Genomic DNA, 72,089 nt, shown 5'->3' with positions numbered 1-72,089 from the left:
GGAACCTATCATATACAACCTACACTTCAGGTGTAGTGATTCAAGTACAATTGGCAAGATTTTATCTCAATGTATACAAATAATTAATATGACCAAAATGTATCTTCAACGCTATGCAACATGAGTCATAACTGAATACAAATCAAATCATAAATGCGCAACATATCTTGATAGCATATGGATGAAAGGTGGCTAGAAAACATTTCAAATTACCATTATTTATATGGGGATCATCAATTTTTTTTTTTTAATTTTTGCCAAATTACTCCAATTTTCCCCCTAAGTTGGTAAAATATCTCATATATAGGGGCATCACAATTTTTCACCAACTTAGTATACAAATTTCCAATAAAATTCATTACATAGGAGGATCATAATCAACAAAATTTATCTCTCAGAATAATTATATTAAAACAAGCTTTAATCTCTTCTAGAGAGCAATTTTAAATTATTTCTTCATAACACATATGAATTTATTATTAAATCTTTCACAATTTGTTCTCTTCAGGAGATCAATAATTCAACATCAATGGGGAGACATATATTGTGCAGTTGAATTTCCTTCTTTTCCCTTTTCTTATGTGATGACATATTATAGCCCCAATCAAAAGAATTGTTATACAAGCATAAATCCCTTGCTTGTAATTTTACTAGTTGGTGATCTTCTAAATCTTCAAAGACTTAAATAGTGTATTTGGTGAGCTTCTAGTCACTTGATAGTTGACAATAATATATAAGTTATTTTGGTGAACTTCTAGTCACCCATTACTCTTTTATATAAGAAATCAAAATTTATTAACCCTTGAAAATTTTCATATATACAAATTATTATGAATCACAATCCAAATATAGCTCAATCTCAATGTTATGTCATGCCATTCAATTCATTTCATATATTTAACATTAAGAGAGCGTCATCACATTATCAAATGAAACTTCAGGTTTCCATAACGGGTAATTATTAAACCCCGATGGCCTAATTTAATTATCACATCCAATCACTTCTCTAGATTTCAACTCTGGTCAGTTTTCCAATACTAGTGATCACTTTATTAAACTTACTTCATGCATGGCCATGAATGTGATGTGATATTAGAACACCAACATGTGTTTCTTTATACAATTGGCAAGACAATCAACTAGTATTGTATCCAATAATTACTTATATATACTCTGCTGGAGTTTTGACTATAATCTTGATACATGCTAATTAATCTTGTTGGATATTTCATACTCTTTTGGAGTCTTTTATATGATCATGAGACATATTGATTTTACTAAAAAATGATTTTATTCGAGAAACGTAATGAGATTTATCATTTCCTCAAATTTGTCATTGTCAATAGTTGCACCATTCCTTTTTCCGAAGGTTCTTCTTATTTATTTATTTATTTATTTTTAATCTATTGGACTACAACGCTTCAGCCGTGCTTTAGGTTTCATTAGTAACCAATGTTGTCCTTCTGGGACAATAAATTTAATTGGAGCATTTACAACTAGTAATGATCAATGACATTCATTTATTTACATCCATCTTCAGGATGATGTCATTTGTAAATATGTAATATTATGTGGTCGCTTTTATTAAATAAATTATTGACATTGACATTAATGCTAATGTATGCACTACTGACCATCAATGTATCATACAATTCATGTGCAAGGATTACATATAATAACGAAATGAATAATATCTCTCCCTAATCCTTGCATGTGGGGATATGAAATAAAATAAGTTATCCAACAACCTTGAAATCCCCTGCACTTTAACCATAAATTCTTTTGGTAATGTCATGTATCAAGAAAAGAAAAATATTTTTGTAAAAGTCTTGTTCCTCTTGCCCAATTAAATTAATCTTTATGTTGAAAATTCTCTAAACTATGGGCATAATACATTCTTCAAGTAATTTGCTCAAAATAGCATGTTTAATTAATTTCTTGAACTCATAACACTATTCTTTGCACAAATACTTATGATTTTTTTTTTCATAAGTTATATATGATCCAGAAAACAACATACAAATATACTTGTTAATTATTTAATAATCATGAGATTTCTCATTCATTTCCAAAAATAAGGTAATAAGTCTCAAATGACATATATTAGAACACATTAGTTTTGTGAATGGAGAATAATCCAGTCAACATACTTTCAAAAACTATTAGACATTTCTAAATTATTCTAGAAGGACCCATATAAATTTAAGGAACTCCAGGTTCATGTGTCTGAGAATTCTATGTTCAATTTACACATCATTCCCATAATCCAACTTCATGTATTATCGTGTCTACTAAACAATTATCCCTTACTAAACAAATATTTACAAATATGAAATCTTCAGTTTAAAAAAAATTTAATAACTTAATTCAAATAATTTAATTAGACAATCTACACATTTTAGAACGAGAAGTAATCACAAAATGGGACTTAATTAGTTCAAGCTGTAATCAAAACATACCTTATATTAGTTGATATACTCAACTATACAAGCCAAAATAAAGCTTAGGAAACAAGAGCAACCACATGATGAACACACAAGATTAGTGTATCATATGTTAGGGGAAAAACCATACTTGAGATATAAGGTCATTCATAAAATTTTGTAGCACATAATCCAACATGCCTTATGTGAAACACTTAAGAAATTAAATATTCATATTTGAATACTCCACATTAGAGACATGTATGTGTCACTTGGAAATAAACATGATTCAGCTCCATTATAAATTTATGGAATGACAACTAGTTTCGTGAGAAAAAAATACTACTATTATATGTATAAACCACTGAAATATACTTGCTATTTTGACATAAGAAAAGGTTCATGTACAGACAATTGTAAACATTCAAGAAGTATGATTTCTATTTTCTGATTCTTATCCTATGTGGAGTACATACTAATTGAACTTTGTCCAACCTTACTTGTTGGTCTTTTGCCAATCTAAATCATTCACTTTTTCTATCAAGCATAGAGAACAGTGGGTCTCATATAAACCTTCAACAAGAAAAACAAAAGCTACAACTCTAGCAATTAAACATATTTCATGTTCACAAGAATAACTCCTAATTAAAATTTCCTTTTAAGTCAAGCCAATAGGGATACCCGTGAAGTGAATGGTGATGGTGATGGTGGCCAGGTAAGTGAAGTGAATGGTGATGGTGGTCAGGTAAGTAAAGGTTAATAGCGACAAACATCCATACGCAACTGCTCAAACTATATAGGGATACTCACATAAAAGAAATTAGCATGTACGTACTCAATGCTCAAGAATGTGGATCATTTGTTAGGACTAGATCAAAGAAGAAAGTTTAACCAGGTGAATTATTCAAAAGTAGAACAAATAATCATCAATTGTTAGAGCCCATAAACAATCAAGATTTTAACAATTTACACAACTATTAGAATGAGTAAATTACCTGTATCTTAACAAGTCATTAGCACATTAGCCATTAGCCAAACTCCTATAAAAGCCTTCTTCAATACGCTCACCAAGATGGGTCAAACCAATTTACTACTTGTCTCAAATCTTCAATACACTCATTACCCACATAACAAAACAATCAATAATAATAAAATTATGCATAATTAAAGCATGTTATGTAAAATAGTATAAGAATAGACTTATATAACGATAATAAAATGAGAAAATAATTTCCTGATGGGTAGTCTGCTCAACTCCAAGAATTAATTTAGGATTATCATCTCCTAAACGCTTGATATAATTAAATTTTCCAGTTGTCGCAATCTAACCAAATTACTAATGATTCCCATCATAATCCATTGTTGAGAATTGAAACCTGAGGTGCCACTGCCCAGTAGTATCCAATTAAATATATGATCCCCAAATTCGAATAATAAGGTCCTAGAATTTTGACGGTTCCGTCAGTTCGACAACTTCGACCGGCTTCAATTCGACAACTCGAATGAATTTCAGCATAAATTTCTTATCACCTAAAAGGCTAGAATTAATATATAATTATAATTTGATCTTATTTGATTAAGAGCTTTGGTGCTGATAACGTGTTGTGAAATAAGGGGAAAGATCAGATTGAAAGAGAATAAATCTGTGTATATTATTCCATATGATAAGGTGTATATATACATACAATATATTAGGGTTTGATTGGATAAAAATATAAACCCTAGATCTAGATTGTTCCGGAATGATACAAAGAAGGATAATGGATATCCACAAATATTTCATAACAAATTCTAGTATGTTATTATGCAATAATAATTGACTTTCAAAAATAATTGTATAACTTGATTTGGAGTTTAAGTTTTAACTAGTATGTGGCTCGGGCAATGTACCGGGTTTTGTTTCGAATATTAATAAATATTATTTTAGCCATACAATATAAACTATATAATTAAAAAGAAGTGAACAATAATAACTTGTGAAACTAAATAAGCAATCTCAACTGAGATTGAGGGATAGCTCAAGTAGTTAGAGCTTCCCTCCCGATTCTAAGAGACTATGGGATCGATTCTCACCCCTGCCCTTGTGGATTACAAAAAAAAAAATTCTCAACTTGAGAAAACTAGGGGTGAGCATGGGACGGGTACCCGTACTGTTAGTACTAACGGTTCGGGTACCCGATAACCAATATCACTAAAAGTGATATCCATAACCCGAACCGATAAGTTCGGGTACCCGGACTTCGGGTACCCGAATTTTCGGAACGGTTATCGGGTACCCTATAAAGTATCCAATAGTGATAATTAAACTTAAAAAATTAGTTATTATGATATTTTTTAACACTAATTAAACAACAATACCACATGATCTTGACCAAATTATTAATAACATTACTAATTATTGATATTATAGTGATTATGAAGTAATGTAAGAGTTTAAATATTGAAAAGATAGATTTAAGTAGGAAAAAAAAACAAAATAATTGCTTATCGGAACGGAACGGGTACCCGTTAATTTTAAAATGATACCCAAAAACCATACCCGATAACAAATTATCGGAACAGGTACCCGAACCGTTATGGTTACCGGATCGGGTACCCTAATTTTCGGAACGGTAACAGAACGGATTTTTGGGTTTTCAGTTTTTCGGGTAGTTTTGCTCAACCCTAGAGAAAACTGTGTACCAAAATTATGATAAGTCCAAATTCTTCTTTAAGCTAAGAAAATTTTGTCTAAAACCACCCACTAAAAACACTTCTTTGTCAAAAACCACCCACTTAAAAATATGTTGCCCTGGACCACTCAATTTTTAAAATTTGTTGTCAAACGCCACCTGACTCCATATTCTGACGTTGACCCAAAACTTCGGCATTGATCTACCACACGTGACTTGCATGTGATTTTAAATGAACCCCCCTTCCCTTTTTTTTCCTTCGAAAATTTTGGTGCCCTCCATTATTCTCTCTTTAGCTTCAATCTCTTCTCTCTCACCTCTCTATTAACTCTCTCTCAACTCTCTCTCCTTTGCTATCTGCAAGCTTCAAAAAAAAATTATGGCCACACCTTTATCGCAATTTCCCATCACCACTAAAAACTTTCCACCTACTTAAGTACAAGGTTGTGGGGTTGGTTTCGGAAAATTAGCGTGAGGATAGGGTAGTAGTGGGTCTGGGCCGGGTGTTCAAGGCAGGGCGAGGAATTTGTGGTGGTGGGTCTAGGGTTACGAGCGGTAGGGGTAGATTTTCAAAGTAGTGTGGTCGTGTGGGTAAATTTGGGGAAAAGGAGAAGAGCGGTTGTGGTGGGTTTTTGGTTGGTGGGCTTGGATCTGAAGAAAGGCTAGATTTAGGCGGTGGAGGTGGTTGTGTTTTCAACTTTTCGTGATTGGTGGAGGTGGCTGCATTTCGTGGCTGGGAAGGTGGGTTTTTCTTGGCAATGTAGTTGGTTTCGAGTGAAGGGGTGGATTCAGGCGGTGGATTTTGCTGGGTTTTTGGGGTGGTTGTGGCGGTTATGCGTACTGTGGGGTTAACGACAATGGCTATGATTGTGGTTCTGTGGTTTTGGGGGTCATTAAAATTCATGTGCGAGCCATGTGCCCCGGTCAATGTCGGAATTTATGGTCAATGCTAGAATGTTTAGTCAGGTGGTCATTGACAACAAAAATTTTAATTTGGGTGGTGTTGGGCAACATACATTTAAGTTGGTGGTTTTTGACAAAAATGTGTCTTTAGCTGGTGGTTTTAGACAAAATTTCCTTTAATCTAATGTTTTCAGCCACTAAAAATCACCAACAATATGATGATTATAGTCAGTCCATCCATGTAGGATTTAGTCAATCCTTCCATGAAGGGTTTAGTATAGTTTATTTGTTTGTTTTTAGTGTGTGCATGGATACAAATGTGGAAGATTCGTGTTGCAAATTTGTGGAATTGCAAGTCTATTGGTATAGGGGTGCAGATTTAGAAGATTCGTCTAACAAATTTGCAAATCTTGATGACAAATCAAGTTTTATCACTTTTGCGACTATACAACAATGAAGCTCCGTCAAGAACGATACAAAGCTAGACATCTAAATCATCCAAGAGCAGTTAAGAAGCGATGCCATTAGCTTAAGGGTGTTTAATTCTTGTATTGACAATTTAGATCTCTAAAGGAATAATTGTAAGTGTCGAATGACTATTATTATTTGATGAAATCACCCCTCCTATTCCATTAAACAAAAATATGGTATGAGAAAGGTGTTGCAGTGATATGACATATTTCTAATACTAGTGTTTTTTTTGGAGACAATTTCTAATACAAGTTTCGGCCCCGTGTAACGCACAGATTTATAAAATATGATATAATAATAGTCAATTGAATTGAAATAGATTTTATTAAAATTAAATGTATGTAACATTTTTAAAAAAAATTTGAATTTATTAATGTCTATCCTTTAATTTTTTTTAACAGAATAAAAAAAAGAAGTAAATAAGCACTTTGGAGGGAAAATTTTTCACAAAATCACGTCAAGTGTCCCATCTGGTGATAACTTTAGTACTTCCTCCGTTTCTATTTAGTTGACGCGTTTTATTTAGGCACATATATTAAGGACAGGAGAGAGAGTGAGAGAGAATGAAAAAGCAAGTTGGGTAGTTTGTAAATGCAAGGTAAAAAATTTACCCCAAAAGGAAACGTGTCAACTAATAAAAAAATTCCTAAAAAGGAATACGTGTCAACTAAAAAGAAACGGAGATAATATATATTAAGTATATAGAATAGATACATGAAAAAGGGTGTCACAAAACACATATTCTGTATTAGGAATGCTTTTACACGAACACAAAGTACTGGACATCCAACTCCATTGGTGAGACGGTCCTCACAAAACACTTAAATTTATCATATTCACTCTCTTTTCTTCATCAGTCACTCCCCCACTTTCCTTTCTTCCTTATTGATCGAACCTCACCCCATACGTTCTCTCCCTTCAACAATGTCCGACGGAGCATTACAAACTCTTGACTGCACTCACCTCCTCTCCACTGACACTCTACTGGAAGAACTTTTCGACAACATCACCACCAATCGTGTTCTTCAAATAAATGAGTTTGTCCCCACCTGTAATACCCCATTTTTTATACGTATTTTATTTAACTAAGTATTTTGTAAGGTATTCAAATAATTTGAAATGAATTAGTTATGATATTTTAATTATTTATATTAAATAAGTTTGGAAATATTTTATAAAAGGAAAGTTTTATTTAATTAATGATTTTATTAAGTTGTGATTTAGTTTAGGAAAGTTTTATTTTAGTTAAGTTTTATTAGGAAAGGGATTAGGAAAGGAAATTTTAGGTAAAAGGGTTTCTAAAGAAAAGGGTATAATTCTAAAGAAAGGGGTATAAATATTCAACACTTGGGAAAATTAAACTTTGCCTAGAGTGGAGAATACCCAAAGGTAAACTTTCTCTCCCTTCTACTTTATTTCTTTTTCTTTTTCTTTCTTTTCCCCTTCCCCTTTTCGGAACTTACCACCGCCGGCCACCACCACCGGCAGCCGACAACAGTGGTGGTGCCACCAACAACACGGCAGTAGGCCAACAACCAGCTGTGGTGCCGTGGCTACTGTCCGACCACCCCCTTCGAAAAAAAATTATTCTTTTTTATTTTTCTTTTGTTTAATCCTAGATCTAATTATAAATTATGAGTTTTGTGATGGTTTTATGATGATTGATTATAAGTATGATGTAAATTTATTTTCAGATTTTAAATTTAATTAAAAAGCCTCAATTTTGAAACCCTAGATTTATAAATAATTGATTATTGAAGGAATATGATTTAGAGTGATTTAAACCTTTATTTTGAGGGTTTTAAAGCATAATTACAGAAAGTTTTCATGAATTAATATTGCTGGAACTTTGTTAATAAGTTAAAAATTAAGTTTCTTGAAGGAATTTTGATTACCCATTAATTGGGATTAAAGTAAGAGCTTTTAAATGAATTTTCAGCTTGTTTTAATTAAATTGTGAGTGGTTAAATAAGAGTATATATTGGTTGAAATTTGTGTGGAGTAGTTTTTAATGTCATATTATGATTTTAGATTGTAGGAGATTTTGAAGTGAGTGATTGCTATTAGTCGTGGCGATTTTAAGATCGTATTCAAGGTACGTTCGTGTACTTGGTATTTATTTGGTGATATAGGAACATGCTAAACTTTGAATAATTGATTCCAAATAGTGTTGTGATAGTTTTGGTTGGAATTTATTATTTGGTTGATGTTGGTGATTGAATTTTGGAGCATGGATTATTTATGATGGATTATTGAATGGAAATAATTATTTTGGCATAATATATATGAACCACACTTTTATTATTGGCATTTAATTAAACTAAATGTTTAATTTGGTTTGGAATATTTAAAAGGAATTTTATTATAGTTCATATAATTTTTATCGATGCTATAAGCATGAAAAAAGAGCTATGTAAATGTCTATGTACATGAGGAATAAATTATATGTTGGTGTCTTAGTGCACTTAAGGCGTTTCTAACACCGAGGGATAGGACTTGTGGCGCATTACACGTTTAAGGTGTCTTTGACACCGAGGTAGATTTACAAAGGGTTCAACATTAAATTTTATGTGGTTACTAATTATTCGAGAATTAAATTGGAATGTTTAATTGTTTGGATAATTATAATGCTTGATTGTGTAATGGTTTGAAAGTCATCACCAAGTTTAATAATATGTAAATAACGTAAAGTGAAAGAGATTACGCACCAAACCTAGCTCTTGGAACGTTTATAACTTGAGTATGAACATATGGGGGGAGTTATGGGGTTTTATATTTAACCATAACTTCTAATGGGAGTTCAGGACACTGTATTTTCCTTTTATTATTATACGCAGGAATTTTGCCCACTTACGAGTGGTTATTTTATAATGGCACAGTTAGCTCCCGTGTTAGTACCCCTTTATTGGGATAGGTTAGGGGGGAAACCCGTTCGATACATAATCAATGCTAAATGAATCATTTAGTTACTTAGTTGAGAAGTCTTGTTGTATGTTGTGTGCTTGTAAACAGGTGCAACGAGGTAAGTTGTGTGTTGATAAGTGAAAGCATGTTAGTGTGTTTAATTAGGATTATGTACACAGCTTTGCTGTTTGTGTGTTTGTTGGCCTTGTCTTTACCTTGGCCCTATGATGACCCATTTTTAATGGAGAGTAGTGGAAACAAGGCCCTATGATCATGCTAGTTTCCATAAGTTTATGATATGCTTATTGTTTTAATTATTGTATTATATTATGTTTATGAGACTAACGCAAAGATTTTTAAAGTTGGTTCGGTTTTGGTTAAGGGCCTACAATGGTTCCAAGTTGTAGGTTGACTTTGTTTTACTTGGGTTTGACTTTACTTTCGTTGATTGAACCTTTAAGTTGAGTCGTTTTGAGTGTTTTTAAAGATAGTCTTCCGCTGTGTGTCTTTGATAGTTGCCTTAGCCGTTTTCACGGTGACAGAAACGTCTTAGATTTTCCTATTTTAAGTTTTAAACAGAGCAAAACAAGTATTTTAAAAGAAAGGAATTTCTAGGGTGTTACACCACCGCACATGCTCCGCATAAAAAATCATGTGGTGAGATGAAACGGTGTGTGAATAGTAAGTGTAAACATTATTCATGAGTAAATAGAGGACATATAACATCACCCAATGATGGGTAATGGGTTAAACGAAAGGCAAAGTCAGCCTTTTTATTTCTCCACTGGTTTTCCATGTTATTAGTCCTATTTTCGTAATTCTCTTAGTTAATTTATTTTAGGGAATTTTGACTTTTACCACCTTCAAATAACCACTTAATTGAATTTACCACCTCAAAAAAAAAAGATTTACTTTACCACCACCAAAATTTCCGAAAATTCGATTTTACCACCAACTAACGGATTCCGTCCATGAATCCGTTAGTAGAGCCCACCTTTTTGACGTTTCTTCTTCATCTTCCCCGATTTCCATATCAACCCAGCCGACAACGAAATTAACACACCGTGGTTGGTCGGAATTTCGTGTGGGGGCAAGGGAGGGGTCAGAATTTGGTGTAACCTAGGGACGTGGTCGGAATTAGGTGGTGGTTAGGGTTTTAGGAGTGCGGAATTTGGTGGTGGCTAGGGTTTTAAGAGTTGTCGGAATTAGGGGGGGCTATATGGGTGGTCGGAATTTGGTGGCTAGGGTTTTGAGGTCGGAAATTGGTGAAAAGGGGGTCGAAATCCGGTGTGGGGGCTGTGGCTGTGCGGTGCGATGCGCTGTTAGCGGTTAGGTGGTGGGGTTGGTCGTAGTGATTAGGTGGTGGCTAGGGTTTTGAGGTCGGAAATTGGTGGAAAGGGGCTCGAAATCGGTGCGGTGGTTGTGCGGTGCGGTAGTTGTGGCTGTGCGGTGCGGTGGTAGTCATTAGGTGGTGGGGGTTGGTAGCGGTTAGGTGGTGGGGGCTGGTCGTAGCGGTCAGGTGGTGGGGCTGGTCGTAGTTGGTCCGGTGGTGGGGTCTCGACGGTGGCAGAAACCACCGGTTGATGGATGGGGATTTTTAAAAAAAAATTTGTTTTTTTTTATTTTTTCTAAAGCTTACCCAATAATATGGCGACATGTGTGCAAGGTAGGCCCCACTAACGGATTTATGGACGGAATCCGTTAGTTTAAGGTGATTGGTGGTAAAACTGATGTTTTATTTTTTATGAGGTGGTAAAGTAAATCTTTGTTTTTTTGGAGGTGGTAAATTCAATAAACTCGTTATTTGAAGGTGGTAAAAGTCAAAATTCCCTTTATTTTATTGTATTTCTGATGTAATGGGTAGATGAGAAAAGTTTTTAAAAAGGTCATGTGTTATCTTTCATGGTAAAGTATTTTCTCAATTTAATGGCTTGCTTTTGTTGTCATTTCTTTGAAATATGAAAAATTAAATTAATTACTCCCTTTGTCCCAGTTCACTTGCAACATTTTGACTAGACATTGATATGTCCATTTTATATAGTATTTTACCCCCGTCCCTTGGTTATAATTAGTAGTGTTTTTAGCTCTTTAGAGCCACTTTTATTACTAATTGGTATTTTCTAGTATTTTCGTAGATTTGGTTGACTTTTGTAGGGCTTTGCACTTTTGGAGCACTTTTCCGAGATATTATGGAGTGACTACTGCATTGGAGGAGCACGAAAAATTTTCATAGCCCAGGGCCGATTAGAATCGTCGAACCGATGATTAAGGGCTTATCATTTGAGATTCCGAGGCATTTGGACCTAGTATTCAAGACCCGAAGAGGAAATCCGGATTGGGCCAAAGAATCGGAGCCCAATCGAAGTCCGTAGCTTGCCCAAGTGTCCGGGCCCAGCCAAGAGAGCTCCCGCCAAAAGGCGCGCCCGGCCAGGCGGGGAAGAGTAGTTCGCGCCCATCCAGGCGCTAGAGAAGCTCATAATGAAGAAAAGGCGGGCCCGATCAGGCGGCCCTTTGCCCAATCGGGGGGCCCTGCGCCTGATCGGGCGCGAGGTTTTTAGTAGCTAATTCCGGCGATTTATCTTAGTTTTAATTAGGAGTAATTATTTTTGGTATAAATACGATTTTAATGTCTTTGTTTAGTATCTCTCTTCTCTTATACTTTCTCTCTCTACTTAGTTTTAGATTAGTTTCTCTCTCTACAACTTTGTTCTTAATTCAACTCCTTAATTCTGATTACTTTGGTAACGATTTCTTCTACTTTAATCTCAGTTATTTACTTTATTTCTTTCATCATGTCTCCTTTAATTGCTTTGATTAGTTTAGATTTAATTATGTGTGAGTAGTTTTCTTTCTAGGGTTTATGGGGATCCATAAATAATATGAAGGAATAATTTATTGTTGTTGATTGTCAATGCTAGATTAATTTCCTATTGATTGATTTAATGCTCTGTGACTAGATTTGCACAGATCTTTTATGCATGAGTTTGGCAATATTAATTCAAGATTCAAGAGATGAGAATTGATGTTTAGGTCAAGTTTCAATAGGCAGGTTAATTTATAAATGGTTAAGTCGAGATTCGAGAGATGAGATTTAATACCGGCAGATTCATTCTGTGATTGTAATACGTAGCGAAAGCCCTTTATGATCTGATTAATTGATGCATTGATAATTGATTGTTATGTTTTACCCTGGAATATTGTTTATTGATGAACCTATGCTCTAGGTCTTTTATCCCTTGATTTTTTTCCTACTTTTATTCCTTCCCACTTTTACTCCTAGTAGTTTAGTTCCACTTTTTAATAACAAATTGGTTACTTAATAATTTAGATTGCTTTAATTAATTAGGAATAGAAAGACCAGTTTCCCTGTGGATTCGACCCTACTTCCCTATCTACATTAGTTAGAGGATTTAGGAATTACTTTTGATTAGGTGATACGACTTTAGCCTGTCAGACATGCTAGCCGATGCACATATTTGACCGTTGATATCTTATATTATATATTTAAATAAGTTATAAAAAGTTTATATTAAGAAACTATATATTAAAATAGACCCAACAATATCTTAAATGATTACATTAACTTTCATATAATAGCTAAAAAAGATGGTCAAAGTGAGATGTGTGAATAGTACAAAAAGTTAAACCACTGCGAGTAATTTGGGACGGAGGGAGAATATAATATGGTCATACTTGTTGTAATTGTTATTATACTTTATCCATGCGGATATGAAGAAAATGGAATTTTTTTTATTATTGTAACTCATTATGTGCGAGTCTCAGGGTAGCTGTCATTTTTTTTTTCGTTGTTTGGTATATTTTTTTTTTTTTTTTTTGCTAATGTGAACGATACGATGGGAATACTAAAAAAAAATGTAGTGCAATGACAAAATTTGTACTTTTCAAGTATATAAAATGGAAATATCAAAAGTTTTTTTTTTTTTTTTAAAATTTTTTTTGTTATGAAGTTTAGACGAGTTGCAATTTCGTAACAACTACTCGTTAATAAATTCTCAATTTATTGTCCACGTCACCGATTCAAGGAGAATTTTTCTAATGGTTTTCAAGTAAGTCACTACCTAATATTTTAAAATTAGTGATTTTCATTTGGTTTGTTTTGATTTATAATTTCAAACTTTTACAATTTTTAATATTGGTAATTTAAGATATTAGGATAGAAATAATTATTGGCAAATAATTTCAAACTTTCCTAGTTATATTGATTCTCTAGTCTAGTAGGAACTTTCTATGAATAAAAGTTAATGCGTTTGAGGCTTTGTTTCAAAAAAAAAAAAAAAAAAAAAAAATTGGAGGTATAGAATACTCTTCCGTTTTGCACCCTATATAATTTTCCTAAAATTAAATGCTAGTATTATGATTATTCTGAAAAAGAAGGAGTATTTGCACTTTATTGATAATTTTACTTTATTTAATTAATGAGTATAAATTCTTTTAGAAAAATTAAGGATTTTTTAGAAAATAACACCACAAAATAACCAAAAATTTGATTATAACACCATTAAATTTCAAATGTTTATTATAACAGTACAAAAAACCAAAAAAATTGATTTCACCACCACTTTCTAACGCCATCCCAAAAACCGTTAGTGGGCACCACACTTTACACATGTTAGTTAACTATTTGATTAAAACAAAGGAAAAAAAAACCATAACTCCTAACCCAGCCACCATCAGCGCGGGTTCTCCCAGCCTCCCCGGCCGTCAGTCAATTTTCGGTTGTCGGCTCCCTCAGAGGACCACCCTGGACTGACGAAACCACCCTTACTCCTCTGCCACAAGCCTAACCAAGCCTCTCCCGCCATCATCGATGACCGATGAAACATCCTCACCCAGCCACCAAGCCCAACCGGCGTAGTGCTTATAACATCCCAGCTAGCGATGAACGAATACCTTGAAACACCCCAGACTTGAAAGTTGAAACTCGCCATCCCGAACGGCTGAAAGCCCGAAAACCACCTTTTTTTTACCGTTTCAAGGGTAGGGAAAGGGCATGGTTTTACGTAGTGGTAGCCGAGGTAGGTAGGAAAAGGAGCGTTGGCGGTTGGACTAGGATTGTTTTTAGGCGCATCTAGGCTAGGGTGGAGCGCCGGCGGCTAGGGTTGGAGAGGAAAGGAGTGCAGGTGATTGGGGTTGGGATGCCAGCAGCGGGCAGTGGTGGTGGTGGGACTGGGTATAATTTTTTTTTAACCAATAATATGGTGACATATGGAAATGTGGACCCCACTTAATGAATTTCCGTTAAGTGGTGTTGAAATCAATGTTTTTGGTTTTTTTGTGGTGTTATAATAAAAGTTTCAAAATTTGCGGTGTTATAATCAAAATTTTGGCTATTTTGTGGTGTTATTTTCGAAAACATCAAAAAATTAATGAGTATAAATAAAAGTTAGTGTGTAAAAGTTATAGAAGGTACATTGGTGCACATTGGTGCACGTGCATTAGGAGCCCAATTCAAAAAAAAAAAAAACTATCAAAGTAGAGACTGGTTATTATAACAACTAATATTTCTTTTTTAATTAAAAGAGACTAGTTATTTAAACAACTGATCTCTAAGGTCATTTTTTTGCTATTGTTAAGAGTAATGGGTCAAGAAGATCGGTTATATTAAACAACCAATCTCCAAGGTCATTTTACATTTTTTTTTTGCTACTATTAAAAGTAATGGATGGGTACTATATGATAGTTTAATGTTAATTGTAGTTTTTTGGCTTGTAAGATGGATTCTTTAAGTTCTATTTGGTTGTAGTATGGATTATTGTGTCTTATTTTTGGATGAAAATCAATGTTGTTGTAATATAATTTTCTTAATATAATTTTTGGATTGAAAACAATTATGAACTAGAATTGATTATTTTTTTTGTACTTTCGAAAGTGATAAATAATTGATGGTGACCTACCATATTGGAAATCCTAGATCCGCCACTAGTAAAAGTTATTATAATATCTTTATAAATACTTAGTATTTCATTGCTTATATATTCCACCCGTTCCAAAATTAAGTGCTTGATTTTCTAATTGGATGTCCCAAAATTAAGAGCCTATTTTCTAAAATTATTTTTTTTGGGACCATCCTTTTTTCAAGTTTCCCACCAACTAATCTTATGGTGTTTTATTTGCACGTTCTCATGAAAGAATGGAGTTGTACAAAAAATAACGAATGTCTTTTAAGAATTCCACCAATTAATCTTTGAAAGTACCTATTTGTACTTTATTATGGATATATTTTCGGACTAGCGAATTTATCTCCATTAGTTTTTTGATTATGAGCAAAACAGAAACACCCAAAATTCCTAATGACATCTAATAAAGGAGGTTTATTAAAAAGAACCTTGAATGGAGTTTTATTTTAAAGTAAAGGAGTAGGAGTTCTATTAATCAAGTGAGCTGCAGCAAGGACACACTCACCCCCAAAAATAGATAGGCAGTTGGCTTGAAATCTCAACACTCTCCCAACATTCAAAATGTGTTTATGTTTCCTCTCAACCCTCCCGTTTTGTTCTAGTGTACCCAATGATATTAAAATCGCGATTCGGATCGTACGATTCTACGATCTTAAACCACCTAAACAATGTAAATCGCTAGTGGAATCATTATGCCATAGAATCGCTCATAGAATTGGTAGAATCGGTGGAATCGGTACCGATTCTACGATTCTATACCAATTCTACTCCTGCAAAAAACCTGATTTTTCGAAAGCCATAACTTTTGATTCCAAAGTCGAAATTAGGCTTATAATATGTCATTGGAAAGATCTTGAAGTCTACTTTCTAATAGAATTAGTTTCGTACCTATATCATCTATATGATTTTTGTTATAGACTAAAGAGTGTAAGGGTGTCATAGTTGAACCTAACTTTAGTCTATGACTTACATATTATTCAATTTAAATCATAATAAAGCTTATGAAACATCAATTTAAATAACTTTTAAGATTCTATCCAACCATTTAAATTTTTTGGGCATAAGAATGTATTCATGAGTCTCATGCACTCAACTTTGGGCATATAAAAAACACTTTTATAACATGAGTTTGTTGTAGTTGTCATTCTTTAGCTATCTTGTTAAATGAACTAACTTGACACTTAATTTTCTATCATTATTGGATTTTTTTTATTATGCATGGGTCTAGGGGAAACACCTTTACTAGTCAACAACATTATTTTTTTTCATAATTTAATAACAACTGTTGTGTACTCTCATGGTTAAGAATGTGTACTCTCATGGTTAAGAATGTGTACCAATAATTCGACTTTATAGTTTATAGTGTATTGATTGAGTTATGCGCGTGCGAAATTGCTTGAAAACCTATTTTATGTTTGTATGTTAAAATTATTTTATTAATAATATATATTATTATCATTTTCATTGATATAAATTTTTGTATGTAGCCATTTGTTACATTTTGAAGCCCAATTTTACATTTTGGTAGAATCGTACGATTCTGTGATTTGATTTTACCAAATCGATTCTACCTTACTCACCGATTCAAAGTAGAATCCCGATTCTGACAACTTTGAATGTACCCACACAAGAGATTTGAAAACCAATACTAGTTGTGTTAATAAAACAATTGAAATCAGTGCCATTATCACTTTGCACAACTTTAATCATTGGGGAAAATTGTCTTTCTACCATAGCAACAAACGACAGAAACATACGAAACACCTTAGTTTTATCAACTAAAAAATAGATCCAAACTGCTCTTGAATAATCATTAACAATAGTAAAAAAATACCGAGCCCCGCAAGACAATACATGTCTATATACGGACCCCCACAAATCACAATGTACTTTCTCAAAAATTCTAGAAGCTTTATTATCACTCAAAGGAAAACTATCTCTAGGATGTTTAGCATGCATACATACTTCACACCCTTTATCTAGCCTCTCTTTATTACTGACAGTAGGAAGTAACTTAATCACTTTCTCGGAAGGATGACCCATGCGACGATGCCACAACTCCAAATTAAGACGTGCTTCAATAGCGCCCACATGATGCACCAGATCCAATTTGCTAAAATAGTGCAATCCGTCCCTCCTAGCTCCTGTTCCAATTAGCTCCTTCGTTTTGTCCTGTATAGCACACGTATAAGAGTTAAATTGGATAATACAATTAAGTTCATCAGTAAGCTGTGAAACGGAAAGTAAGTTGCAATTCAAATTTGCAACATAAAGAACTCCAGTGAAAGTAATCATGTCAGATTACAAACAAAACTAACAAGAGAGATTAGAATCGTTTCACCATTACGTAATCCAACGGGACATTTAAAATTCTGTGTAAAAAATCCAAGAAATTGTAACATGATGAGTAGCTCCGGTGTTAATAATCCAAGAGGTATCATCAAACTTACTCCCTCCGTCCTTTTATTATATGCATATTTCCTATTTGCACATGAATTAAGAAAGTTAAAGGTTTCTTAAAATTAATAATTGAGAGTTCAAATATGCATGTGGGGTTAGATAGAGATAGAGAGAAAGAAAAAAATGGTTGAGAATTAAGAGAGAGAAAGTATTGGGAATTGATGTCAAAGTACAAAAAAAAGAAAAAGGATGACAAATCATCAAAAAGAGAATAAAGTACAGTCTATAAAAGAAATAGGCACTTAATTGTGATGATCCAATAAAGGAATACAGGCACAGAATAAAAGGACGAAGGGAGTACCATTCAAGCGATTTTCAAAAATTAAGGAATTACCCATCAAACCCGTAATATAGCCTTCCATTGTTCACTTGTAAACAATTGACCCGAAGAAGAATTGGATGTACTTGAAGAACTGGGACCCAAACCAAGAACACCTGTCAAAGCAGCATTAGCCCGCACCTGACCTTTGCCACGGCCTATACTCTTCGGCCAGCCATAAAGATCGTAACACTTACTCTCCTCGTGGCCCCTCTTTTTACAATAATTGCCTATTTTGTTGGCCCAACACTTGCTTGTCTCATGGCCTTTTTTCTTGCATTTTTCACAAACAACTGGTTTGTTAGACCCACAACGGCCTCGTCCAGCAGCAGCCTAAAGCGCAAAACCAAGCGCTGAAGACAATGATGTCTCACCTTTGGAGCGAGAAATATTACGAACTATTTTATTTATAGTATTTTTTGGGTACATTAGTTTCCCATAGTTCAACAGACCTATTTTTGTGTCAAAGAAAGTATACTTTGGATATTATTTCCAAGTTTGGTTTGTTAGGGGCGAAGCCAAGTGACTTCCCTATTGAGAAAAATCATAAATTGGGTCTCGCCACTATTGAATTACCTGTAGATCTTGAGGCTTATCGGAGGTTCATGGGACGGTTGGTTTATCTTGGGGTTACTCGACCCAACATGGTGTATCCTGTTCTCATTCTTTCACAGTTTATGCAGGTGTCACGCATTGAACATTGGGAGGCTGCACTACGAGTGGTTCAGTATTTGAAAGGTACCCCGGGTTAAGGAATTTTTTTACGTCGTGCAGATATAGAGTTCACTCTGCAAGGTTGGCGTGACTCTGATTGGAGGTCTTGTCCCTTAACTCAACATTCAATAACAGTTTGGTTTGTGTTTCTTGGTCATTCTTCTATCGCTTGAAAGACAAAGGACCAACACACTGTATCGAAGTCTTCTGTAGAAGCCGAATATAGGTCTATGGCTAGACTTACTTATGAGTTAAAATGGCTCAAAGCTTTGTTATAAAGCTTGGTAATTAATCATCCCAAGGCGATTAAGTTGTATTGTGATAGTCTGTCTGCTTTGCATATTGTAAAAAATCTCGTTTTCATGAACGAACAAAGCACATTGAGGTTGATTATCATTTTGTTCGAGATGAAATTACTGAAGGCTTAATTTCCATTGTATGTTTCTACTTCTTCTAAAATAACTGGTATTTTTAGGAAGGCTCTTGGGAAGTCGCAATTTGATTACTTTTGTTCAAGTTGGGCATCTTTGACTCTCGTGCTCCAATTTGAGGGGGGGGGGTATTACGGATATATTTTCCGAGATATTTGAGTACATTTGATAGAGTTTGTTTATGTAAATATGTTATCTTTATGATTGTTTCCTAATTCTAGGTTACTAAAGATAAGGTAACTCTATGAATATCTTGTACGGTATATATTGGTTTTCCTTGATCAATGAGAATTAAGCCGAGTATTCACAAAGTTTAGCATACTTGCACACATGAAAAAAAGTACAACAATAACGAAAATATTTTGAATATGAAATTTTATCCATTTAGCCTTAATTTTGGGACACATTCCTTCGACCGTGGTAGAAAGGTAAAGATATATGAGAGTGAGGCTAGATTTTTGCATCCCCTAAGCCCTAAGAGAATGGATGTCCTTAGATGACTCTTGGAACTCGTCTTTACGCCCTTCGTACAAAATTTCGGTTAAAAAAAAGACTTAAGATATTCATATAGTCACCTTATCTTGTGTAGACCTATAGGGAATATTTCAAGCGACCCACAAGCTTAAAAATGGACATTTAATTTTGAGATTGAGTGACGAAGGGAACATATTAAAATGAAAAAAAAGCTTGTGTAGACATGTAGGGAATATTTCAAGCATCCCACACTTGAGCCCCATTGTGATCATACACTTAAGTATGGTGGCATCCAAAAGGAAGGAAGCTAGAGCAAAAGAGTCGCCAACAAGTTTTAGGAACTTGTAAACTGTCCACATGGTGAAGGTTACACCCCTTCACGATCCATGAGATCTCTAACTCCATAGTGGTCTGGAACCATGACTGGATATTCGGGAATGAAGTTACAAATCCAACCTAAAAGAGATTGAACCTGCCCTAAAAAGGCCTCTACTTTATTCTTCTCATATTCATGTGCGCTTTCTGACTAACATACAATCAATATATTAACCCTAAGCATATTTAATCTATGTTGGTTGAATATTAATGCACAAACAAATCTATTATTGACGATCACTTGAATTAAAATCACATTAGCCTAAATAAAATTATTAATTATCTTATTAAGCGTGATTTCAAGTACAAATTCCTCTTAAACCTGCAAAAGTGGGCGTGATCAAGCAATAACAATAAATACATCAAGCAACAAAATTATAATTATAGACACAACAAATCATCATAATAATCTCAATAAAGCATAAAAGTATTAGCAAGATCCTAGGCATGATAATAACATGATTAATAACAAATCCTAGCATGTCACTAAACATTAAAGACCAAAGCTTTAGCCCTAACATGATAGAAGAAAATAGAAAGCAACCTAAGCATGATAATCAATTAAACACATCCTAACACGATACTAGGAATTAAAATAATATAAGCATGCTTTATAAAAATATATAGCAATAAAAACAACTTACTTTGTTGCCTCGTATATCTTTTTATCAAAACAATACGCACCTTAGTAAATTCAATAAAATATTAAATCAAACAATTAATTTAAATAATTGAAATAGGGATATAGGTCCAAATCCTCAGAAATTATCAACCTTTCACATCTAAGGCGAAGGCAACTTCAAGCTTTGTTAGGTGCGTCTAAGACTCGTGAATGCGGTATTGTATTTTGATAAGGCTAGGCTTAGAAAATCAAGAGAGAGAAAGAAAGAATAAGCTTCTAGCTTTGAGAGAGAAGAGAATAGAATTAGACGAGTGTTGATGATTCAAAACGGGGAAATAACACCCCTATTTATAGAGAAAACATCTGGAACATTTAGAAAAAAGTCATAATTTGACTCAAAGTAAAACAGCCATTATCGCGATGCGATAAAGTTATCGCGATGCCATAGGCAATCGCGATGCGATATGCTCTTTGCAGCGCGATGGCCCGATCAGGATAAATACCTGAACGGAGTCCATTTCCCAATATAATTTGGTAATTAGACTTCGTAATTATCTTAATTAAAATTAGCTTTATCTTTTAAAACACTTGTTTTATTTCAAATTAAATTATTTTTCTTTTCTAAATAATATAAAAGTATAATTATTAATCCTAACTCCATTAAAATTTAAAATTACATTCTAGACTATTCTAGAAAATTAAAGTCGATCCTAATAACTTTAGGAATAATAATTCACTAAGTCTATTGTGCACCCTGGTCCATCTAGAATAGCTGGACCACAGCGATTGTTCAGATTTTATTACCAAATTTTTAAAAGTATGGACGTGGTACAGTGTTCAGATTTTTTTACAAAATGTTTAAAATTTGCAATTGTTCAGATTTTTTTACGAAATGTTTAAAAGTATAGGCATACATTGAGATTGTTCAGAAATTTTTACTAAATGTTCAAAATTTGCGAGATTCAGATTTTTTTACTTAATGTGCAAATTTTGCAATTGTCAAGATTTTTTTTACTAAATGTTCAAAAGTGTAGGTGTGGTCATTGCGATTATTCAGACATTTTTACTAAATGTTCAAAATTTGCGATGTTCAGATTTTTTTTACTAAATGTTCGAAATTTGCAATTGTTCTGATCTTTTTACTGAATGTTAAAAGTATAGGCGTGGTACATTGCGATTGTTCAGATATTTCACTAAATGTTCAAAAATTTGATGTTCAATTTTTTTTTAAATGTTCAAAATTTGCAATTGTTCAGATTTTGTAAACTAAATGTTCAAAAGTATCAGGTAATCGATCATAATAAATACGAATTGATCGATCGAATTAACTTCAACAAATTCAGTTGATATTAGAACAATGATTTCATCTACAAATTAATCTCAAAATAAAAAAAATACATACAAATTAATGAGAACAGTAAAAACAATCAGGTAATCGATTACGAATTGAAATCAATCTAAATAGCTTTCACAAATTCAATTGATATTAAAACAATTATTTCATCCACAAATTTATCTCAAAATAAAAAATTAAATTAATATTGATCACAATGAGTTCATAATAACAAACCTGGATTGATATCTTTGGGAATTTTAAATTGTTCCATCACATTAAATGCAGAAATTTAATGGGGAAAAAAAAACAAAAACAGAGGAAAGAGAAAATAAGAATTTGAAAAAAAAGAATGAAGTAAATTCAATAAAGAAATAAAAAGAGATTAGATTAGAGAGAGAGAGAGAGAGAGAGAGAGAGAGTGAGTGAGAGAGAGAGAGTGAGAGAGAGTGATCTGTAAAAAGAAGAAAACAAAATTTTGTAAAGATGGTGGGAAGAAGAAGAAGAGAATGAAGTTGTGTTTCATTTATATAAGGTTGTGTTTTAATAGGGGTCTAGCTATTTTAAATGGACTAGGGTCAATAGAAGAATTTATAATAATAATCAATGGTCCATCCATTTGATCATTGGGCCATATAAAATCATTTTAGGCCCAATCTAGTTTTTTGCCCATAACTTCCTCATTATTCATCAGAATTAAGCTTATAATATATCGTTGGAAAGCTCTTTTCAATCCCCATTCAACTACACAATTATTGAACCCATATCATGGACCAAAATATATTGGACTGGACATTTTTCATAAACAAGGTACGAAAAGAAACATTTTTGAAAATAGAAAGAAGTACTTTTATTAAAAGAAGATGCATCACGAGACTCTTTCACATTTTACCTCGTTCGATAAACAATGACGTGAAATATATTTATCACTGGGTTTGGTTTTAGGGAGACACAATTTGGTGTCTATAGAAGCCCCCACTTTGACCGAGTTTGGAGAAACATAGGTTTCGAAAACAAAAGTTAAAGTAGCGATAAGGACGGAGAATGATTCAAAATATTCTGTGATCCTAAATCATTTATGCAAAGCCTATACATGCAAATTAGTGTTAGTTAAACAGATAAAAGAGTTAGAAATGCGTATCTTGCACCGTCGAGTACACGTCTTTGGTGTAACCATTTTTGCTGTATTTGTGACGATCTCCACAAGCTAGGGAAATATCGCCAAAGACCGCTCCACTTGTAGCTGCCTTCAATTTTTTTCCACGACAGTCCTCTAGAAGCTAGGGAACACCATCGAAGATTGCTCCGCTTGTAGCAATCTTTTTCTATTTTGTGACCATCTTCTACAAGCTGGGGAACATAGTCGAAGATAACTCTACTTATAGCCATCTCCCGTTTTTGTGACAATTGTCCATAATCTAGGGAACATGGTCAAAGGTGACTCTGATTGTAGTCATCTTCAGTTGTTTGTGACAACCCTCCACATCTTAGGGAACGTTGTGGAAGATCATTCTGCTTGTAACAATCCTCAGTTTGCTAATGCTGTTCTTGAATATCTTGTTGTGATGTTGCTTTGGTGTATTTTGTTATGAACTAGTATCTTGGTGCTTGCGATGAGCCAATGTTAGGCGCTTGAGCTAAGTGAGACGATCATCATCAGGTTGATCACATACTGCGATTGTAATTGAGCCTACTAATCATGTCAACTTGCTTATAGGGGCTAACTAGCGTACCAAGGAACCCAATTTGCTGAATAAGGTCCACATGGGGCCTAGGGAAGTGCATTGTCGAGGAAAGGAGGCTATCGCCTACTGCCATGTGCCATCGTGACGCGCTAGGCTTATCGCGGCGCGGTAACTTTATAGTGTCGCGATAGAGTTGAATTTTCCGAATTTGAACCCCTTCTTCCTTATTTCGCCGCAGCTACTTCATTTTTTCGTTTCCGCTCAAAAAAATTTCATTTCACTCGTTCTCCTTCGTTTCTCAACAAAATTCGCTCAAGTTTTTTTCTAATTGAAGATTTGATCTCTAGTTTGCCGATATATGTAAGTTTTCCCCAAACTCACTCTATTTTTGGCAAATTTGGTGCGTTTTTGCTCGCGGATGTTCAAAAATTTCGAAATCAATTTTGCTTGTCTTTCTTTGTTCGTTGAATTTCTTGCCATGAAACCACTTGTTTATGTTTGTATATTTCCTTGGGAGTATTTTGAAACTTGTTTGGCTCAATTTGCTGAAGAAACGAACAAATTTCCATTGTTGAACACCTTGAGTTTGTGAACATAATGCGGCTTGTTCTTCATGTTTTTGCTTACTTTTCATGCTTAATTTGTCACAATATTTTCCATAATATTGCAAGAAATTGTTTGATTTCTAAAAAATGCTTGTTAACGTTGAATCAAAAACATGCTCTGTTTTATTAGTACGTACTCTATTTTTAACTAACATAGTATCATGCGACTAGGCGAACTTTAGACACTATATATAGAACCATCAATTTAGTGGTTTTTTATATTCTTGAATATGATAAGCATGACTTGTCGTTGAGGTTCTGGCTCTCGTTATCGCGGGGCTCACCAGGAAGACGAGCCCATCGACGCAGGCGAGGGTACTTCTACTAGCCTTGGGCAGTTCCTAGAGTGGGATGGCAGACTTTGTACTTTGTGCCCAAATTCCACATTCCGGAGCGCATTTGGCACGGTATGACCGAGGAGCGAGTTTGTTGCCAAGATTTGGGCAACGATACCATCGGTCATTTGTACGATACCTATTTAGTCAACGACAAGAAGCTACGCGCGTTGTGGGTGTCATGTAGTTTGACTCCTTTGTTGCAGGCCACTCGAGATCTCTATTCTTTGCGATCGAGTCGTTTCATCATACGCATTTCTTTCTTAATTAAAATAATCTCTTTGTTTGATGTTTTGATACGAGGTTTGGTGGAGTTCTTTTGCGATACCACCAACACGTTCCATTTTCCATGGGGTGAAATGACCGTCACACCCCTCAACTTCTTTGTGATCACTTGACTAGAGTTCCAATCGACCGTGGTTCCTTTAGGTAGGGATATTACCCTTTTATCACCAGAGGTGGACGAATTTTTGGGTTCTATTGTTGTTCGAGCCCGTGTTGAGTTAAGATCAGTACAGATGAGCGGCCGATCCATTCGCTGGCCGATCTATTCCAGAGGTAGGACTTTTGAGATGATGTGACCACCCGTGAGCAGCGGGTGCGCATCTTTGTTTTGATTCCATTGTCAGGGTCCTTTTCTCTTAACAAGGGTAGTTGAGCGCTACTCTACTATCTACTTGCTCTTCGCGACCTACGAGCAGTGGGACTTTTGACCGCGCCAGCTTGTCCTATGCTGACTTCCTACTTGGATTGCGACTCGCCTGCCGCCATCGCAACTATAAGGAGGAGGTCACAGTTTCTAGCTTCTAGAGGATCATAGAGGTATATTCTACTTACACAATTTTACTTTTGATGCTCGTTAGCTTTTGCTAACCCTTCTCCGTTGTTACAGGTGCGGTTCTACGAGTATCTTTCGTCTTTGGCGCCAGCAAGGCCTTCACCGCGAGGGCTCCCCATTGCTTCTAGTTAGGGAGGCTGCTATCCTGGCCTGACTAATGCTAGACTCGTTTGAGAGGCACTTCTCTCGATATACATTGCTATTGTCATTTCAATTTTGTCTTGTTCAATAGGATTCTAACTCATGGCTATTTCTTCTACAGGGGCCTAAGCCTCTTTTTCGTCCATGGTTGAGTTGGACGTTCCTACATGAGCTGCCACGTATGCATCTCAGCGTCGTTATTTCCAGGGGACGTACGAAGACGTGGTGTACTTGGGTGAGAGAGTCGCGAATCAGCACTCTACGAAGTTTTTTGTAGTTCCGCGACATCTTCCACCACATAGGATGGATCAGGAGGCTCTTCCGACTCATATGGAGAGATCTGCGGCTTGTGATGGTTGGAAAAGACATAGCCATCCGTCCCAGTACTATGCTAGGAAACTTTTGTCGTGATTTGCTGCACTGCCTTTTATATTGGAGGAGGAGGAGGTATGATTTATTTCTTTGGTTTGTCCATCTTTTGGTAGCCGTTGGAGACCTTAACTATTAGATTTTATTTTTGAAGGAGGCGGCTGCTGCGGAGTTTGTACCTCCGCCTATGTCAATCACTTATCAGGGGTCTTTTGAGCCCATATAGGAGATGATACCTACAGCCTCCGAGGAGTGGCGTCTGGTGGAGAGATCAATTCTCCGCCGCCAGACTTCGGTAAGCTATCTATGATACTTTTCCATATGCATTTTTGACTACTTTTAACCTCTTTTACTTTTGCAGCTTTCTCGTGAGGTGATGACGAGGATGGAGTGAGCTAAGGACACCTTCCGTTACTAGGTCGTGAGGCTGAGCCGCTAGGTGTCGTGTCATCGTGACGGCGATGTCGCAGAGGTATGTCTCTTTGCTTGCATTTGATTACCTTGGACTTTTTCTCTGTATTAACATGGCTTACTTTTCTTTTCAGCTTGTCCCTCCGAAACGTACTCGCACGAGACTTGTGAGTAGGAGAAAGAGGTCGGATCGGAAGAGAGGGGTCGGACGAGAGTGGTCGGGCCGTACTGTTATAATAGAAGGTTCTGGTTCCTCTATTGAGGAGGAGGTGAGGTAGCCCCCTTGTCAGGATTCTTCGGTGTCGATTCCTTTAGCGGCTAGTGGGACGTACGAGGTTGGCTCGTCGTCGCAGCAACCACCTCGTCAGGAGCTTCAGCAGAGTAAGCTAGGATGAACTGGCCTTACTCTTTCTTTTCAACTAGAGAGACTGATGTTGGCAGGATGTGACTCCGCCGACCTTTCAATTTTATAATCCCTTCGGCATTCGTCTTCCGGGATCTTAGATGTACCTGTGTTTTTAGTCATTTTCACTATATACGACTTTGCTTTTTCGCGTTGTATTATTGACGCTTATGTTTAGACATATTGTAGATACATACTTTTATTATGTCAATTCAATTTTTTGCATTTTATTTTTTATTTTATGTGCATGTGAGTGTCTGAAAAAATGGTGACAAATTTTTGTGCAAAAAAAAATTCTAATTTCCGTCATTTTTATTACTAATGGAGGGTATCCGACTTTCTCCCCCAAAAGAAAAAAATGAAAAATAAAATGAAGTTTGATTAATCAATAAGCTTAATTAATTAAACTTAAAAATAATCAATATGGGATATGTATTTGAAGGAAAGTTGCCAAAAATAGGTTTTGATAAGGCTTTGAAAGGATAAAAAACCGTAAAGTCAAAGTACAAATCCAGTCAAAGTTGAAAAAAAAAGTGTGGTCAGCATAATGTGCAACGTTGTCGCAGGCAAGAGCAGGCTATCGCGGCGCGATAATTTTATTTTCCCGAATCCGTTCAGGATTTGGTTTTCGTCAATCCCTTTTTATAAATAGCTCCTAAATCTGTCGATTCAGCATAATTCGAGTAGATTAAAAATACTTAGCTTATTAATTTTCAATCAAGTAGTCATGGCTTAGATTTTTAGTGATTTACTCATGAGTGTTGCTGGTCTTTGACCGCTAAGGAGAGAGAAGAGCTTGACTTTTTTCACTTGGGGGGTTTATATGGTATTAAGGGGGTAGATCTTGATATAAATTTTATTCATACCGCCTTAGAATATTAGGATTCAAATACCCATTGCTTTAGACTAGGTTATAATGAAATTTTCCCTTTACCGGAAGAATTTGGTGCCATTCTTGGCTTTCCTTCTTTAGATCTTGCGGTAATTCCTACGGTGAGTGAGTATTATTATAAACACTTTGAGCGTTTCCTCAACCTTAGGGATAAGGATTTGAAGGATATAGTGCATGGGAATGTGATCAATTTGAAGAATTTGCATATTTTTTATTTTGATAGACCACGATCTGAGTCTTTTCATGTTTATAATAGGAGGGCTTTACTCTTTTGCATCTTTAGCCAATATCTCCTCACTAGCTAGTGGAAAAATTAATGAGGGTCAATGTAAGGAGGGTAATCCAATCGTAGGGGGTTCTTCCTTAGATGTCCATGGCCATTTAAAAGCCTAGGAATTTACACTTGTTAGGGTGTATTAGGATTTGAATTCCTGACTGTTTGGGGGACCTTAAACTAGAATTGATTCTATCATCATGCTTTTTTGTAAGAAACAAGTAGGAGTCTCCAATGAGTTTTGGAAAAACCCATAAACCTCGTTCATGCCTTTCTCCCATGTAGAGTTCATGGGATATTTAGCACAAATCATAAGTTTACCCATACCCAAATTGGTCTACATAAACCAGAAATAAGTTCAGGAGCGAGGGTACTAAAGGGTACTAAAATAACGTTCCCTTTAAAGGAGAATAACTATTCTAGCTCTAGTGCGACCTCTACTAGCTCTTCCTTTTGTACAATTTAATCAGCAAACAATATACGCAACGTGATACCTAAAACTAAGTTAGTTGATTTTATTTACAAGCATAAATCACGTAGGAATTACATTGCAAAGTCGTTATTCTTTATTTAATTCAAATTCGTGAAAGGAGAAAAAAAAACAAGATTCCCCTTAGCTTAGGTGATCAATCAATCAATTAATTATTTAATTCAAATCTTATTTAACACAAGATACTACGTGGAATCGATTAATTAAATGTCCTTTTAAAGTGGTTAAACAACACTATTTTATTGATTAAAGTTCTTTTAAACAAGAAACGTTATTGTGATTTATCTAAGTGCTCAGGAATTTACTACTTCTCTTTGCTAGATCTCCGTTTAGAACACTTATGGACTCCTTCTTTTTTGGGAACCTCCATCATAGTAACAAAGATTAAGAGGGGTGAGTGTTTAGGACAAGAGGGTTTGGAAGCACAAGTTCACAAGAGTCTCTGCCAGGATTTTAGGTTAATTTCTGTGCATTTAAGCCTCGTATTAAGCCCCTATTTATAAGGAATGGGTGCAATTAAGGTTTTAAGCATTCTGCCGCAGCAGGTTTTGCGCGCATCTGGATGAGTTGCGCGTGACATCCCAGTGTAAGTAATTTAGTTGCGCTGTTTTGGGCAGCGCAACTGAATGTCTAGCATGCGGTTTTATGGTAAGATTCGATTCTATATTTTATAAAATTCTGAATCTTCCGCGAACGCATCTCTAGAAGTTGCGCTGGTTGTTGCGCGCAACTGAATTAGTTGCGCGCGCCATACCAGCGCGACTCATTGAGATGCGCGGATTTTCCTACGGCATCTTTAATTTTAACCTAGGCGCCTCTAAATCCGCCATTGTTGGGTCTTAAGCACGGGCTTAAGCATAATTATGATCGGGTTTAGTTAATTGGACCTTGTTTTGTATTTGTTTTGGGTTAGGCTAGTCTTTTTGTGTCTTTGTGGTTTAGCCAGTAATCCATACGCATTCTTTACTTCGATCCAACACAAAAATGGTTTTATTTATTGTCATTACACTTCCTGTCGGGACATGAGGCCAAAAGTAGATGTCTACAGCTTGCCCCCACTTTGATCGAGTCTAGGATAGACGAGGATCAAAGTAGTCAAGGAAATAAATCCGAGACTTCTTCTACGAAGTTTTCAAAGAATAAAGAATCGTTCAAAAATGTTAAGGATGTCGAACCGATCCTTGATTCGCTAAGTGTTTGAAACAAGTAGCTATTAAGGCTAGAAAAAGTATTTTCTATGTCTTAACGCGCTAAAGAATCTAGATTAATCCTTTGCAATTGTAGAACGCTTTTACAAGTAAAGGCGTTCTGGGTGATGTCATGTCATGAGAAGAGATCAGTTTAAAAAGGATTTAAAAAGGGGATGATGTCCTCCTAATCATGTCATCGTTGGTCTAAAGTCCCTCGATATGTCATTGAAACTTTAGCCTGATTTTAACAATTTTAAAAAGATGATAAAAAGAATGTTTCGGCTTTTGCAACCTTTAGGCTTTTGCAGCCTAAACAATTCGGCTTTCGCATCCAGAATAGAGTTCTTGACAATTCGCTCGTCAAAACGCAATACTCGATGTCCACAAGATAGATATACATGTCTCAGGACTGGAGGCATATATCCAAATCCAGTGAGAGAGAAGAAAATCGGCAACTCTCTCAACAGTTTTGTACACAAGATGAGTACACGTGTCTCGACTGGAGGTACATGACTACATAGGTGCGACATCGTCTCGTCGCTCTTTATACAGGGGGTGGATGACACCCTAACTGTCTGGTAAGCTAGTAAGCGCACTAACTACCGTATTTGCTTCCAATCAAGAAGTGTCTGTCCCGAATGGTTCGGCGTGCCTGTCGACTCGTGAGCTAACTCCTAAAGAAAAGTAATTCTCTACCTTTTAATTCCGAGAGGTAGATCTCGCAAAGCTTGGGGAAGAAGTGAAATTTTACGCAACACCTACGCCATACAATTTTACGCTGTACGATACGCCTTGCATTTTTACGCTACATGATGACGCCTTCCTTTTTGCTGTGGATGTGAAAAAAGAAGAAAAGAAGGACATTTATAATGTTAGTACAGTAAAATGACAAACCTATGTATGGGAGCTTTTACGTAAAGCACCACCACGGAACGTCCTAAGACACTTTTACGAAAAACGTTCAAAACGTATGCTTGGGGAAGGCACAAAGCACGGTGTGCATGAAAAATGATGCAAAAAACTATCAAAGAAGAAAACAAACTACAAAATGCAAAGCAATTTTAAAAAATATTTTGATAATTTGTGCGCCATTACATCTAATAACGAGCAAAAAACGGTTTGAAAATAAGCAAACGGATCAAAATCTAGATACCTGTCATTTTAGTGATCAGTATCCGTGCGCAACTCAGTGGGTTGCGCTGGCCAAGCGCGTGCATCATTCTGAGTTGCGCTGGTCTGTCACGCGCAACTGTTTAAGTTGCGTGCGACATTTAAGTCAGCAAAAAGAAATCGCTGAGCGCGATTTTCATTTTAATCTCTTCTTCTTCTTCCTTCGCCATTTTCGTCCCTTTCTCTCTCTAAAAAGCTCGGTCTTTTTGCAATTTTTGAAGCCAAAGTAAGCAGATCTCACCCTTTATCCACATTTGCATAATCCAATGTAAGTTTTTTGTTTAAATTTGTTCATTTTGGCGGAATTTAGGCGTTTTTCGAATCATTAAACCCCAATTTTTGAATTTGGGGGTTTTTTATTCGGACCATTATTCTTGAAATTGTTTGTTCCATGTTATTATGCTATGTTTAAGGAGTGTTTTGCAACAAATTTCATGAAAAATGGCTAAGTATTGAACCTTGTATGAGCATTTTTTCATTTGAGTATTTTTTTGCACTTTCCTTCGAATTTGGTTTGTTTCTTGTTATTTTGCTTGCTCATTTTGGATATAATTGTTGATTATGAAGTAATTATAGTATTAGAACTAGTTATATCTTCATATTTAATGTTTTTGAAAATTTTGAATTCGAAAATTGGCGCGAAGTGTATACTTAGCTTATTTTTGCCATGTTCGAACTTCAAGATTGTTTAGTAGACGATAATTGCATCATTGTTACTATTATTTGCCTAGGCATAGTTGATTCTTTGAGATTTTGAAATATGATCCCTTGAATGCTTAGTTGAAACTAGTATAGGATGAATTTTATGGGTGTTAGAAGCCCCCATTTACTGAGTTTAATTGCAGGTATCGTAGCCCCCTAGCATGGGTGGCATTTGATTTTTGTGTTTTGCCCTTTCGGTAGGCGTTATGCTGCCAAAATAGGTCCAAAACATGTATATTAGTCTAGTTTAGTTTTAAATAAACTAATGAAGAAACTTTGTCCCTTTACAAATGGACTCGCCTCCATTTGTTGATGCTGAGGAGGTTATAGGAGATCCCGTGCCTGACGAGGCGGTTCTCCCTCGAAAGAGGGTGACCCGTCCTCGAGAAGATGTTCGGGAGCGACGCGTCAAATCTGATCGTCGTCGCCAGGAGGTTGTGGTTTGGGAGGCTCCTCCCAACTGGGACCCTAGGGTCCGCAAGTGGGACCTAGACCATCACGTCTAGATCAGGGGTTAGCGCGGCATCGTGAGTCTTTTGCGCCTCCTTTTTTTCCTTTCTTTTTTCTTTAAAACAAGTTTTTTACTCTCTTTTGTTCCTTTCCTTTTTTAGAGTGAGCCTAGCATGCGCCTATACGTCTCTGGTGATCTACGAGGTCGTTTTAAGAGTTTGCCCGAGGTGGCAAAGGAGGTTGTGGGGCTTTCGGTGATCAGCTCCCAGCTGGCGGCTCTTTGGGATTTATCGAGTCAGCCTGCATTATCGGATTTCCTTCATGGATTGTTGGAGTTTTGGTGAGATGACGATTACCCCTTACGATTTCTCTTGATTACGGATTTCCCTTTCGGAGGTGAGCCCATGGTTATGGAGGTTGTTAAAGGGTTAGACGAGAGACTGCGTGACCTCGTGGGGGATCGTCTTGCAGCGAGCCTTCACATGTATGCGCAGTCTTGTTTGTACTCGGTTCTAGCCGATAAGTTATCGGCTGATGAGGTTGATTGGCAGTGTACACATTGTACATCTGAGCAGCTGGAACGGATATACATTGCTCACGTTCTTTTTGTCACTATCTTGAGTGATCGGGGTGAGTGTTTCGCCATTGGGTTACTTATATGCCTCAGTGATTTGGGGCAGGTAGGCAACTTGAGTTAGGTGAAGGTGGCGTATGCCCGTATGCATACAACTATGGGCAAGGCGACCAGGGGGATGGATTCCGCGGCAGCTACAGAGGTGCTTCGGATCTCCTTTTCATGGCATGGTCGTATCCTTGAGGTGTGTACTTATCCTTTTGTCTTTTCTTTTGATCGCCATTTTGTTTTCTTTTTCTTATTATTTTTTGCTTCTGATAGGATTGGGGATATTCGTACCTACCTTTCTTAGCCCCCAGGATGCTCGGGGCTGCTCGTTTTCCTATTGGCCATCGACCGATCACGATTAAGAACAGACAAGCCACTTCAGCCGGCGACTTTTTCCAGAGGATCCTTTCGGTGACTCGTACGTCGGTGAGTATTTCAACACATGTGCATCTTTTGATTTTTTTTATTTTTGTTTATTTTCTGATGATTTTTCATGTGGCTGTGTTTATAAATCGATCTACGTCCTTGGAGTTTGATCGTCGGATTCCCTGAGGCTGTCCGGTCTGGCATGATTTGTTGTCGTTTTCGGGCCCTTTATCAGGGACTTCCAGTCCTCTAGAGGACACACGCTAGGTGTGAGGAATAAATTTCAAGCGTTAATCCCCTTTGCTTGAACCCCACTGTGATCATACACTTAAGTACGGTGGCGTCCAAAAGGGAAGAAGATAGAGCAAAAGAGTCGCCAACAAGTTTTAGGAACTTGTAAACCGTTCACAGGGTGAAGGTTACACCCCTTAACGATCCAAGAGATCGTCAACTACATAAGGTCTTGAGCCAAATAAGGTTTCGGGGATGAAGGTACAAATCCAACCTAGAAGAGATTGAACCTGCCCTAATAATAGGCCTCTACTTTATTCTGATCGTATTCATGTGCACTTTCTGATTAACATGAAATCAATAAGATTAACCCCTAAACCTGTAATGCACAAATAAATCTATTATTGGCGATCACTTGAATTTTAATCACATTAACCCTAAACAAGATTATTAATTATCTTATTGTAGACACCCATTTGTGTCTCCCAAAACCAAACCCGGTGATGAGTACCTTTCACGCCGAATCATAATCGAATGAAACGAAAGTGTGGAAAGTCTAGTGTTGCGGAAAGTTTTAATTCTTTTCTCTTCTCCCTGATTTTGAAAACTTTATTTTAAAGAAAACAGCCAATCCAGTTTGGTTGGTCCATGATATGGGTCCAATAGTGGTGTAGTTGTATGGGGCTTGCAAAGACCTTTCCAACGATATATTATAAGCCCAATTCCAATGAATATTGAGGAAATTATGGCCAATTTCCTAAACTGGGTCCGGTTCGAGCTTTATGTGCGGCCCAATGATCTAAGGGAGGGCCTAATATGATTTATCATTCCTAATGCAATTAAGAATGGTTTTAGTCTTCTAGAATATTCTAGAAGGTTCTCATAATTTCTTATTCAATTAGGACTCTTCAGAGTTTTAATTAGATCAAATAGCATTTTCGATTGAAATTATATTATTTTATCTTCCAGTACAGAAATTTATCAGATTTTCGAAAACGCGTTAAAAGTCGGTTTGGCGTCCAACCCCAGGCCTTGGCGCCTGAAATCAAGATTGGCGCCAGACGCCAGCCATTGGCGCCTGGCGCTAGCCACTGGTGCCTGGCGCCAATGAGCCAAGGCTGGCGCCAAGGTGGTTTTGTGGTCTTCAGACTCTGTTTTGTTAAATTATCTTTTTTGGATGATTTTCTCTATAAATATCGTATTAAAAATTCCGTTTTGATTCACGAAGAATCATCAATTCTCTTCTTCATTCAATTCTCCTCATTCACCAAGAATCATCTCTTTTCATCAACTTTCATTCATCTCTTTCATTCTTTCTTTTCTAAACTTTGCTTTTTTAATACAAAATTCCGCATTCGCAAGATCTAGAAACACCTACCCATATTCGAAGTTGCCTTCGCCCTAGACGTGAAAGGTTTTAATTTCTGAGGGTTTGGTCCCAAATCACTCTTTCAATTATTTAATTTAATTGTTTTGATTATTATTTTCCTTGAAGTTACTAACGTGTGTATTTTGTTATTAGAAAGAGGTACGAGGCATCCAAGTAAGTACTTTATTGTTTAATTGATATTATTATGTAGATATCATGTTTATATTGTTATTATGATATTCCTAGTATCATGTCTAGGGTATTTTTAATATCAAATATGATTGTTATGATGCCTTTTATTTTCTTCCTAATATTTATTCATGTTAGTATCATGTTAGGGCTAAAGCTTTGATTTTTATTGCTTAGTGACATGCTAGGGTTTGTTATCAATCTTGTTAGTATCATCCCTAGGATCTTGCTATACTTTAACATGATTATGATTATTATTGATTATGTTGCTTGATACATATTATATTTATTCTTTATTGCTTGATCACCTTTATCGCATGTTAAAGGGAATTGGTACTTGCAATTACGCTTAATAAGATAATTAATAATCTTGTTAGGTTAATTGTGATTATAATTCAAGTGACCGCCAATAATAGTTTATTTGTGCATTAAATTCAACCAACATAGATTAAACAGGTTTAGGGTTAATCCTATTGATTGTATGTTAGTCAGAAAGCGCACATGAATACGAGCAGAATAAAGTAGAGGCCTATTATTAGGGCAGGTTCAATCTCTTTTAGGTTGGATTTGTACCATCATCCCCGACCCTTATTTGGTTCATGACCTTATGGAGTTGACGATCTCTTGGATCGTTAAGGGGTGTAACCTTCACCTCGTGAACGGTTTACAAGTTCCTTAAAAACTTGTTGGCGACTCTTTTGCTCTATCTTCTTCCCTTTTGGACGCCACCGTACTTTAGTGTATGATCACAGTGGGGTTCAAGCTAGTGGGATTTTTAAAGGCTTGAAACTATTCCCCACAGTTTTTGGCGACTCCACTGGAGAGGATTTCTATTTTAATTCCTGAATTTGTTTCGGCAATGATTTAGAATGAGTGGATGAGACTCGAAAAGTTATAAGTATTTCATGTGCGTAATTTTGATTAACATTATTGTCATATGCATAAAAAGGTTCTCATTGGAAAGACCATCCGTAATGAGTCAAAAACATAGGATTTTACACGTAGGACTTTTGAGAAATGTCTTTCACAACTAGGACTGAAATAACACCGCGCGAAACTGGATGATTTTATTGAGCACAGAAAGCTGCTGAGGCATGTGGGAAGTAGCGTCAGGGGCCAGAGCTTGGCGCCAAACTTTTAGCCGTAGCGCCAAATGCCAGTATTGGCGCCAGGCGCTACAGTTAAAAGTTGGCGCCAGTCTCTGTTTGCTGGCGCCAATTTCCCCCAATACCGAGCCAGAAATATGCGTTCTAATTTCGACCGGTTTTTCGTATTGTTTGCTCGATCCTACTTCCTGATTGAATATTTTCTCACTTTTCTGTAACCCATATGTGTTCTACATATGGACATAACCCTCTGGGAATTCATGCTCTATCTACCCAATTGAACGCTCCTGGCAATAAAGGGTACATCTGAGAGGTTGAATTCACCAAACCATGGAAGTGAGTTTTTTTCTAAAAACTCGCGGTGTCCTATCCACACGCGTTAACCCTTCACGGTTAGGCTTCTACGCGGTGCATATGGACAATTAACCATGGACCCTATTGACTACCATATCCCGAACTTTAGAGAACTAGAGCCGTGGTTAGGTTGCGAACTCATTGCATCATATTATGCCTACTTCACTAATTGTGCATTATTTGTCGTGCATATATATTCTATGCTCCTCTTAACCGTTGTTGATTTGTGTTGAGATTAAAATTAATGACTTAAATAACTTTGCCTAATTAATTAATTAATTAATTTGAGTCAATAAAGTCTTTTTTTTAATCGGAATTGACCTAGTACGACTTTAGGCATACCCCAGTTGACTAATAATACCGAAAACAGTCCTAGACCAAAGCTCCATTGTTGGTGCCAAAGTCTGAGCTGTAGCGCCACTGTATGGTGTGTAGCGCCAGACATTTACTAAAAAGGATGGCGCCAATCACCACATTGTGACGCCATTCCTGTCGCTTGGCCGACAGTTCAGATTATTTGTTGAGTCATCACCTAAGGTTTAATTAACTATTTTACTAATTAACTCGGTTAATTTTCTCTGTCAATAACACCTTATCAAGTCATTAATCGAGTCTTGGTCACATAGTTTAGCCACATGGTCATGACACGAGTCTTAACATGTCACCTACACTCACTAGTCTTGGCACACACTTTGAGTATACATCACCATGACCATGTCTTAGGTTCATGCATGAGTTGGTCTTTTCCGTCATTTGAGTTGGGGGGTACATTCTATCCCTAATTCTTCATATCCCTCCATCTAAATCTTTCTTCACATTCTTCCATCTTTCTTCACCTCCTCCATCCATTGCATGTTGAATAAAGTTTGAGTCAAATAATTACAATAAGTATCCCCAAATTCCTTTTCCACAGTACTTGGTCGAGGAGGGAAGGGCGATTAATCAAGGACAACCGCTTTATTCAAGTCTCGCTTTTTGATAAACCGATTCGTCAAAAGAGGAAGGCTAAAAAGATAATGGCAACTCAAGAAGAAGTCAATGAGCTTAGGAACCAATTGGTTACCATGACTGAAACACTGAAGCTCCTCACACTTAAGGTTGATGATCCCGTGAAGCAACAACAGATGGACCTCATGGAAGAGAGTCTGAGCAAGTTATCTAGTGACTATAAATTTCAAGGCATGAGCTCGCAAGGGGTCTCGCTGGATAAAGAACTTCTTCCGCATAAGTTCAACGCCACTGACATCCCTAAATTCAAGGCAACAGATAACCCTTACTTCCATCTAAGAGCTTTTGAAACAATAATGAACATTAAGGGTATCGATAAGAAGGTTTTTCCCTCTCTGTTCCCACTATCTCTTAAAATCGTTTGCCAACAATGGTTTTTTCTCCCTTGACAAAGAAAAAATCTCTTCTTGGGAGTCGATAACAAACGCTTTCATAGATAGATATAAGTGCAACATCCAAGACGAGACAGACCACAAACAACTTGAGATGTTAAAACAAAAGGAAAACGAAGGGTTCACTTCCTTCTTCAATAAATGGAGGGAAACTTCTGCTAATATGGTCAAGGCTCCCATTGAAAAAGAATCTGTGAGGATGTTTATCAAGAATCTCCAAGGGAAGTATTCAAAGCACTTAAAGTACCAACACAACTTGAATACTTTCAAAGCTGTCTATAATATAGGCATTGACATTGAAGATGACCTTCTGAAAGATAATAGTGCGAGAGGAAAGAAGAGCGACCATCCTTCTTCTTCCTCTCCCATTAATGAAGTACATGCTACAAACACCTCTAAACCCCGAATCCAAAGATCAAAAAGGGTGTTCACTCCACTTGGTATAAGTTATGAAACGACTTTCGAGAAGCTACATCACAAAGGACTAGTCATGCCCAGAGGGCCCATCAAAGATCCGGTTCCAGAAACTAGGCCACCTAAGTGGGATCCTAATAAGCACTGCAAATATCATCAAGGAAAGGGTCACGACACTGAAGAGTGTTGGAAACTCAAAGAAGCTATTCAAGATCTGATCGATAACAATGAAACTTCCGAGATTCTAGCCATCGAAGATGACCAAGCATCCTTTGATCCATCACTTCTTATCACACCTGTAGGAGAGCCTATGATCGAGACAGCTTATATGACCTCTCTCGATGAAGTGGCCATAATTGAGGAGGATGAAAGTCTTTTCTTAGATAATACCAAGGAAGACTCGTCAAGTCTAAAAGAGGAAATTCAAAGACTGCAAGATGTCATTGCCGTGGTCTTGAATGTGGTTGAAGGATTAGAAAATCGGGTGATGGCCATCGAACAAAATTCTCGCCAAGAGTTTAATGAAGAACTCAATGCTCCTAAACGGACCGTTGAAGAATACACACAAATAAGAATGACTTACAATGAAGCTTTCGACTGTCTTCACAATCAAGGATCTAAAAGGAAACCCAGGCGAGAGTTCACACTCGTTGGAATGACCTACGATGCTGCTTATGATCGAGGATTAATCAAACCTATTGGCCCTACTGAGGATTTAACACCAAAAAATCGATCTTCGAGATGGAATCCAAATTCCTCTTGCAAGTACCATCGAGGAAACGATCATACCACTGATGAATGCTACAGGTTTCAAAATCTCATTCAAGACCTCATAGAAGCAAACAAGGTCCCATTTCCTCTAGCTAGCGAGAAGACTGGGTGATGATGAAGCGAATGACACAAGACAAGAGGCGAGCTGCAACGACAAGATTTCATGGCCTCTTTTTCATCTTTTCTTTCCCCAATAAGTCTAGCATAGGCACCTTTTTCCTTTCCTTAGATTAACATTGTAGATCCTTTATTTTCTTCTAATAAAATGAGCATCTATTTCCTTGCATATGATCATTTCATTGCATTGCATTTAAAAAAAAAAAAAAAAAAAAAACCATGTCGAATTAAGCACAAGGTATACCAATAATTTGAGGCACCCCTTGTAGCCACATCATATCTCTTTTCGCCCTTCAAATATACAATCCTTTCTTCATAAACCACTTTGAGCCTCGTCCAACGATAGACCTTTCTTTTTTCAACCTACATCTACCTAACCCTGGGATGGGATGGTGTGCAACTTATGCAATTCTAAAAAGAGCTTGAGTGATTCAAAAAAAAAATTTATTAAACTAACAAGCAATAGGAAAATGAAAAAAAAGTGTACAAAAGGGTAAGTGTTCCAATGTCTTTGATATGAAAGTATCTTTGATATGAACACGTCTCAGATTGCGTCTCTTATCGAGTTCTCGGTACCGTGCCTGAGAAACATAAATGTCAAGTGAGTGATAGATCGCATGATCGGGATTACTTACACTTATAAAAATAAAATGAATGTTAAAGCAAAAAGAGCTAAAAAAGAGTAGAAACTCAAGCATAAAATTATAAAGATTCAAAAGCGAAGTTGCACACCCTGGGGGGTTATCTAGGGTCTTGAGCCTTTATCCCCTTCTTCTTCTATAACCTTTAGCCTAACCACGTTACAACCCTTAAAAAGACCTTTTTGAGGTATACACACTTGTGCGAGGTTCGGCTAGAGCTACGTTCGGCCTGATTCCTAACGGATACGTAGGCAACCTCACATCGAGGTGCGGCCATAATAAACATGCATTCATATTCACATTCACACACTTACACCATGATCATATCAAGGAATCTCCAATGCTCATCCCTATTCACTTAGAGCTAGACTTGGGGGCTTGATCCCTACATTATTAGCTTACCTAGCCTAAGAGTCACCACCATTTGACTCTTTTCAATAATATATTTTTTCACACACTTAGCTCTTTTGGCCTAGCTTTAGTGTCACTATCACACAATGCACACATACATGACCAAATATACTTCCCTTAGGAACCCTTTGTCTTGAAATCTTAACATAACGCTGAAGCATGACTTGTCACATCACTCATCATTGCATCACGAAGTACCAAGTGCTTAGCCTCCGTGCCTAAGTAACCTAAATACTTTCATCATTGAGTCAACCATTGAGATAGCCTAGGATGGATTAATCCTTGAACCTTGAGAGATAGTATGAAACAACATTTGACTAAGCTCATTTAACATGCATCTTCAAACCTTTGATTTTCTTTTTCTTTTTTGGGAGAAAGTCGGTACCCTCCACAAAAATGATGGAAAATATTTGCTTTTTTGCACTTTCAAGTCGCATAATCAACACTATGCACACACGGGTCATGAATCTAACACATGTGTTATTTCACTTCGAGTCGAGTCAACCTCGAGTCATTCAATCATATCGAGTCAAGTTTATACTTTGAGTCATGTCAAGTCAATGAGCCAAGCAATGCTAAACCTTAGGTCAACCCTAAGATAATTAAAAATATTGGCAAAGTTCTATAGTCAAAAATAAACACAGGTGCAGCAGAACAGGGAAGACCCTATTACACCGTTCGACGACAGAATCAATTCTTGGCGCCAGAAACATCTCAGCAACGACAGAGCTCGAAGCCTCTCAGAAAGGTGATTTCGACTTCATACAACAATTTCGGGTTCCTTGGTACGCCAGTTAGCCCCTATAAGCAATTTGACATGATTAAGTAGTCAGTTTGATTACAGTTGCAATAAGTGATCGACCTGATGAAAGATCGTCTCACTTAGGTTAAAGCGCCTAATCACGGAGACACCGACATACTGGTTTTAGCGGAATAAAGTTCAGGCGAGCTTTAGAGATCGACAAACGTTGGTCTTCGGAAATTTTTCTTCAAAACATTATCGCAACAAACATTCAAGCACCAAAGTTCTTTTGTTCAGAGACGCGTGGACATTTCATTCAAGCTCTTTTGTTCAGAGACGCGTGGACATTTCATTCAAGCTCTTTTGTTCAGAGACGCGTGGACATTTCATCAAAGCTCTTTTGTTTGGAGACGCGTGGACATTTCATCAAAGCTCTTTTGTTCAGAGACGCGTGGACATTTCATTCAAGCTCTATTGTTCAGAGACGCGTGAACATTTCCATCAAAGCTCTTTGCTCCAGAGACGCGTGGGCATATCATTCAAAATCTCTATTGTTCAAAGACGCGTGAACATATCAATCAAGCTCTTTTGTTCAGAGACGCGTGGACATTTCCTATCAATCAAGCTCTTTTGTTCAGAGACGCGTGGACATTTCCTATTTTCAAGCTCTTTGTTCAGAGACGAGTGAACATCGAAACAGCAAGGTGGCGTTCCCTGGATTATGGAGAGTTGTCACAAACAACTGAAGATTGTTTCAAGAGAAATAATCTTCGATAGTATTCCCTTGGACACGGAATATTATCAATGCGGATGAGGATTGTTTCAAGAAAAATAATCTTCGATGATGTTCCCTTGGACGTGGAATATTATCGCAGCGGGGAGGATAGTTTCGGGCGAAGCAATCTTCTAATTTGGAAGCAGTTACAAGGAGTAGCGGTTTTCAAGCGAGATGTCGTTCTCTAGCTTACAGGAGGTCATCAAAGCAACAGTAAAGCAGCAACAATCGGTTACTTTCAGAGACGTGTGCTCGACGGTGCAAGATACGCGTTTCTTAACTCTTTTATCTGTTAGAATAACGCTAGTTTTGCAGGTATCGGCGTTACAAGATTGATTTAGGATCGCAGAACGTTTTGAATCATTCTCCGTCCCTATCGTTACTTTGACTTTCGTTTTCGAAACTTACGTTTCTCCAAACTCAGTCAAAGTGGGGGCTTCTGTAGACACCCATTTGTGTCTCCCCAAAACCAAACCCGGTGATGAGTACCTTTCACGTCGAATCATAATCGAATGAAACGAAAGTGTGGAAAGTCTAGTGTTGCGGAAAGTTTTAATTCTTTTCTCTTCTCCCTGATTTTGAAAACTTTATTTTAAAGAAAACAGCCAATCCAGTTTAGTTGTTCCATGATATGGGTCCAATAGTGGTGTAGTTGGATGGGGCTTGCAAAGACCTTTCCAATGATATATTATAAGCCCAATTCCGATGAATATTGAGGAAATTATGGCCAATTTACTAAACTAGGTCCGGTTCGAGCTTTATGTACGGCCCAATGATCTAAGGGAGGGCCTAATATGATTTATCATTCCTAATGCAAATAGGAATGGTTTTAGTCTTCTAGAATATTCTAGAAGGTTCTCATCATTTCTAATTCAATTAAGACTCTTCAGAGTTTTAATTAGATCAAATAGCATTTTCGATTGAAATTTTATTATTTTATCTTCCAGTACGGAAATTTATCAGATTTACAAAAATGCGTTAAAAGTCGATTTGGCGTCCAACCCCAGGCCTTGGCGCCTGAAATCACGATTGGCGCCAGACGCCAGCCATTGGCGCCTGGCGCTAGCCACTGGTGCCTGGCGCCAAGGTGGTTTTGTGGTCTTCAGACTCTGTTTTGTTAAATTATCTTTTTTGGATGATTTTCTCTATAAATATCGTATTAAAAATTCCGTTTTGATTCACGAAGAATCATCAATTCTTTTCTTCATTCAATTCTCCTCATTCACCAAGAATCATCTCTTTTCATCAACTTTCATTCATCTCTTTTATTCTTTCTTTTCTAAACTTTGCTTTTTTAATACAAAATTCCGCATTCGCAAGATCTAGAAACACCTACCCATATTCGAAGTTGCCTTCGCCCTAGACGTGAAAGGTTTTAATTTCTGAGGGTTTGGTCCCAAATCTCTCTTTCAATTATTTAATTTAATTGTTTTGATTATTATTTTCCTTGAAGTTACTAACGTGTGTATTTTGTTATTAGAAAGAGGTACGAGGCATCCAAGTAAGTACTTTATTGTTTAATTGATATTATGATGTAGATATCATGTTTATATTGTTATTATGATATTTCTAGTATCATGTCTAGGGTATTTTTAATATCAAATATGATTGTTATGATGCCTTTTATTTTCTTCCTAATATTTATTCATGTTAGTATCATGTTAGGGCTAAAGCTTTGATTTTTATTGCTTAGTGACATGCTAGGGTTTGTTATTAATCTTGTTAGTATCATGCCTAGGATCTTGCTATGCTTTAACATGATTATGATTATTATTGATTATGTTGCTTGATACATATTATATTTATTCTTTATTGCTTGATCACCTTTATCGCATGTTAAAGGGAATTGGTACTTGTAATCATGCTTAATAAGATAATTAATAATCTTGTTAGGTTAATTGTGATTATAATTCAAGTGACCGCCAATAATAGTTTATTTGTGCATTAAATTCAACCAACATAGATTAAACATGTTTAGGGTTAATCCTATTGATTGTATATTAGTTAGAAAGCGCACATGAATACGAGCAGAATAAAGTAGAGGCCTATTATTAGGGCGGGTTCAATCTCTTTTAGGTTGGATTTGTACCATCATCCCCGAACCCTTATTTGGTTCATGACCTTATGGAGTTGACGATCTCTTGGATCGTTAAGGGGTGTAACCTTCACCTCGTGAACGGTTTACAAGTTCCTTAAAAACTTGTTGGCGATTCTTTTGCTCTATCTTCTTCCCTTTTGGACGCTACCGTACTTTAGTGTATGATCACAGTGGGGTTCAAGCTAGTGGGATTTTTAAAGGCTTGAAACTATTCCCCACACTTATTAAGCGTGATTAAAAATATAGATTCCCTTTAAACATTCATAAAAGGTGTGATCAAGCAATAAAAATAAATATCAAGCAACATAATATATGAAATAATAAAAATAATAATTATAATCATCAAAATAAAATTATAACAATGTTCATGTTCATAATCATCAAAACAATAATCATAACAATACTCATCATAATAATAATTATAATAATATTCATGTTAAAGCATAATAATAATAGCAAGATCCTAGGCATGATACTAACAAGATTAATAACAAACCCTAGCATGTCACTAAGCAATAAAAATCAAATCTTTAACCCTAACATGATACTAACAATCATAAATATTAGGAAGAACATAAAAGTCATCATAACAATCATATTTAATATTAAATTTACCTTAGACATGATATTAGGAATCAAAATAACAATCTAAACATGATCTCTACATCATAACATCAATAGAAACCATTAAAGCACTTAATTTGATGCCTCGTATCTCTTTCTAATAACAAAATACACAAGTTAGTAACTTCAAGGAAAATAATAAACAAACAATTATATTAAATAATTCAAAGAGAGATTTGGGACCAAACCCTCAGAAATTAAACCTTTCACGTCTAGGGCGAAGGCAACTTCGAATATGGCTAGGTGTTTCTAGATCTTGCGAATGCGGAATTTTGTATGTAAAAAGCTAGTTTTGAAAAAGAAAGAGAAAGAAAGATGGCGAATGATTAAAGAGAATGAGAGAATTGAAAACTGGTTGTAGGTGAATATAATTGAAAACTGGTTGTAGGTGAATGAAACCGGAGTTTTTACGATATCATTTATAGAGAAAATCAGCCAAAAAGATAAAATTAACAAAACAGAGCAGTGGCGCACAAAAAACCGAACCAGCGCCAACGCTGGTTGTTGGCGCCAGGCGCCAACACTAGCGCCAAGCGCCAGGCGCCAACACTAGCGCCAAGCGCCAGGCGCCAAACGTAGCGCCAGGCGCTACAGCTGGCGTTTGGCGCTGATTTCAGAAATTCACGCGTTTTCTAAAATCAGATAAAAATTACCGAACAAGAGGATAAAATCGTATTTTCCTCAAAAAATGCTCTTTAATTTTAATTAAAACTCTGAAAAGTCAACGAAAGTCAATTTATCAATGCTAATTGAATTAGGAATGAAAAGAACCTTCTAGAAGAATCTAGAAGACTAAAATCATTCCTAATTGCATTAGGAATGATAAATCATATTAGGCCCTCCCCTAGATCATTGGGCCGCACATAAGGCTCAAACCGGGCCCAGTTTAGTAAATTGGCCATAACTTCCTCAATATTTATCGGAATTGGGCTTACAATATATCGTTGGAAAGCTCTTGTCAAGCCCCATCCAAATACACTTTTATTGGACCCATATCATGGACCAACCAAATTGGATTGACTGTTTTCTTAAAATAAGTTTTCAAAAACATAGAGAAGAGAAAAGAAATTAAAACTATCCGCAACACTAAACTTTCAACACTTTCGCTTCATTCGATTATGATTCGATGTGAAAGGACTCATCACTAGGTTTGGTTTTGGGGAGACAAAAATGGGTGTCTACAGAAGCCCCCACTTTGACTGAGTTTGGAGAAACGCGAGTTTCGAAAACAAAAGTCAAAGTAGCGACAGGGACGGAGAATGATTCAGAACGTTCTGCGATCCTAAATCACTCTTGTAACGCCGATACCTGAAAAACTAGCGTTAGTTAAACAGATAAAAGAGTTAAGAAACGCGTATCTTGCACCGTCGAGCACACGTCTCTGAAAGTAACCGATTTGCTGCCGTTTTTCCGCAAGGTAGAGAATACCGCCTGAAGACTGCTACGCCTGTAACTGCCTCCAATTTCCGCCGTGAAAGTCTTTGAAAAGACCACTTCTTGTTGATCCTTAATGCTGCTTGAATTTTGCTGTTGATGAAGCAGTATGTCTGTGCTTTTTCTGTGATGACAATCCTGTTTTCTTTGGGAATAGTTGCCAACACAACTCTTGTATGATGTATGACAATCCGATTTTAGGGAAAGTTGTCAATGCCACGTAACAATCCATCCTTAGAAATGTTGGAGCAATCCACCTTGGAGCGACAATCCGTATCTCGGAAAATTTGCCAAAATCCAATTATGGGAAAAGTTGCCAATGTTTCATAACAATCTGTCATAAGAACTTTGCTACGATCGACAATCCACATCTTGGAGCAATCCACCTTGGAAATTTGCCAGCGCTATGCAACAATCCTTTTAGGAAAATATTGCCACTGTTGACAATCCGCGTCTTGGAACATTTTCAAAAAAGAGTCGACCGACAATCCACTTCGGGAAAATTTGCCACTTACTGAAATGAATGACAATCCACGTTGAGGAACTTTGCCGAAATTTATGATGAATAGAGTCCTACAACAATCCTTTGGGAAATTTTTCCATAGGGAACTGGGTGCATGACAATCCAATCTTGGAAAACTTGCCAGTGATGACAATCCGAACTTGGAAAAAATTGCCAAATAAAGAAGGAGCACGACAATCCATGCTTGGAAACTTTGCCAGAGATGGCAATCCAATCTTGGAAAAATTGTCGTTGAAGAAGATGTACGATAATCCATTTTTGGAAATATTGTCAGTTGGGGATGACAATCCAATTTTTGGAAAAATTGTCGTTTAAGAATAACGCGCGACAATCCATATTTGGAAATATTGTCGTTTAAGAAGAATGCGCGACAATCCATATTTGAAAATATTGTCGTTTAAGTGCTTGTTTTTAAACCGATACGTTGGTGCTTGTAATGAGCCAGTATGTTGGACTTAATGATTTTGATGATGACACAACCTCACTTACTTACAAACTAATAAGAGTTTGATTGTTTAAGTGTGTACTCAGTTACCAAGACTAGGAGAATGAAGTGTCTTGTAAAAATACCATGAGGAACAAGAAGGCCAGAAGCAGAGCTAGCCATAGAGAAGAGTCCCTCACAGGAACTGGCGCTTCAGAAATGAAGACTGGAGAAGAGAAGTTCCTTCCAAGGAACAGAAGCCTCGGAGTAGAAGTTTCATCAGAGAAACATGAAGACTAAATATTTTATATATCTTAGGATTTATGTAAGTATAAGAAAGTTAGTTACACTCGAAAAATCAGTATGGAATTGGTCTTAGGATAAAATATTGTGCATGCTAGTTTTTAGGAAAACTGTTGCAATTTAAATTTTATCTTTTTCTTAAATTAAAAAGATTTTATTTTCTTTTTCTGATTTTCGGAAAATGTTTTTGACAAAATAAAATCTCCACGTTTTCTCAAAACTTGCGGCCTACTCTCCCATGTTCTTCTTTTAGACATGGTCTTGCACATTGAGGTGTTCATGGTCCCTTAATTTTAGGGACATGATCTTCTTAGTGGGTATGAGAAGTGGCGTAATGGATTTGCTGCACAAAGAAGTTTTTCCTAAACAAATTTTGGTCTATAAATAGTTGTTGATTCAGATGGAAAAACTCACCCTTTGCTCACATAAGTTTTCATCTTTTATTCGAGTTAAGAGTCCGATTCCATACAAGTCTATTAGAGTGTTCTAAATGTTCTTATACTAGAGTTTGTTTTTCTTTCGATTTGTAATTGGGAATGGGGAAGTTCGAGTGAACGTTTGTGTATGAGAAAGAGAAGAGAGAGAGAGAAGAGAAAGAGAAGAGAAAGAGAAGAGAGAACAGAGAAGTGAGAAGAGAGAAAGAGAAGAGAAGAGTAACAAGTTGGGTGACTTGTTCCTCAGGGTCTCAAGTTCGTAGAGGAACTTGAGTTTGAGTATTTATCTTGTAATAGGATCATTTTCCCTATTATAGTGAAGATTCTTTTCCCAAAATCCCAAGTGGTCGTGGTTTTCCTCCTTGTTAGGGCCAAGGAGTTTTCCACGTAAAATCTCTCTTGCATTCTTTAGTTCCTTTAGTTAATCTCTCATTTCCTTTAGCTAACTTAAGTTTAATTCCGCAAAAAGTTTGGCTAAATTCTCATACTACAATTCAACCCCCCCTTCTTGTAGTATTCATTAAAACAACAATTGGTATCAGAGCCTAACTTCTAGGAAAATCAGGAAACCCTGAAGAGGAAAGGTCTTGGAGAAAATGAATACTCATGAGAAGCTCGAGGAAGGATACTCAACAAAGAGGCCTCCTATGTTCAACGGCAAGTTCTATACTTACTGGAAGAACCGCATGGAGATCTTTATCAAGGCAGAGAACTACCAAGTCTGGAGGGTCATCGAGGTTGGTGATTTCGAAGTCACCAAAACTAATGCTCAGAATTAGGTAATCCCTAAGCCTATGTCTGAATATTAAAAAGAGGATTTTGATAAAATGGAGATAAATGCTATGGCTGTGAAATTGCTCCACTGTGGACTTAGACCTCACGAACACAATTGTGTTATGGGGTGCAAGAACCCTAAGGAAATCTGGAATTTGTTGCAGATTACTCATGAAGGAACTAATGAGGTTAAACGCTCAAAAATCAATCTACTTATGTCCAAGTATGAAAGATTTGAAATGCAGCCTAAGGAAACCATTCAAGAGATGCTAACCCGTTTTATTAACATCATAAATGAGTTGGTTTCCCTTGGTAGACAGATTCCTACAGATGAGCAGGTTAGGAAGGTTCTTAGAAGTCTTCCACAAGATGAGAGGTGGAGAGATAAGGTGACAGCCCTTCAGGAAACGAAGGACTTTACCAAGTTCAATATTGAACAACTAGCAGGTTCTCTCATGACTCATGAGCTACACCTTGGAGTCAACAATGAACCCATGAGGAACAAGGGATTGGCTCTTAAGGCTGATGAGGAGGAAGACTCAGAAGTGGACGAGGATGAGGCTGCCCTAATTGTGCGAAGATTCAAAAAGATGTTCAAGAAAGGCCGAACCTCAAGGAACTTCGGGAAAAAGACCTCAAATCCAAAACCTGACTACAGCTGCCACAAGTGTGGATCCCCAGATCACTTTATCAGAGACTGTCCCCGTTGGGAAAATGATAAAGGAAAAGGAAAGTCTAAGGAACAGGGAAGAGAAAAATTCAGCAAAGGAAACTATCAGAAGTCAGACATGAGGAAGGCCATGATAGCAACCTGGGGAGACTCAAAGAGTGAAGAAGAAGATGATGACCAGCCTAAAGAGGAGACAGCCAATCTTTGTTTAATGGCCAAATCAGATGATGAAAAGGCTTACCTTGAGGAACTCCAGAAAGAGGTATTTCTTGGTCCTAAACAGCTTAAAACTCTCTCTAAAGATGTCTTGATAGATATATGTCTAGAAGAAGAAGAATTATTTAGAGATACATGTGTAAAATTGAATAAATGTGAAAAAGCAATTAAGGTTTGCAAAGAACATGGTGCTTGGTTGGAAACAACCTATGCCAAGTCTCAAAGCAAACTAAGAGAACTTGATTTTAAATACAAACACATAACTGAGATAGCTGATAGAATTAAGAATGAAAGTATTCTTCTGAATGTTGAATTAACTCAGTATAAGCTCATGAATTCTGATATCAGTTCTAGCAGTTCCTCAAGCGATCAATTGCTTAAATTCAATGTTGATTTTGAAAATTTGAAAAATGAGCTTTCTACTTTAAAAACCCAAAAGGATCAACTTGAATCGGAACTGAATGCTAGAAAGGATAGAAGTATTGACCCAAAAGTCATACCTAAGTGGATAGCTGAAGCTCAAGGAAAAAGAACTGAAGGTCTTGGTTATATGACCAAGAAAGGTAAGCAAAAGAAATATGTTGAGCTTCCTAGCATGAAGGTATGCACTTTTTGTGGTAAGACTGGACATCTCTATGGACAGTGTAGGATAAGAGAAGAAGTTGATAAAAGAAATATAAAACAAGTGTGGGTCAAGAAAACTGATATTGCATCCACGTCTAAGGAACCCAAGGAAACCTGGGTTCCTGATCCTAATGCTTAGTTTTCTTGCAGGTCCTAGTGAGGGGGAACAACTCGTGGTATCTCGACAGCGGTTGTTCAAAGCATATGACAGGTGATAAATCAAAATTCCTCTCACTAGAAGACTACCCTGGAGGAACGGTAACCTTTGGGGATAATAAGAAGGGCGAGATCATTGGAAAAGGCAAAATTGGTAGATCAAAATCTCATTCCATTGATAATGTGTTCCTGGTCGAGGGCTTAATGCACAATTTTCTCAGTATATCACAATTCTGTGATAAAGGAAATTCTGTAAGTTTTACTTCTGACTCTTGCAACATCATCAACAACAAGTCAGGAAAAGTTATTCTAGAAGGAACTAGAAGAGGGAACACTTATACAGTTGACCTCAACTTAATCCCAAGGAACAACCTTACATGTTTGAGTGTTGTTGAAGATGATCCCCTACTATGGCATAAACGTTTTTGACATGCTAGCTTTTCATTACTGGACAAGCTAAGGTCAAGGAACTTGGTTGTGGGACTTCCTATTATCAAGTTCCTACAGAACAAAGTTTGTGATGCATGTGTGAAAGGCAAGCATGTTCGCTCATCTTTTAAATTGAAGAAAATGGTGAGCACTACAAAGCCTTTGGAATTAATCCATATGGATTTGTGTGGTCCCATGAGAATTCAAAGCAGGAGTGGCAAGAAATATGTTTTGGTTATTGTTGATGATTATTCTAGATTCACTTGGGTTATTTTTCTTGCTAGTAAAGATGAAACTTTTAACGAGTTTGTTGCTTTTGCCAAGAAAATACAGAAAATCAGTGGTCACTCCATAGTCCATCTCAGACCAGATCATGGAACTGAATTTGAGAACTGAAGATTCGATGAGTTATGTAGGGAAAATGGCATGAATCATAACTTCTCAGCTCCAAGGACTCCCCAACAGAATGGAGTTGTGGAAAGGAAGAATCGAACCCTTGAGGAAATGGCTAGAACGATGCTGATTGCAAGTGGATTGCCAAGGAACTTCTGGGATGAAGCCGTGAATACAACATGTTACATCCTTAACAGGGTAACAATCAGAAGTATCATCAACAAGACTCCCTATGAACTATTCAGGAGAAGAAAGCCAAACATATCTCATCTTAGAGCCTTTGGTTGTAAGTGATTTGTACATAACAATGGTAAGAAAAACCTAGGGAAATTTAATGAAAGAAGTGAAGAGGCCATATTTCTAGGATATGCCTCTAATAGCAAAGCTTATAGAGTTTACAATAAAAGCTCAATGTGTGTTGAGGAAAGCATTCATATAATCTTTGATGAATTTAACCAGTTTGTGAGTGTACAGGAACAAGAAGATGATAATGATTTTTGAAATTGGATTGATAAGAGACAGGGATGAAGAAGAGACCCAAAAGCAAACCAAAGAAAAGCAGCCTGCTCCAGAAGAGGATCATCAAGAAAATGGAGAGGTTCCTCAACCAGATGAACAGGTGAATGAGGAACAAGCAAAAGAAGTAGAAGGAACAGAAACAGAAGCTCCTCAAATTGGAGTTCCAGCAAGGGAATTTCCAACCCAAGCCATTCAGGTATCGAGGTTCCCATCCAACTGATCTAATTATCAGTGATATAGGAAAAGGAACTTAAACAAGATCACAGATGAGGAACTACTGCGCATTCCATGCATTTCTGTCCATTCTAGAACCAAGAAATCATCAAGAAGCCTTGGAGATGCTGATTGGATAGTGGCCATGCAAGAGGAACTCGATGAGTTTGAAAGGAACAAGGTCTGGCACCTTGAGCCAAAGCCTAAGGGAAAGAAGGTAATTAGGCTCAAATGGGTGTTCAGGAACAAGCTTGATGAACATGGCACCATAGTAAGGAACAAGGCTAGATTGGTTGTGAAGGGCTACAACCAACAGGAAGGTATTGATTTCGATGAAACCTTTTCTCTTGTAGCTAGATTAGAAGCTATTAAAATCCTAGTGGCTTTTGCTTCTTTTATGGGTTTCAAACTCTATCAAATGGATGTGAAATGTGCTTTTCTAAATGGTTTCTTAAATGAGGAGGTGTTTGTTGAACAACCTCCAGGTTTCGAAAATCCTAAATTTCCAAATCATCTTTTTAAGCTTGATAAAGCTCTCTACGGGCTTAAACAAGCTCCAAGAGCCTGGTATGAAAGGCTTTCAAAGTTCTTACTGAAAAATGATTTCAAAAGAGGAAAAGTAGACAAAACTCTTTTTCTTAAATCTCGAGGAACTAATTTGTTAGTTGTGTCAATCTATGTAGATGATATTATATTTGGTGCTACTAACAACGGTTTGTGCAAGTACTTTGTTGAGCTAATGGGTGGTGAATTTGAGAAGAGCATGATGGGTGAATTGAATTTCTTCCTTGGACTTCAAATAAAGCAAACAGCTGAAGGAATAATGATTCACCAACAGAAGTATGTCAAGGAATTTCTGAAGAAGTACAACATGGAAAATGCCAAGACAAATCATACACCTATGGGAACAGCAACAAGACTTGATGAGGATCCACAAGGAACAAGTGTGGATCAAACCACTTACAGAGGTATGATTGGTTCATTGTTATATCTAACAGCCAGTAGGCCTGACATTTCCTTTAGTGTTGGATTGTGTGCTAGATTTCAGTCTAATCCTAAAGAATCACATCTAACGGCTGTTAAAAGAATTTTGAGATACCTCAAAGGAACAGATGACCTGTGTCTGTTCTATCCTAGAAGTGATGACTTTATGCTTAGAGGATTCACAGATGCTGACTATGCAGGTGACCTAGTCAATAGGAAAAGCACCTCAGGTATGGTTCAGTTCCTTGGCTCTTGTCTAGTTTCTTGATACTGTTGCATTATCTACTGCAGAGGCTGAGTATGTAGCAGCACTGCTTGTTGCTCTCAAGTCCTCTGGATAAAACAACAATTATGTGACTTTGGTATTAAAATTAATTGCATTACAATCTACTGTGATAACACTAGTGCAATTTGCATATCTAAAGATCCAGTCCATCATTCAAGAGTTAAGCATATTCATATAAGGCATCATTTCCTTAAGGATAATGTTGAAAAGGGTTTGATTAAATTAGATTTCTGCCAAACTGATAATCAAATTGCAGATATATTAACAAAACCCTTGAATAGAGAAAGGCATGAGAAGATGAGAATGGAACTTGGGATGATTAAGTTATACTGAGAAAAATGCATCAAGTTCCCTCAGGTATGAAGCTAAAACTGACATGCTTAATCTGCTTTATACTGTGCACAAGTGTTATATGTTTAATTACATAGTTAAGACAGGTTGTAAGCAGGAGTAATATTTACTAAGGGAATGTAAATTTGAAAGACATAAATATGAAAAATCCAAAATTGGTTGCATGAGCCTTGTTGATTTGTTCCGTGTATCAAGTTGTATTTGCAAGTGTTCTTTACTGATAATATTCAAAAGATAAAATTGTTGTGTTTATCTATTTTTCAAAATTCCAAATTCTTTTTATCTAAACACAAAAATCGGATGAATGCATCTAAATTCATCATTATCTTTTGTTCAAAAAAGTAGCCCACTTACACTACTCTCTTGAAACACGGTTTGTGTTTCTCTAAGCAATAAATATGAGTGTCAAATCAACTAAATTCACCTCACCTCCCAAGCGACACCTCACTTCACAAATTTACCTCCACCATAAAAGATGTCAGCCTCACACAAATTTACACCACACAAAAATTACCTTCTCTCTTATCACTCCGATCAAAACTACTCTCCAATGTCTACCTCTCCAAAAACCCAAATTGAAGCCGACCTTAACACAAACCCAATTCCAGAAATTACCATGGAAATCCCACCGGAAATTAACCCCATTGATGATCAAGAGCCTACAAAAGTGGATTCAACCACCGAATCCCAATCTTCTCGAAAAAGGAAGTCCGATGACATGCAAGAAGAAGAAGAAAGCGCTCCGGAACTAGGGGTCAACTACCGAGACAAGCCTGCAGCCATGAAACGGCAAGAGAAGATCAGTGATCACTTTGTGACAGGTTTGGCTATTAATCCTCCTTGGTGCAAGTCTGTTAAATTGTATGAACTGCTTGATTTGATTGAAGCTCAAAATTGGGTGAATTTGTTGAGTGAATGCTTTAATCGGAGTATGTATGTTGATGCTATGAGGGATTTTTGCAAAAGTTTCAAATACTCTAAAGGTGTTATTCGCTGCTGTGTGTATGAAAAAAGAAATTGAGTTTGATGCGATGTATTTGGCTGAGTTGTTTGATGTTCCTAATACTGGATATGACTTGTATTTTAAGAGTAATGTGATAAGGAACCCTCTTCCTGATGTAAATATTGATGAGATAGTGGAGTTTCTAGGTGGAGACCCGGAGGAAACCTACATAAATCACAATGATCTAACCCCTCTTGACAAAATTCTGCTAAAATTTGTTTTCAATGATATTATCCCTCGCACCCAAAAGAGAGACAGTGCCAACAAGGTTGACTCTGTACTCATCTATTGCCTAGCCAAAAAGATCCAAATAAACTTTCCCTCTATCATGGTTCAACACCTCTCTCATTGTGTTCCAAAAGGTTGGAAGGTGGGATATGGTAACCTTCTCACCTATGTCTTTGAAAGCTTTGGTATTTCCTTTGTTGATAAAGAACCCCTGCCCCTCAAAAACACCGAGTACATGCAGCCCATTTTCCTTGAAAACCATAAGATGAAGGTTGTAGATGGATGTTTTGAGGTTGTGCTGGAGGAAAAAGATAAAAGGCCAAAGGAAGTAGGTGCCATAGCTGAGGGGGAAGAAGAGAGAGTTGCTGGGATAATAGAGGGAGTGGTGCAGGACATTCAGGAGGAGGAAGAGGAAAAGGTGGTTGAGGAAGTGATTGAGACAGGGGGAAGGAAGAAAAGGAAGAGCTTGAGGCTGCTGAAGAAAAAGGAGCCCTCTGTACCCATTTGCATTGATATGACTGGGGTGCAAGAGGAATTACAGAAAGTCTCAAGCTCTCCTATTCTGGGCAAGTATGCATCTGCAGGAACAGGTTTCGCAGCTTTCAGTTCCCCATCAAAGGCTCCCAGCGAGGAGGTCAAGGAGATGAAGGATATGCTCCTAAAGGTGCTGAAGGAACAAGAGGATTCAAAGCAAAACATGGTTGAACTGAAGAAGAGCATGCTCATTCTGAGCACTGATGTCAAGAAGCTGGTCTCAAGCTCTGAACAAGGGAGACAGTCCATTGTGAAGGACATAGTGTCTCAAATCAGCAAGAAGCTGGAGGATCTTGCTGTTGATGATGACCAGAGCATTGCATCTTAACCTGTCTTTCCTTGTTGCCTCTTTATGTTGATGAAACTTATGTTTATTTGCTTTTGGGAATTTTTTTTTTTTTTGGTCTGTAATATTTTGGGCACTTTTTAATTTCTTTTGGTAAACTTGCGAATTTGGTACATCTGGCCGATGTTTTTAATCGGTTTTGGATGATGAATGTCTATGTTTCTTTTGCCTATATGCTTTGTGAATATTTTCTCTCTATACATGCTTCTTGTCTTAACACTAAACCACTAGTTGGTGCTGTGTTATGGTATACTATACGTGTGTGTGTTAGTTTTTGATAATGCCAAAAGGGGGAAAAGGATGCAAACTATCAAGGAAACTTAATCATTTTATGGTCTCTGTTCGAAATATTCACAAGCTGCCAAATCTCTACAAGCAGGTATAATGTATATACAAGTTTTTTCAAGTTTTTCAGTTTTTCCTTAAGTTATTTATTTATGCATTGTTTTTATTTTCTTAACTTAGTTTCTATTCTGCATTGTATCTTACTTTTTCATTTTCTTTCTTTAGGAATAAAATGGTTTATCTCTGTTTTCTTGTAAAAAAGTTTGGTTTGTTTGTCATCATCAAAAAGGGGGAATATTGTTGGACTTAATGATTTTGATGATGACACAACCTCACTTACTTACAAACTAATAAGAGCTTGATTGTTTAAGTGTGTACTCAGTTACCAAGACTAGGAGAATGAAGTGTCTTGTAAAAATACCATGAGGAACAAGAAGGCCAGAAGCAGAGCTAGCCATAGAGAAGAGTTCCCTCACAGGAACTGGCGCTTCAGAAATGAAGACTGGAGAAGAGAAGTTCCTTCCAAGGAACAGAAGCCTCGGAGTAGAAGTTTCATCAGAGAAACATGAAGACTAAATATTTTATATATCTTAGGATTTATGTAAGTATAAGAAAGTTAGTTACACTCGAAAAATCAGTATGGAATTGGTCTTAGGATAAAATATTGTGCATGCTAGTTTTTAGGAAAACTGTTGCAATTTAAATTTTATCTTTTTCTTAAATTAAAAAGATTTTATTTTCTTTTTCTGATTTTCGGAAAATGTTTTTGACAAAATAAAATCTCCACGTTTTCTCAAAACTTGCGGCCTACTCTCCCATGTTCTTCTTTTAGACATGGTCTTGCACATTGAGGTGTTCATGGTCCCTTAATTTTAGGGACATGATCTTCTTAGTGGGTATGAGAAGTGGCGTAATGGATTTGCTGCACAAAGAAGTTTTTCCTAAACAAATTTTGGTCTATAAATAGTTGTTGATTCAGATGGAAAAACTCACCCTTTGCTCACATAAGTTTTCATCTTTTATTCGAGTTAAGAGTCCGATTCCATACAAGTCTATTAGAGTGTTCTAAATGTTCTTATACTAGAGTTTGTTTTTTCTTTCGATTTGTAATTGGGAATGGGGAAGTTCGAGTGAACGTTTGTGTATGAGAAAGAGAAGAGAGAGAGAGAGAGAAAGAGAAGAGAAAGAGAAGAGAAGAGAGAGAGAAGAGAGAACAGAGAAGTGAGAAGAGAGAAAGAGAAGAGAAGAGTAACAAGTTGGGTGACTTGTTCCTCAGGGTCTCAAGTTCGTAGAGGAACTTGAGTTTGAGTATTTATCTTGTAATAGGATCATTTGCCCTATTATAGTGAAAATTCTTTTCCCAAAATCCCAAGTGGTCGTGGTTTTTCTCCTTGTTAGGGCCAAGGAGTTTTCCACGTAAAATCTCTCTTGCATTCTTTAGTTCCTTTAGTTAATCTCTCAATTCTTTTAGCTAACTTAAGTTTAATTCCGCAAAAAGTTTGGCTAAATTCTCATACTACAATTCAACCCCCCCTTCTTGTAGTATTCATTAAAACAACACAGTGTTTTAGGCGCTTAAGCTAAGTGAGACGATTTTTTGTCAGGTCAATCACTTACTACGATTGTAATCGAGCCGACTACTAATCATGTCAAATTGCTTATAGGGGCTAACTGGCGTACCAAGGAACCCGAAATTGCTGTATGAGGTCGAAATCACCTTTCGGAGGCTGAGATATCTCTGGCGCCAGGAATTGGAGTAGGGTCCTCCCTATTCTGCTGCACCTGTATTTATTTTGACTATAGAACTTTGCCAATCTCTTTAATTATCTTAGGGTTGACCTAAGGTTTAATTATCTTAAGGTTGACCTAAGGCTTAATTATCTTAGGGTTGACCTAAGGTTTAATGTTGCTTGACTCATCGACTTGACACGACTCAAGGTATAAACTTGACTCGATATGATTGACTCGGGGTTGACTCGACTCGAAGCGAAATAACACGTGTGACTCGTGACCCTTGTTTGCATTGTAAAAAAGCAAAAAATTTCCGTCATTTTTGTGTGGAGGGTACCGACTTTCTCCCGAAAAAGAAAGACGCGAAAAAAGAATCGAAGTGTTTGAAGGTGCATGTTGAATGAGCTTAGTCAAATATTGTTTGATATTATCTCTCAAGGTTCAAGGATTAATCCATCCTAGGTGACAGGGTAAAGTCGTATCCCCTAATAAAAAATAATTACCTAAATCACTAACTAAGGTAGATAGGGAAGTAGGGTCGATCTCCACAGGGAAACAAGTCTTTTTACTCCTAATTGATTATTATAATCTAAATTATTTAAGTAACCAATATTTATAATTAACTATGAAACTAAACTACAAAGAATAGGAATAGGGAGAAAACAATATATGAAAGGATCTAGGGCACAGGTTCACCAACAAATAATACTCCAGGGTAAAACATAGTAATCAATCATTGACATTGCATAAATAACATGATTAACAGGCTCTCGCAATTTATTAATCAACATAGATCTAACAGGCTCTCGCAATTTACTAGATCTAAGTTCTTATTGAAAATAGCCTTTAATATCAAAATTAACATCTGCTCGATTCATCAATTTAATATTGTTATACTTTTACAAGCCGCAATTGTAAAACATTAAAACAATCCAATAAGAAATTATCATGCAATACCAATAATCAATAATAGTCAATCATCAATGCATCAATTAACCAGATTGTAAAGGGCTCTCGCTACGTATTACAATCACACAATTAATTTACCGGTATTAAATCTCATCTTTCGAATCTTGACTTAACCATTTATAAGTTAACTTGCCTACTGAAACTAGACCTAAACATTTATTCTCATCTCTCGATTCTTGAATCAATATTGTCAAACTCATGCATAAAAGATAGGCCTAATCTAGTCACAGAGCATTAATCCAATCAATAGGAAATTAATCTAACATTGATAATCAACAACAATAAATTACCCCTTCATATTATTTATTAGATCCCCATAAACCCTAGAAATTAAACTACTCACACATATTAAAAACTAAACAAATCAAAGTAATAAAATAAATCATGATGAAAGGAATAAAATAAATAACTAAGATTAAGGGAAGAGAAATCGTTACCAAAATAAATCTGGAATTAATGAAAGAATTAAGAACAAAAGTTTAGAGAGAGATTAAGAGAGAGAGAACTAAGTAGAGAGAGAAAGTCTAAGAAGGAAGAGATTAAGAGAAGAAAAAGAAGAGATCTTAATTAAGCGTCCTAAAAACGTACTTAAACAAAACTAAAAACTACTCCTAATTAGAAACTAATTGCTCGTCAAAAGACCCTTCCAGAAACACGCGCCCGATCGAGCTAGAGGCCGCCCGATCGGGCCCGCCTTTTTTCTCGCACAGGTCTTCTCACAGCACCGCCCGATCGTGCTAAGCCTCGCACGATCGGGCGCGCCTTGGGCCACGCACCAACACGCATCTTGCCCTTGCGTGCATCCGCCCGATCGGGTCTATGCTTGCTCGATCGGGCCCGGTTTTCTCCTTCGAGGCTTGGACTTCGATTGGGCTAGATTTCTCGGCCCAATCCATATTTCCTCTCGGGTCTCGAATACATGGTCCAAATGCCTCGTGATCCAAATCACCGAGCCCTTAGTCACCGGCTCGATGGATCTAGCCGGCCTTGGGCTCTAAAAGTGGTCGTGTTTCTCCAATGCTCGTGATCGCTCCAAAATATCTCGGGAAAATACTCCAAAAGCATAAATCCCTACAAAAGTCAACCAAATCTACGGAAACACTGGAAAACATCGATTAGTAATAAAAGTGGCTCTAAAGAGCCAAAAACACTACTAATTACGACCAAGGGACGGGGGTAAAATACTATATAAAATAGACATATCAAACTCCCCCAAGCCAAACCTTTGCTTGTCCCTAAGCAAAGAGCTCATCAACGAACATATAAAACATGCCTCACCCTAATATAAAAATCAAGCTCAAACGATTCAAGGTAAATCAAATAAACATGCTTCAAGGTCAACCAATCAAATCCATCTAATTACCTTTCCTCCCTAACAATTGTCAAAAAGAGCAAACCACAAGATCATATAGAATTCAAGACTAGTGCTCACACACTCAACTCTCATTTTATGTGGCTAGTAAAAGATGTACTCGATCACTCTCCAACCACCCCTTTAATGTGAACAATGCCCTCCCAACTCACACTCTCGTGTGTATAAAACAATGAACGCTCAATCCTACTAGTCGACTCGAAATGTCAAATCATAACTTGCATTGGTAAACAACACTTTCACATTTACATAACTTCTATGCACAAGGTCGGAAGGTCTTTTAAGCTTGTAATGTAAGGCTAGGGTAAAGGTAGGATAAATTTGGGATTATGTGAGAGAAAAGCTATGCTTAAAGGAGCCATATCCTAATAAAACCCATTATCAAAATAATGATCATACACATCTCCAACATAACCAACTCCAAACAACAATCCACCAAATATACTCCAAACAATATAAACAATCCCAACACTTACAATTTCACTCATAAGATATGATAATATGGAACTTTGAGTGAAAAACAAACTTTGAACTCGTTCTTTTTTTACTTTTTTTCTGAACAACCTTCAAATAGAACATTTGAGCATTAATAAAAAAATTTCTTTTGCTCTTTATTTTCTTTTTAACTCATATTGAAAAATTCAACTTTGAAACACAATATCAATATTTTCCAATCAAAAATCAAAGAACAATAACTCTTCTTTTATTCCCACATTGTGCAAATAATATGCACACCACAACTCCCTCACCTCACCAACTAATAGCTCCCCCAAGCCAAGCTTGGGACTAGTAACCAATGGGGCTCATGTAGGCTTGTAATGTGGCTAAATAAACAATAAAAGGGCACAAGCAACAACATGGGTAACAAGAAGGGAACAAATGTATCTAATACTCTAAAGGCTACCTAAAAAATGAACGCCTTCATCCTCCTCATGTGCATAATAATAAGTCATGAAACACTACTCATAGTAATAAATCAATACTCAAATTCATTGACATACCAGGAATTATGGAACTATCACACATTTCCTAACCAAATCAACTAGTCAAGCACTATAATCACAAGTAATTGGACAAAATTGACGCATGCTAAGAAATCCAAACAATTAAACTTCAAATCATGATCAACTAATCCACAATATTCATCATCAAATACCAAGAATCAAAACAAATTTTCTCAAGTATGGGGCACAGGGAAGCATGATTTACAATTCATTGGAACGTATTTTTGGAAATTTTTTTTTTTTTTTTTTTGTATTTTTCATATAAGGAAAGGAATAAAACTTAATTAGAAAGCAAATAAAAACTACACTAGAAAGCAAGTAAATAGAGAGAAAGGAAAGAGAGTTACCAAGCGAAAGATTACCCCCCAAGCCAAATCAAGCAATGCCCTCATTGACTTGGGAGTGTAACCTACTCCCCATCCTCATCCATCCTCGAATAGCCGCCACCACCATGGCTAGAACCGGCCCCTCCATGGCTCGAACCACCACCTCCATAACCCGAACCACCTTCAAAATAGTTAGGGTCTACATTCCCCCCAAGCCCACCAAAAGGAGCATCGGTCCCATATCCATGGACCGATGAATAGTCCACATAGGTACCGTAGGCACTTGGGTCCGTGTATCCCCCTTGGGGGTATTGGAACCAATCGGGGACAAGTGATTCGGGGGAATAGCCCCCAGACGGGCATAATCATCATACATGGGGTATAAACCCCGCCCTAGGTTCCTCTCCACAACCCCAACCCTAGCATCTAGGGCTCCTACCCTAGTGTCCAAATTCCTAACCATACCCTCCATCCTCCCTTGCCCACTCTCTATCCGATCTAATTGGCTTCTAAAAGCCGAAAAGTCATATGGAGCGTTAGGGTCGATGTTGTAGTTGGTTGAGGAAGTGGGAATGTTATGTGTGTAGTGTTGGGGTGATGGTTGGTGGAAATGTTGTGGTGGTGAGGGAGGTGCTTGGTGGTGTGCTTGGGCCTCCCCTTGGTCTCCTAATTCAAAGGTATAAGAGGGAAGACCCTTCTCAAATTCGGTCAAGGCCGGGTTAGGCAAGGTGAAAGCGTTGTCTTTCCTACCCGACTCCCTATGAATCACCCACCAAGTCTCACCCCTATCACATTTATCTAATTAAGGCCTCTTAAGTAGGGTGCGTCCATTAAGGTTGGTCCGGCTACCTTACCATCATCGCTAGGGGTCCAACTAAGGTATTTGACCGCAATGTGGGTTACTAACCCACCAAAGTAAATTGGGACCCTAGATCTACCCGATTCGGCCGCATTGGCCACCCTCTGAAAGTGTTGGGCCATCCTATGAACTATGTTAAGCTTGTCACTCTTAGGAATCATGTATGATCCTAATAGTTCTAGTTCATCTCTCCTCACATTAGCCGGTTCATGCCTCCCAAAGATGGTGAGGCCAACAAACCGTTGCCAAAGTTTTGGCACGGGATGTTGAATCCAAGTGCCCTTGGCATGTGGGAGGTTCAAGTTAGGATTCCCTGTTAGAGCACGGTAGACAAAAGTAATGTTTTCTTGGGGTGGTTCAATTGGTCTATCGGCTTTCAATTCAAACAATTTTCCAAAATCTTTCAAGAACAATCTAATATCATTATTAAACAATCAAAATTGAACATGAGAGATTAGAGCATTTGATTTTATGACATTAAAACTAGAAATGAATTCTAAAGTCAAATAATCATATGTATCATAATGTAATTGGAATAAACCACTCATGTCAATTCCTTTGAACAATTTCTCAACATGTTTATCAATTCCTAGTCTAGAAAGCGTAGGATGATGAATAAAACGGGTAGGAATTACCTGCCGTGTGATGAGGTTGAGCATCCTTTGCCTTTGCTCTTGGGTGGTGATGACCACCCTCTCCCACCCCGGAATTTGCAGCTCCAGGTCAATGTTAGGTGCTTGTTGCCTCGATCCTTCACCCCTAACAGTTCTAGACCTCTTGAAAGCCATTTTAATGTGAAAATAATAGGAATTGAAGCTTTCTCTCTCTTAGGGTTTGAGAAGAAATTGAGAGAAAGTGTTGAAAATTTAGTGTAGATTGTAGAGGAAGATGAGAGGAGTTGGGAAATGTAAGAATTTTTAAGTTTGGATGGAATAATTGGAGGAGATCTTGGAATGAAGTGTGAGTTGAAGGTTGAAAATGGAGGTTTTAGAAAGAGAAAGTGAAATGAAGAAGATGAAATAAGGAGAAAGTGAGGAAAGAAAGAAGAGAAAAGAAAATAAAGGGGGGACGGGCTGTAGGCGCGCCCGATCGGGCGAATGGGGAAATTTCCAAAATGCAAGTTGCGCGCCCGATCGGGCGAGCTCCGCCTGATCGGGCGCGAACGCGAACATAATTTTCGCCCTTTGCTCGCCCGATCGGGCGAGCTTTGCCCGATATTTCTTTTCTTCTCACTCGATTTACGCCCGATCAGACGACCTCGCCCGATTGAGCGAAAAGAGAACTTGTTTCCAGGTCTTCTCTCGCGCCCGATCGGGCGAATTTTCCTCCGATTTTTGCCTCATTTGCGCGCCCGATCGGGCCCGTACCAAGCCCTGGAGTTTCTCCGATTTCTTTTCTTCTTCAAATTTTTCTAAGTCTTTTTACCTGTCAAATTCATACCTGTATACAACACTTAAAAATGGTAAAATATCACTCTCCTCACCTCTCTAAAATAAAAATAAAATAAGAGAAGAGGAAAACTAATCTAGAAAGCCTGAAATACGGGTTGCCTCCTGCAAAGCGCTGGTTTATATAGGTCCCGCACGACCTTCTTACCAAATACAATTCCTAGGACCCTTTACCTAACACTTGATCGGGTGGTTTCTCACCCGGTCTAGCGATGTTTAGGCTGCGATGCGGCTTCCTGACATAACTTGTGGGGCGCCAAGTCGCCTTATCTGGTGGATCCTCCTTGACTTGGAATGGGGGATCTTCAATGCTACGCACTAAAAACCCTCCTTCGATCGTATGTTGCTTCAAATTGTCATTGCGTTCAACACTTGCAACTCGATATGGCGGAACACTTACCGTAGGCTCGATTTGCACAACTTGCTCGATCAGTTCCACTTGTTCATCCTCGAAACCAAGGCCAACATTGTAGAGTGCTCTTTCTATTGCATCGACTTCCTTCTTCCATTTGTCTATCTCATCTGAAAAGGATGCAACACAAGATACCGCCTCCAAGGGATCTTTTTCAAGAGCTTGGGGCTTGTTAGAATAATTTACAACCACATTAACACTGAAACATTTCTCCTCAGTCATGGAGCTTTTGGGGGCATTATTCAGATTAAAAACAATTTTATCGTCCCCTACTGATAGTGTTAACTTACCACTTCTAACATCTATGACTGCTCCTGCAGTGTTAAGGAATGGTCTACCCAAAATAATTGGGGTTTGCATATCCTCAGCCATATCAAGAACAACAAAATCCACAGGTATATAAAATTTACCTACTCTGACGGGAACATCCTCTAAAACACCTAGGGGGTATTTGAAAGAACGGTCGGCCATTTGCAGAGTTATATTGGTAGCTTTTAACTTACCCATATTCAACTTAGAACATACAGAAAATGGCATGACGCTAACACTAGCACCCAAATCACAGAATGCATTATCAATCAATAGATTGCCAATATGACAAGGGATAGAAAAAACTACCCGAATCTTTTAATTTAGGTGGAGACTTATTTTGAAGTACGGCACTACACTCTGCAGTGAAAGCTACTGTCTCTACCTTACTAATAGACCTTTTTCTCGTCAAAATTTCTTTCATAAATTTTGCATACGAGGGGATTTGTGTTATCAATTCAGTAAAGGGAACTGTTACCTGCAAATCTTTAACCACCTCCAGGAACTTACCAAATTGCTTATCCAAGTTTGTCTTCAATTGACGATTGGGGAAAGGAAGTTTGATGTTTGGCTTTTGAGCATTCTTATCTTTGTCTGGAGTAGCCACCTTCTCTGGAGTTTTACCTTGCAATGTAGAATTAGATATGTTAGTATTATCCTTTAGCCCTGCTGGGCTATCAACTACATTGTTTGGTTTAATGGAATCAAGATTAGCATTATTTAATAAAATAGGTTCATCAACTCTGGGCATAGAGGGCCCTTCATAGTTTGAACCACTCCTTAGAGTAATTGCAAATGCTTGATCTGTAGGCCTAGTCGGCTGTGCCGGCAGGGCTCCCTGTTGGCGTGCTTGTAGAGTAGCGGAGAGTTGCGCAATTTGATTATCTACAATTTTATTATGCGCTAGAATTTGATCAATTGTCGCATCCCTGCTCTCCATGTGCTTTTGCATATTGACCAACATTGCTCTAATTTCCCCCAAAGAAGGGTCGGAAGATGAGGGGGATTATTGTGGTTGATTCTTCTGGCTAGCATTGGGATGATAGTATTTCTGCTGCTGTTGCTGTGGCACCTGTGGTTCTTGTGGTGGTGGATTTTTAACATTAGTGCTCCGGTAGGAAAGGTATGGATGATTCCGATACCCAGGATTGTAAGTGTTGGAGTATGGGTTATTCTGCCTATAAGCTTGGAAGGCATTAACTTGCTCCACGGAACTCCTGCAATCCTGCTCCCAATAACCTACAATACCACAATTTTCACAGAAAGCCTCATTAGAATTATTATTAATTGCAGAAACATTAGCTACATTAGCAGTGCTCAGATTATCTAATTTTTGGCAAATAGAGGTCAGTTGAGCTTGCAAAAAGGATACAGAGTCGACACTATGTTTCCCCTTGTTAGAAAATCCTCTGGGATTCCCATATTGGGAATTGTGTATCGCCATATCTTTAATAACCTGACCTGCATCATCAACATTAAGATTCATAAATCTCCCACTAGCTGTAGAGTCTAAAATTATTCTAGAAGAATTTCCAATGCCGTTATAAAAGGCTTGGATTAACTGCCATTGTGCTAAATTATGGTGAGGGCATTCTCTTTGTAAGTCCTTGAACCTCTCCCAAGCCTCATATAAAGACTCATCGGCTTCTTGGGCAAAGTTCTGAATCGCACTTCGTAGTATTGCTGTTCTCTCTGCAGGATAATATTTGTTATAAAAATTCAAAACAAGAGTTTCCCAGTCAATTATACCAAGTGTAGTTCTATTTAAGCCATTAAACCACAATTTAGCTTTTCCAGTTAAAGAGAAGGGAAAGAGAACCTCCCTGATTTGGTCTTGAGTGACCCCGGCTTGCCTGATGGTGTTGCAATATTGAAAATAGTCGGCAATGTGAAGATTCGGGTCTTCACCCTTGGCTCCACTGAATTGCTTCCTCTCTATCATCGTTATAAATTGAGGTTTAATTTCAAATTGAACCCCATCAAGAGCCGGAGTAGGGGTGAGATGTGGAAAGTCCGTAAGCTTTGGTTGTGAATAATCACTAAGCTTCTTTGGAGCCGCCATCTCTGATTCTGTGTCTGATGATGTCTCTGAATTGCTAGAATCAGTTGGAGGATCGCGGTGATTATTGTTAGTATCACCAGAATCCGCCAGGATTTTCTTGTAGAAGTTTTCCTGTCTATGGAAGGAGCATTCGATCTCAGGATCGAATGGGATGTAACCTGATCTGGAACACCTGGTCATAAACAAAAACTAGAAGCAAATATGAGATTTGTCTCAGAGAACTCACGCTCTCTGAGACAAAAGAGAAATAATCTAGACTACAAAAACAATCAGAAATAAAAATAAAACTGTTTCCCCGGCAACGGCGCCAAATTTTGACAGGGTAAAGTCGTATCCCCTAATAAAAAATAATTACCTAAATCACTAACTAAGGTAGATAGGGAAGTAGGGTCGATCTCCACAGGGAAACAAGTCTTTTTACTCCTAATTGATTATTATAATCTACATTATTTAAGTAACTAATATTTATAATTAACTATGAAACTAAACTACAAAGAATAGGAATAGGGAGAAAACAATATATGAAAGGATCTAGGGCACAGGTTCACCAACAAATAATACTCCAGGGTAAAACATAGTAATCAATCATTGACATTGCATAAATAACATGATTAACAGGCTCTCGCAATTTATTAATCAACATAAATCTAACAGGCTCTCGCAATTTACTAGATCTAAGTTCTTATTGAAAATAGCCTTTAATATCAAATTAACATCTGCTCGATTCATCAATTTAATATTGCTATACTTTTACAAGCCGCAATTGTAAAAAATTAAAACAATCCAATAAAAAACTATCATGCGATACCAATAATCAATAATAGTCAATCATCAATGCATCAATTAACCAGATTGTAAAGGGCTCTCGCTACGTATTACAATCACACAATTAATTTACCGGTATTAAATCTCATCTCTCGAATCTTGACTTAACCATTTATAAATTAACTTGCCTATTGAAACTAAACCTAAACATTAATTCTCATCTCTCGATTCTTGAATCAATATTGTCAAACTCATGCATAAAAGATAGGCCTAATCTAGTCACAGAGCATTAATCCAATCAATAGGAAATTAATCTAGCATTGATAATCAACAACAATAAATTACCCCTTCATATTATTTATTAGATCCCCATAAACCCTAGAAATTAAACTACTCACACATATTAAAAACTAAACAAATCAAAGTAATAAAATAAATCATGATGAAAGGAATAAAATAAATAACTAAGATTAAGGGAAGAGAAATCGTTACCAAAATAAATCTGGAATTAATGAAAGAATTAAGAACAAAAGTTTAGAGAGAGATTAAGAGAGAGAGAGAACTAAGTAGAGAGAGAAAGTCTAAGAAGGAAGAGATTAAGAGAAGAAAAAGAAGAGATCCTAATTAAGCGTCCTAAAAACGTACTTAAACAAAACTAAAAACTACTCCTAATTAGAAACTAATTGCTCGTCAAAAGACCCTTCCAGAAACACGCGCCCGATCGAGCTAGAGGCCGCCCGATCGGGCCCGCCTTTTTTCTCTCACAGGTCTTCTCACAGCACCGCCCGATCGTGCTAAGCCTCGAACGATCGGGCGCGCCTTGGGCCACGCACCAACACGCATCTTGCCCTTGCGTGCATCCGCCCGATCGGGTCTATGCTTGCTCGATCGGGCCCGGTTTTCTCCTTCGAGGCATGGACTTCGATTGGGCTAGATTTCTCGGCCCAATCCATATTTCCTCTCGGGTCTCGAATACATGGTCCAAATGCCTCGTGATCCAAATCACCGAGCCCTTAGTCACTGGCTCGATGGCTCTAGCCGGCCTTGGGCTCCAAAAGTGGTCGTGTTTCTCCAATGCTCGTGATCGCTCCAAAATATCTCGGGAAAATACTCCAAAAGCATAAATCCCTACAAAAGTCAACCAAATCTACGGAAACACTGGAAAACACCGATTAGTAATAAATGTGGCTCTAAAGAGCCAAAAACACTACTAATTACGACCAAGGGACGGGGGTAAAATACTATATAAAATAGACATATCACTAGGCTATCTCAATGGTTGACTCCATGATGAAAGTATTTGGGTAACTTAGGCACGGAGGCTAAGCACTTCATACTTTGTGATGCAATGATGATTGATAAGTGATGTTGATATGACAAGGCATGCTTTAGTGTTATTTTAAGATTCCATGACAAAGGGTTCCTAAGGGAAGTATATTTGGTCATGTATCTGTGATATGTGTGATAGTGACACTAAAGTTAGGCCGCAAGAGTTAAGTGTGTGGAAACATATTATTTTAAGAAGAGTCAAATGATGGTGACTCTTTAGGCTGGGAAAGCTAATGATGTAAGGATCAAGCCCCCAAGTCTAGCTCTACATGAATAGGGATGAGCATTGGAGATCCCTTGATATGACCATGATGTGAGTGTGTGAATGTGAATATGAATGCATGCTTATTACGGCCGCACCTCGATGTGAAGTTTCCTACGTATCCATTAGGAATCAAGCCGAACGTAGCTCTAGTCGAATCTCGCACAAGTATGTATACCTCAAAAAGGTCTTTTAAGGGTTGTAACGCGGTTAGGCTAAAGGCTGAAGAAGAAAGGGATAAAGGCTCAAGACCCTAGATAAGCCCCCAAGGTGTGCAACCTTGCTTTTGAATCTTTATATTTTTATGCTTGAGGCTTGCTTCTCTTTTTTAGCTCTCTTTTCTCCTTTTTTTTGTGTTTTAGCATTTATTTTTATTTTTATAAGTGTGGGCAATCCCGATCATGCGGACTATCACTCACTTCCATTCATGTTTCTCAGGCACGGTACCGAGCACTCGATAAGAGACGCAATCTGAGACGTGTTCATATCACAGACATGTTCATATCAAAGACATTGGAACACTTGCCCTTTTCTACACTTTTATTTATTTATTTATTTCTTATTTTTGCTATTTTAATCTTTTGAATTCACTCAAGCCTTTTTTAGAATTGCATAAGTTTCACGCTGTCCCATCCCAAGGTTAGGTAGATGTAGGTTGAAAAAAGAAAGGTTTATCGTTAGACGAGGCTCAAAGTGGTTTATGAAGAAAGGATTGTATAATTGAAGGGTGAAAGGTAATATGATGTGGCTACAAGGGGTGCCTCAAATCATTGGTATACCTTGTGCTTAATTCGACATGGATTTATTTATTTTTTTTTATTTTTTTAATGCAATATAATGAAATGATCGTATGCAAGGAAATAAATGCTCATTTTATTAAAAGGGAAAAATAAATAGAGAATCTACAAAAGTAATCTTAAGGGAAAGGAAAGGTGCCTATGCTAGACTTATTGGGGAAAGGAAAAAATGAAAAAGAACTAGAAAAAAGAGGTAATGAAATCTTGTTATTGAAGCTCGCCTCTTGTCTTGTGTCATTCGCTTCATCATCACCCAGTCTTCTCGCTAGCTAGAGGCAATGGGATCTTGTTTGCTACTATGAGATCTTGAATGAGATTTTGAAACCTGTAGCATTCATCAGTGGTATGACCGTTTCCTCGATGGTACTTGCAATAGGAGTTTGGATTCCATCTCAAAGATTGATTTTCTGGTGTTGGATCCTCGATAGGGCCAATAGGTTTGATTAATCCTCGATCGTAAAGACGGTCGAAAGCAGCATCGTAGGTCATTCCAATGGATGTGAACTCTCGCCTGGGTTTCCTTTTAGATCCTTGATTGTCCACGGCTAAGACACCATTATGGTCAAAGGCACTAACATTATTACTAGAATGGGCGTTTTCGGAAGAAGAAGGATTGTCGTTCTTCTTTCCTTTCCAGCCACTGTGGTTACTATTGTTAGTAGCTTTTTTGTTTTGCGAGGTCATCTTCGATTTCAATTCCAATGTCATAAATAGCCTTGAAAGTATTCAGATTGTGTTGATATTTTAAATGCTTCGAATACTTCTCTTGGAGATTCTTGATAAACATCCTCACAGACTCCTTTTCGGTGGGGACCTCAATCATCTTGGCGGAAGTTTCCCTCCAATTATTAAAGAAAGAAGTAAAGCCTTCATTCTCTTTTTGTCTTAGCATAGTTGTCTATGATCGGTTTCAACTTGAATATTACACTTGTATCTATCAACGAAAGCGTTTACTATCGATTCCCAGGTAGAGGTTTTCTCCTTGTCAAGGGAGAAGAACCATTGTTGACAAACGATTTCGAGAGATAGTGGGAACAGAGAGGGGAAAACCTTCTTATCGATACCCTTAATGCTCATTATAGTTTCAAAAGCTCTTAGATGGAAGTAAGGGTTATTTTTTGCCTTGAATTTTGGGATGTCAGTGGCGTTGAACTTATGCGGAAGAAGTTCCTTGTCTAGCGAGACCCCTTATGAACTTATGCCCTGAAATTTATAGTCACTAGATAGTTTTCTCAAACTCTCTTGCATGAGGTTCATTTGTTGTTGCTTCGCAGGGTCATCAATTTTGAGGGTGAGGAGCTTCATTGTCTAAGTCACGGTAACCAGTTGGTTCCTAAGCTCATTGACTTCTTCTTGTGTTTCCATTATAGTCTTAGCTTTCCTCTTATGAGCTATTGGTTTGTCCAAAAGTTGGAGTTGTACGAAAAGGTTGTCTTTGATTGATCATCCTTCCTTCCTCGACCACGCGCTGTAATTTAAACCATTTTGCGTTTTAATTACTTGACTCGAATCAACTTGACTTTACGGTTTATTTTAAGGAGGAAAAAAAAATTAAAAATGGGTGCATATTTTTGGCAAAAATAATGTACATATTTTTAGGGAACTAAGTATATTTTTTAAATTGGAGGATTAATATCCGACTTACCCCCCTAAAAAGAATGACGGAAAAAACGCGCACGCAAGACTCTCTTAAACATGGTCAAAGTATGTGTATTGGTGTGTGCGTAGAGTGTAAGTGACATGCTTGAAATCTTGTGTAAGACCATGGGACTTAGTGCCTAAACTCGATTAATGACTCAACCAAGTACTATTGACAGCAAAAATTAACCGAATTAATTAGCAAACTGGTTAATTATACACTAGGTGATGACTCGACCAATAATCCGAATTGTCGGCAAAACGACAGGACTGGTGTCACACTGTGTAGCTTGGCACCATACGACAGAGCTGTCGCCAGGCGCCACACTCCACAGGGTGGCGCTACAGCTCAGATAATGGCGCCAATGGTGGAGCTTCAATCTGAGACTGTTTTCGGTGTTATTAATCAACTGGGGTATGCCTAAAGTCGTACTAGGTCAATTCTGATTAAAATATTAGAATTTATTTACTCTAATTAATTAATAAGGAAAAGTTATTTAAGTCATTAATTTATTTAATCTCAACACAAGTCAAACAAACGGTTAAGAGAAACATAGAATGTATGCACAACAAATAATGCACAATTAGTCAAGTAGGCACAATATGATGCAATGAGTTTGCAACCTAACCATGGATCTAGTTCTCTAAAGTTCGATATATGGTTTAGTCAATAGAGGGTCCATGGTTAATTTTCCAGATGCACCGCGCGGAAGCCTAACCGTGAAGGGTTGGCGCGAGTGGATGGGACACCGCGAATTTTAGAAAAAACTCGCTTCCATGGTTTGGTGACTTCAACATTCTTGGATGTACTCTTTGTTGCACAGAGCGTTCAATCAGGTAGATGGAGCATGAATTCCCACAGGTTTATGTCCATATGTAGAACACATATGGGTTTCAGAAAAGTGAGAAAAAATTCAATCAGGAAGTAGGATCGAGCAATCAATACGAAAAACCGGTTGAAATTAGAACGCATATTTTTGGCTCGGTATTGGGGGAAATTGGCGCCAAATTTTAGCTGTAGTGCCTGGCGCCAATGCTGGCGTCTGGTGCTATAGTTAAAGTCATGGCGCCAATGCTCTGGCCCCTGGCGCTACTTCCCACATGCCTCAGCAGCTTTCTGTGCTCGATAAAATTTTCTAGTTTCGCGCGGTGTTATTTCGTTCCTAGTTGTGAAAGATATTTCTCAAATTTCCTACGTGTAAAATCCTATGTTTTAACTCATTACGGATGATCTTTCCAATGAGATCTTTTTTATGCATATGACAATAATGTTAATCAAAATTACGCACATAAAATACTTAGAACGTTTTGAGTCTCATCCACTCATTCTAAATTATTGCCGAAACAAATTCAGGAATTAAAATAGAAATCGTCCCCAGTGGAGTCGCCAAAAACTGTGGGGAATAAATTTCAAGCGTTAATCCCCTTTGCTTGAACCCCACTGTGATCATACACTTAAGTATGGTGGCGTCA

The sequence above is a fragment of the Chenopodium quinoa genome, unplaced genomic scaffold, assembly GCF_001683475.1.
Source record: "Chenopodium quinoa cultivar QQ74 unplaced genomic scaffold, ASM168347v1, whole genome shotgun sequence".
Classification (NCBI taxonomy): Eukaryota; Viridiplantae; Streptophyta; class Magnoliopsida; order Caryophyllales; family Amaranthaceae; genus Chenopodium; species Chenopodium quinoa.
Note: the sequence above shows the minus strand (reverse complement) of the source record.